Source organism: Triticum urartu, chromosome 6A (genome assembly GCF_056163025.1).
Source record: "Triticum urartu cultivar PI428250 chromosome 6A, HENAU_Tu73, whole genome shotgun sequence".
Taxonomy (NCBI): Eukaryota; Viridiplantae; Streptophyta; class Magnoliopsida; order Poales; family Poaceae; genus Triticum; species Triticum urartu.
Genome location: NC_141878.1, coordinates 497,326,202 through 497,398,290, shown reverse-complemented (window position 1 = coordinate 497,398,290; position 72,089 = coordinate 497,326,202). Strand labels below are relative to the sequence as shown.

The 72,089-nt window shown below is 44.4% G+C and overlaps 2 pseudogenes; both read left to right on the top strand.

The window, feature by feature from the left end:
- Positions 1-32,837: 32,837 nt before the first annotated feature.
- Positions 32,838-32,912, top strand: LOC125517741 (small nucleolar RNA R12; annotated as a pseudogene).
- A 363-nt stretch (positions 32,913-33,275) lies between these two features.
- Positions 33,276-33,351, top strand: LOC125517744 (small nucleolar RNA R12; annotated as a pseudogene).
- Positions 33,352-72,089: the final 38,738 nt, after the last annotated feature.

Here is a 72,089-nt window from a genome sequence, read left to right as displayed (position 1 = left end):
ACTGATTAGAAATGATATAGAATTTCTGGATAGCATAAAGGGATACTTGAATAAGAGTTTTTCAATGAAAGACCTCGGTGAAGCTGCTTACATATTAGGCATTAAGATCTATAGAGATAGATCAAGACGCTTAATTGGACTTTCACAAAGCACATACCTTGACAAAGTTTAGAAGAAGTTCAAAATGGATCAAGCAAAGAAAGGGTTATTGCCTGTGTTACAAGGTGTGAAGTTGAGTAAGACTCAATGCCCGAACACTGCAGAAGATAGAGAGAAAATGAAAGATGTTCCCTATGCTTCAGCCATAGGCTCTATCATGTATGCAATGCTGTGTACCAGACCTGATGTGTGCCTTGCTATAAGTCTAGCAGGGAGGTACCAAAGTAATCCAGGAGTGGATCACTGGACAATGGTCAAGAACATCCTGAAATACCTGAAAAGGACTAAGGATATGTTTCTCATTTATGGAGGTGACAAAGAGCTCATCGTAAATGGTTACGTTGATGCAAGCTTTGACACTGATCCGGACGATTCTAAATCGCAAACCAGATACGTGTTTACATTAAACGGTGGAGCTGTCAGTTGGTGCAGTTCTAAACAAAGCGTCGTGGCAGGATCTACGTGTGAAGCGGAATACATAGCTGCTTCGGAAGCAGCAAATGAAGGAGTCTGGATGAAGGAGTTCATATCCGATCTAGGTGTCATACCTAGTGCATCGGGTCCAATGAAAATCTTTTGTGACAATACTGGTGCAATTGCCTTGGCAAAGGAATCCAGATTTCACAAGAGAACCAAGCACATCAAGAGACGCTTCAATTCCATCCGGGATCTAGTCCAGGTGGGAGACATAGAGATTTGCAAGATACATACGGATCTGAATGTAGCAGACCCGTTGACTAAGCCTCTTCCACGAGCAAAACATGATCAGCACCAAGGCTCCATGGGTGTTAGAATCATTACTGTGTAATCTAGATTATTGACTCTAGTGCAAGTGGGAGACTGAAGGAAATATGCCCTAGAGGCAATAATAAAGTTATTATTTATTTCCTTATATCATGATAAATGTTTATTATTCATGCTAGAATTGTATTAACCGGAAACATAATACATGTGTGAATACATAGACAAACAGAGTGTCACTAGTATGCCTCTACTTGACTAGCTCGTTAATCAAAGATGGTTATGTTTCCTAACCATGGACAAAGAGTTGTTATTTGATTAACGGGATCACATCATTAGGTGAATGATCTGATTGACATGACCCATTCCATTAGCTTAGCACCCGATCGTTTAGTATGTTGCTATTGCTTTCTTCATGACTTATACATGTTCCTATGACTATGAGATTATGCAACTCCCGTTTGCCAGAGGAACACTTTGTGTGCTACCAAATGTCACAACGTAACTGGGTGATTATAAAGGTGCTCTAAAGGTGTCTCCAAAGGTACATGTTGGGTTGGCGTATTTCGAGATTAGGATTTGTGACTCCGATTGTCGGAGAGGTATCTCTGGGCCCTCTCGGTAATGCACATCACATAAGCCTTGCAAGCATTGCAACTAATGAGTTAGTTGTGAGATGATGTATTACGGAACGAGTAAAGAGACTTGCCGGTAACGAGATTGAACTAGGTATTGAGATACCGATGATCAAATCTCGGGCAAGTAACATACCGATGACAAAGGGAACAACGTATGTTGTTATGCGGTCTGACCGATAAAGATCTTCATAGAATATGTAGGAACCAATATGAGCATCCAGGTTCCGCTATTGGTTATTGACTGGAGACGTGTCTCGGTCATGTCTACATTGTTCTCGAACCGTAGGGTCCGCACGCTTAACGTTACGATGACAGTTTCATTATGAGTTTATGTATTTTGATGTACCGAAGGTTGTTCGGAGTCCCGGATGTGATCATGGACATGACGAGGAGTCTCTAAATGGTCGGGACATAAAGATCGATATATTGGAAGCCTATATTTGAATATCGGAATTGTTCCGGGTGAAATCGGGATTTTACCGGAGTACCGGGGGGTTACCGGAAACCCCCCGGGGGTTATTGGGCCTACATGGGCCCTAAGGGAGAAGAGGACAGGCAAGAGGTGGCCGCGCGCCCCTCCCCTCCCTAGTCCGAATAGGACAAGGAGAGGGGGGCGGCGCCCCCCCTTTCCTTTCCCTCTTCCTCCTCTTTCCCACTTCTCCTTCTCCAACTAGGAAAGAAGGGAGTCCTACTCCCGGTGGGAGTAGGACTCCCCCTTGGCGCGCCCTCCTTGGCCGGCCACCCCCTCCCCTTGGCTCCTTTATATACGGGGGCAGGGGGGCACCCTAGAACACACAAGTTGATCTTCGTGATCGTTCCTTAGCCGTGTGCGGTGCCCCCTTCCACCATATTCCACCTCGGTCATATTGTAGCGGTGCTTAGGCGAAGCCCTGCGACGGTTGAACATCAAGATCGTCACCATGCTGTCGTGCTGACAGAACTCCGCCCTGAAGCTTTGCTGGATCGGAGCCCGGGGAGCGTCATCGAGCTGAAGTAGTGCCAAGAACTCGGAGGTGCCGGAGTAACGGTGCTTGGATCGGTTGGACCGGGAAGACGTACGACTACTTCCTCTATGTTGCGTGAACGCTTCCGCTTCGGTCTACGAGGGTATGTAGACAACACTCTCCCCTCTCGTTGATATGCATCACCATGATCTTGCGTGTGCGTAGGAATTTTTTTTGAAATTACTACGTTCCCCAACACATCGATCATGCCACCGAGCAGCTCTGGATCTTTTGCTCGGTGGATGGCAAGCTGCTCATCACACCTCCCCTGCAATATGTCGATTGTGGTCCCAAGGACTGTGATGCCGATATCGCTGCCGATGGGCCATGGTGCCTGCTCCGGCCGATGAAGCCCTTGCTCCCCGACCTCCTCCAGCTCGTTCTCCTCGCCGAAGATGTAACACAGGTAGGCGTCGGCGTCGAAGCTTTCGTCGTTGCCTGGCATGCTTGGAATAACTAATGGTAGATGGGTGAGGACTAGATCTTCGCAGAGTGTCGCGGCAGTGTGTTGTCGCCTGGGTTATATGCAACAAGACGTTAGCTGGTGGCGGAAAACCGGTGAGGGAATAGGCGTGGATTTTACAATTCATCCATGTGGAGCACGGGAAGACTAAGTGGAGCACACACACAACCCGAATACCGTATCCAGTGCCACGTGTTATTTATCACACAAGTGTTAACATAAGGAAACATATGTGTAACTTACTAATCATTGCACACGAGTACTCGCAGACGCATCGTGTGCGATACTCCTAGCCACCGCAAGCAACTAGTTTTCATTTTTCAAAGTTCTTTGTACACACAGAATCGCACATGAACTAACTGTAATAACCGTTTGTGTTGTAGTTTCTCATCGCAAACAGTTCATCCAAGTCGGTTGTTTGCCACGTATCACACACATCTTGTTAAGTTGAACCGTTTTGTTGCGTTCGCTAATCGAAAATAGTTCGTCTGAGTGAACCGTATGCCCTATATCACACACACCTTGATCTGGCTAACCGTTTATGTTGCACTCCCTAATAACAAACGGTTCATCGGAGCGAAATGTATGTCATATATCGCACACACATTGATATGGCTGCCCACATTTGTTGTTCTGTCTCATCGCAAACAGTTCATACAGATCAATTGTATGCCCCTCATCGCACACGCAACTATAATCTGAACCGTGTTTGATGTATCATTCATCGCAAACGTTTTGCATCATTTCTGACGGTTTTCATACATCACCATTTGCGATAATGGCATCGCACATAGTTTCTTGAAGGGTCTCTGATCATAGTGTTGCGTTAGCAGCATCCTGCAATAGTGATAAGCAGCAAAAGATTTACAAAATATAGCTACTATCTCAGAATCGAGTCTATATTGTGCACTAAGCTCATGAAAAACATCTGTTTCTACAAAAGACTTAACGCAACCATATTCAAGATATATATATCTGACGCTTTACCTCTGTCGAACTCCCAATCTTCAGAGTTGCATTTAATTCTTTTAATAAGACCCCATTTGAATTCAACACTTGTTTTTGAGAAAGGACCAGTAGAAGAAGAATCAAGTGTTTCTTTATCATGAAGAGAAAGCCTAGCATAAAATTTGGACAATAATTCTCTCAAAGGCTCATTATTTGGGCATTTGAATATCAGGTCATTGAGCCTCCCCAAGCTTCAGTGATACTTTATCCTTCAAGAGGCCAAAAATTATAGATATAATTCTGATCACGACGAACCAAGTACATAGGATAAAATTTCTGATGAAATTCCAACTTCATTTGGTTCCAGTCCCATGTTTTAGAACCATCCAATAGCCTATACCATGCCAATGCTTTTCCTTCCAAATATAAAGGGAATAGTTTGTTCTTAGCATGATCTCTTGATAAACCTGCAAACTTAAATAGTCCACATAGCCCATCCATGAAGATTAAGTGCATATCAGGATGTATTGTTCCATCTCCTGCATAGGGATTAGCATGCAATTTTTCTAAGGTACCAACAAGGATTTCATAATAAATATTTTCAATAGGTTGAGGCACGGCTCTTACTGCATCTACTCGAGGTGAAGATACACCAAACAAGCCTCTCAAAGGATTGTCTTCCATAGTAACAAGTGAGGATAAAATTCAGCATGTATTACAAATTTTTCCTTACCAAATTCTACTTACCAAGAGCACTTCACTCCCCGACAACGGTGCCAGAAAAGAGTCTTGATGACCCACAAGTATAGGGGATCAATCACAGTCCTTTCGATAAATTGATCCCAACGAGGAGCAGAAGGAATCGATAAAACGGTCTTCAACAAGGTATTATTTCCAAGTGTTGTAAGATAGTTTGATAGATAGGTTGATAGTAAGATAATTGGTAGCAAGTAAAAAGTAACCAAAGTAACAAGGTGAAACAAGGTAGACCAATCCTTAATATTGCTAAGGATATGTAACACCCACAATGCGGCTATATCTCCCATGTGTCGGGGCACGACTTAGAGGCATAGCCGCATGGTAGGTTTGTTGCAAGAGGGGTAATCTTCACACAATCCCATGTACTGAATAAGAAAGGGATAAAGAGTTGGCTTACAATCGCCACTTCACACAAATACAAGTTAAACATACATCATCCAGAATACAATCAAGGTCCGACTACGGAAACAAAATAAAAGAAGACAACCCCAATTGCTAGATCCCCGATCGTCCCAACTGGTCTCCACTACTGATCAACAGGAAACAAAACAACACAACGAACAAGATCTTCTTCGAGCTCCCACTTGAGCCCAGTTGCGTCACCTGCACTGGTATCATCGGCACCTGCAACTGTTTGGAAGTATCTGTGAGCCACGAGGACTCAGCAATCTCACACCCGCGAGATCAAGACTATTTAAGCTTATGGGTAGGAAAGGGTAGTGAGGTGGAGCTGCAACAAGCACTAAGCATATATGGTGGCTAACATACGCAAATAAGAGCAAGAAGAGAAGCAACACAACGGTCGAGAAGCAAGAAGTGATCAAGAAGAGATCCTGAAACTACTTACACACAAACATAACGCCAAACCATGTTCACTTCCCGGACTCCACCGGAAAGAGACCATCATGGCAACACGCGTGGTTGATGCATTTTAATTAAGTTAAGTGTCAAGTTCTCTACAACCGGATATTAACAAATTCCCATCTGCCCATAACCGCGGGCACGGCTTTTGAAAGTTCAAAACCCTGCAGGGGTGTCCCAACTAAGCCCATCACAAGCTCTCACGGTCAATGAAGGATATTCCTTCTCCCAGGAAGACCCGATCAAACTCGGAATCCTGGTTACAAGACATTTCGACAATGGTAAAACAAGACCAGCAAAGCCGCCCGATGTGCCGACATCCCGATAGGAGCTGCACATATCTCGTTCTCAGGGCAACACCGGATGAGCAATCCGTACAACTAAAACCAGCCCTCAAGTTTCCCCGAGGTGGCGCGGGAAGGGGCTCTAGTTCGGACCAACACTTAGAGAAGCACTGGACCGGGGGGTTAAAATAAAGATGACCCTCGGGTCTGCAGAACCCAAGGGAAGGTGATAGGTTGTTAGGCAAATGTAAAAGTAAGGTTTGGCCTTGCTGGAGGAGTTTTATTCAAAGCAAACTGTCAAGGGGTTCCCATAACACCCGATCGTGTAAGGAACGCAAAATCAAGGAACATAACACCGGTATGACGGAAACTAGGGCGGCAAGAGTGGAACAAAACTCCAGGCATAAGGCCAAGCCTTCCACCCTTTACCAAGTATATAGATGCATTAATTAAATAAGAGATAGTAATGATATCCCAAAAAATATCCATGTTCCAACATGGAACAAACTTCAGCTTCACCTGCAACTAACAACGCTGTAAGAGGGGCTGAGCAAAAGTGGTAACATAGCCAAACAACGGTTTGCTAGGAAAAGGTGGATTAGAGGCTTGACATGGGAAAAAGGGAGGCATGATATAGCAAGTGGCAGGTATTGCGGCAAAGCAATAGAGCGAACAACTAGCAAGCAAAGATAGAATTGATTTCGAGGGTATGGTCATCTTGCCTGAGATCCCGCAAGGAAGAAGAACGAGTCTCTGAAGAAGACAACAGATGGAGTCGAAAGAATCCTCACAACTCCGGAACGAAACCGAAGCTAACGAGAGAAGCAAACCGGAAAGAAGCATGCAACATAGTAAACAACCATCACATAAGCATGGCATGATGCACAACCAAGTATGATGTATGTGGAGTTTAATGAGGCATGGCATGGGAAAGTGCAACAAACAATACTACAAATTAAGTGAAGTTCAACATGCAACGAGTTGCATATTGTCGGAACACCACATTCAAGTTATTTAGTTCGATCTCTTTTATGTACCCAACAAAATTGAATGTTCTTAACATGGAAAGAGGTGAAACATGAGTAGAATACACAGTTAGGCATTTTAAATGAGGCCGGAAACATCAAACAATAATTCCGGTATATCCTCATGTGCATTAGCAATTTAATGCAACAACAATTTTAAACATTTTAAATGTTATTATCATGATGCAGATGACATTGCAAGTTTTATGCAATATTTATGAAAATGTTGATAAGAGCATTTTATGAAACATTAGTCATCCTGGCGGAAACGAAAGGGGTGCCACGACAACGAATCCGAAAATGGTGCCACGGCAACATATCAGTTCCCGTAGCTCACGGAGATACCGGTGCAAAAGGTAGTGTGGCGGGAGCGAGCAAAATATGGTGGGGTGGTCCCGGTTACCGGGTTCCCACGGGTTAGAGGCAAATGAGGAGGACCGAGCAAGCAGCGATTCGACCATGGTGCAAACATGGGCATCTCATACAATACATGCATTCGTTCTCGGCGGTTGTACCTTCAAAGCGTGCGTTTCGAAGCGGATCAGTTCGTAGAGGAAGTAGACGTTCTCGCGATGTAGTGGAAGTAGTGGTTCACGGTAGTAGAAGTAGTGGTTCACGCGACGGTAGTTGAACTTGACTTGCGTTACATGGGTCTTCGGCGATGGTACCGTACATGGTTCGGAGTGGTACTTGCTTCTTCGGACTTACTGGTCCGGTCTAGCGTAGATGTACATGGCAAACGTAGTGGTACTATGTGTCGGCCGTCAAGGGTCTTGCCGAAATCCACAGAGCCGGTGTGATTGTTCGGGCGTCGGTCTTGCTGATGGGGTACTTGGTGACATCCACGGGATCAGTAGTTGTACATGGTCTTTGCGTTGTAGTTTGACTTGGCGATCCCAAAATGTTCATCGGTAGCGGAACTTGGTGGTCTCGACGGTCGTCGTGGTACTTAACGTAATCCGCACAAACTGTGCTTGTCCAACCATCGGTCTTGACGAAGGCGTACTTGACGAGTTACCCGAACGCATTAGTCCTCAGACTTCGGCTCCGGAGATGGTGTCGTGGTGGTCTTGCACCAACAGCCTCCACAAGGGCGTTGGGGGAGGAGATGGTCGTGACAGAGGACGAAGCCAAGGAGCAGCAGCGCGAGGAGGGCCATGGCGGGCGTCGGGGTTGAACTGTGGCTGCTCGCGTATTCCGGCGCGGGTGGAACCAGCAGCGAGGAGGAGAAGGCAGCAGGGGCGCGCGACTGGAGGAGGTCGCTGAGGCAAGGCAACAGCTTCAGCGGGTCTGGTGGCACGGTCGTCATGGCGATAGCGGAGGCGCTGGCCTGCTCCAGCGGAGCGAGAATGACGGGCATCGGGCGACCTCCCTAGCGCAGACAAGGCAAGGGGCGGCGGAGCGCCATGGCTGAGGGAGCAGAGGGGAAGGCTTGGGCGCTGGCAGGGAGCGGCAAGACGTGCCATGGTAGTCGGAGCAGGGGAAGGAGAGGTAGCGAGTGAGGGAGGGATTGAGAGGGAGAAAAGGTCACGGGCGAGAGGAGGGGGTGGAGTGTGGGTTCTCCTGGCGGCGGAGGGAGATGGGAATCGGGAGAGGTGAGGCCTAGGGTTAGACGGGGGAGTGGGCCTTGGGAGGCCGGCCCAGTAGAGAGGGAGGGCTGCGCCTAGGGAGGCCGGCGGCTGGGCCTTAGGCCGAATAGGTGGGGAGAGGAAACAGGCCAGGAGGCCTGCTGGCTGTTGGGCTCCTTCTCTATCTCTTACTCTTTCAAAAACAGAAAAAATAAAGAGAAAGAAAAAGGGAAGAAAAGAAAGGTTAGAGAATGAGTTTGGGCACGGGGATAATTTTCCCGGACTCGCAAAATGCGCTGGTTCCAAGAAAATAGAATTGGCCAAGATCGAACGATAAGAATTCAAACTCATTTGAATTTAATTCAAATGGGTTTGAACTAGGACGAGGTTTTAGGAGTATCCAAAAATGTTGAGAATTTTGGTAGAGCTCCGGAAAATGGTAAAAGAATTATTGGCAAGGCTAGAGAGTCAAAACTTGAAGAAGAAAAGGCCAAGGGATTTAATATGCAAGTGGGTTCATGGGTGATTCCAAAACAATCGAATATTTTATAATATCTCCTTAAATATCGGGAGGGTATGTTTTAAAGAGAAACCACCATGTGAGTTCTCTCAATTTAAATGGATCGAAGATCCATACGGTTTATTTAGTTGAGTTGGAAAGATTAAAGACATGATGACATGATGCAATGCACATGATGCAATGATGAATGCAACAAGCAAAAACAAATCACACAACGAATCTCGGAAACCCTGGAAGGCATCTGAAGCTCCGGTCTTGGGGCGTCACAACAATCCACCACTACGAGAGGATCTCGTCCCGAGATCTAAGATGGCACCGGGAAAAACGGAAGAGGAAGGGGAAGATGTAAAACTAAGTTGCTTCTTTGACAAACGAGTGAAACCAAAGAACCTTGATAGGTTGAACAAATTGAAAGAAAGAATACAACAAAGATGAACAAAGTTGAAAACAAACCGTTAGAAAAGAGGAACAAGGAACATTATGGGAACCTTGTAGGTTGAAAGACATAAGAAAAGGGCTACAATGGAAAAAAGTACATGCAAGCACCCCGGTTGAAACAAGATGTACAAGGAACGATAAAGATCAATTACGGCAACACTCCGGTTAAAACAAGATAGAGAAGGAAAAATAATGATATAAATTGGACAACACTCCGACTGTAAATGGAAGGAATAGAACATGATCTTGACAAGATGAGAGGATACTCGATGAAATCGACAACAAACTGCCTCCGGAACTATTGAAAGAATGGCACAGTGGGTAAGAAAGATTTCAGACAGCACTCCAGTTGAGAAGGGAGGCAAAACTTGATAAGACGAGAGAACTTGAATGAAGGACACGACACTCCGGTTGAATGCATAAGCAAAAGAAAGAACATGATCTTCACAAAAATGGGATGATGGGTGAAGAGAGCAACATCATAATGCCTCCGGAAGAAAAGAATAGAAGTTAGATCATTGGAATCGTAGAATGGAGAAGAAAAAGGCAACTTCTGCCACAATTGAATTTGAAAGGAACATCCTTACGAAGAAGGCTTGAACGGAGTTGTTGAAAGAAAAATCAACCACGAAAACAATAAGCTGCTTGTGGGCTTATAAAAACATCTCAAACTTGAGGTGAGATTCTGCCACAAACGGGAACAAGATTTGATTGTGAGCTAGAAAATATAGAAAGCTTCTTCCACCAAGGTGATAAGGATAAAACTTGGATCATAGATAATCACCACAAAGAGCAACATTCCCAATGGAAGGCTTTAGGTGAAATCTATACCAAGATAACTCCAAGGAAGAAAAATGATGGGTTTAAATATCTCATTCCTGAACTTGTGAATCATGAAACATGAAGGGAAAATTATCAAGAATGACATAACACCACCTCAAAAGATAAGATAGGAAGAACTGCACTTTCGAAATGCACGATGAAGAATAATTGAACTATAGCTTGGCGGACCTTAGCTTCGAGAGAAAAACTTGAAGAACAATTGAAGAATGAAAAGAATCCTTGACGAACCACCATGTAGAGTCTCCATGAAGAACTCCGGTAATAAAAGAAATTTTAGGAAGGAAGAGAAATTGAAAACCCAAGGTGAAGCCTTGCAATGATCTAGATGAATCTTCGTGGTGATATAGTTGAGAGATCTTGGAACTCCGGGAAAAATGAAGCACTTGAACCAAGAATTTACTTATCGTGAACAAACTCCGGAAGAATGAATCCATCATTTGGATGAAGCAAGAATAAGAATTATGTTATGTGTATCCTTAACCAATTTAAATTGATGACAAGAAACGGATTTGGCATAATACTTATTCCCCTTGAAAAGGATTAAGGAGATATATAGCACAAACTTGAATAAGTCTTCAACGAATCACCGGTAGAATTGGAAACAACGAAAGAGTTGATATGATAACAAGGAAGAGAAAACTTGGACGAACCGCCGTAAGAATTGAAAACGCGAAGATACTTGAGTGAATCAAGATGCAAGAGAACGAAGAGATCGCGAACTTATTAGAGAATACTTGAATGATGCACCGGTAAAATTTGAAGAACAATAGCTGAAAGCTGAGAATAATTCTGAGATGATGTGCTCCGGAGAATCAAACTGAAAAGACTCCTGAATTGCTCCAGATGGGTGAAAAGAATTCTCCCAATCGAAAACAATTATGAGAGGATGGCAACAAGCTAGAACCATGAATCTTGAAGAAAATGGAGCAAGATTGAGAGAGAAAAAAAATCTTCTTCGGTCTTCAAATCCGAGAATGACGACGAGAAACACCACCATGAATTGTTTAGACACTTTGGGAGAATCAAAAGCAAAGAGGTTGAGCCAATGATGAAAAGAATTTGACCGATCTTGGAGAAATACATATGACTGATGACAATTCATTCTTACATCAAACTTTGAAATGAATTTGAGAATAACTCCAGAAAAGTTAGAAGAGTCAGGTAAGATCCTGGGAAAAGACCTGTGGGTTAAGGCCCACTCAAAAGAAACACCTTCGAACGATTACTTGAAAGGGAGATTGCACCGGTTGAATTAAATGGCTTGAATGAGATAACATCCTCAAAAGAACTTGAGCGAATTGAGAATGGAAACTTGAATCTTCTGAGATATCTTCGGCACTTCAGATATGAATAGAGAGAGATGAACGATTAATAGGTTCTCCGGCATGAGAAAGCATTTGAAACAAGGAAAAGATATGATCGACAAAGCTTGAATTGAATCCACCATAGAAGAAAAGAATGAAGAATGATAAACTTGTAGAGCATCTTCATGAGAATCACCAGATAAGAACATTGACGAAAAAGAATGGAGAGACTTCCCATCAATAAAAGGATACTTGATTAAGAACTCCGAGACCTTGAAGAAAAAGGGGTGGGTGGGAGGGAAAATAAAAGCAACTTGGGGACAGATGAAACGAACAACATTGGGAAAAACCGAGAGGTGATCTTGCGAATGTTGAAAAATGATAGGATCATCTTGAAGAGAATCACACCGGTTGGAAAGAATTAACATGACAACCTCGATGATCAAGAAGGATTGGTATTCACATAGAAATATGAGAACACTGCTTAGGAAAAGGTATGGAATCAACACTTGACATTGAAGCAACTCGAATACCACAACTTAAAAACAAAACAAAGGATTGGCTTGCAGAATAAGCCGAAAACAAACATATGATAGACCCCATATCGTATCATGTGTCTGTCGGAAAGAAATCCTATGAGATACTTGAATTCCCACTTATAAAACTCCCGAAACTTTCCGGTTATGCAATCAGGTGTTGGGGGTACAGGGGAAGCATAATATGTCACCAAAAACTAGCAAATCCTACATCCAGCTGTATCCATCCTTCAACACATAACCAAGAAACCTTCGGAAATCGTTTACCTCAACCTTCGAAAAGCACCCATTATACGAGTTATGGCAATACTCGCGAACTCCCGCCCCAGTACTGGGTGGCATCGAGGTTATCTCACCAACAACTGCATAAAAGAGATTTTCGATGTCGGCGAACTCAGGTATTCCAGAACTGCAACGATAAAATTGTGACGACAACACCTCGGAGCTCAACTCCCTGGGACACTGCCACAACCCCTAAATGCCAGGAGGCAGCAAGAACAATGTTCTCGTCACAAGACTATCGGAACGATTCCAAGACACCCACGTGATCCTAAAAAAATTCGTAAAATTTGAGGAGAGAAGAGTCAAAACTCTACGTCAGGAGGCCTCACCAGAGCGACGAAGGGACTGAGGAGTAACAAGAATCCTACTCTCCGATATATATAATCCTAAGACTCAAAACATTCTCTTCTAGACTAAACAACGTCAGCGATTTGATCAAGCAGGGGCTCCTAAGTCGGGGAAGGCTCTGATTACCAACTTGTAACACCCACAATGCGACTATATCTCCCACATGTCGGGGCACAACTTAGAGGCATAGCCGCATGGTAGGTTTGTCCCAAGAGGGGTAATCTTCACAGAATCCCATGTACTGAATAAGAAAGGGATAAAGAGTTGGCTTACAATCGCCACTTCACACAAATACAAGTTAAACATACATCATCCAGAATACAATCAAGGTCCGACTACGGAACCATAACAAAAGAAGACAACCCCAATTGCTAGATCCCCGATCGTCCCAACTGGGCTCCATTACTGATCAACTGGAAACGAAACAACACAACTAACAAGATCTTCTTCGATCTCCCACTTGAGCTCGGTTGTGTCACCTACACTGGTATCATCGGCACCTGCAATTGTTTGGAAGTATCTGTGAGCCAGGAGGACTCAGCAATCTCAGACCCGCGAGATCAAGACTATTTAAGCTTATGGGTAGGAAAGGGTAGTGAGGTGGAGCTGCAGCAAGCACTAAGCAGATATGGTGGCTAACATACGCAAATAAGAGCAAGAAGAGAAGCAACACAACGGTCAAGAAGCTAGAAGTGATCAAGAAGTGATCCTGAAACTACTTACGCACAAACATAACGCCAAAACCGTGTTCACTTCCCGGACTCCGCCGGAAAGAGACCATCATGGCTACACACGCGGTTGATGCATTTTAATTAAGTTAAGTGTCAAGTTCTCTACAATTGGATATTAACAAATTCCCATTTTCCCATAACCGCGGGCACGACTTTTGAAAGTTCAAAACTCTGCAGGGGTGCCCCAACTTAGCCCATCACAAGCTCTCATGGTCAACGAAGGATATTCCTTCTCCCAGGAAGACTCGATCAGACTCGGAATCCCGGTTACAAGACATTTCGACAATGGTAAAACAAGACCAGCAAAGCCACCCGATGTGCCGACATCCCGATAGGAGCTGCACATATCTCGTTCTCAGGGCAACACCGGATGAGAAATCCGTACAACTAAAACCAGTCCTCAAGTTTCCCCGAGGTGGCACTGCAAGGGGCTCTAGTTTGGACCAACACTTAGAGAAGCACTGGCCCGGGGGTTAAAATAAAGATGACCCTCGGGTCTGCAGAACCCAATGGAAGGTGAAAGGTTGTTAGGAAAATGTAAACCAAGGTTGGGCCTTGCTGGAGGAGTTTTATTCAAAGCGAACTGTCAAGGGGTTCCCATAGCACCCAACCGCGTAAGGAACGCTAAATCAAGGAACATAACACCGGTATGACGGAAACTAGGGCGGCAAGATTGGAACAAAACACCAGGCATAAGGCCGAGCCTTCCACCCTTTACCAAGTATATAGATGCATTAATTAAATAAGAGATAGTAATGATATCCCCAAAAATATCCATGTTCCAACATGGAACAAACTTCAGCTTCACCTGCAACTAACAACGCTATAAGAGGGGCTGAGCAAAAGCGGTAACATAGCCAAACAACGGTTTGCTAGGAAAGGTGGGTTAGAGGCTTGACATGGCAAAAAGGGAGGCATGATATAGCAAGTGGTAGGTATCGCGGCAAAGCAATAGAGCGAACAACTAGCAAGCAAAGATAGAAGTGATTTCGAGGGTATGGTCATCTTGCCTGAGATCCTGCAAGGAAGAAGAACGAGTCCATGAAGAAGACAACGGACAAAGTCGAACGAATCCTCACAACTCTGGAACAAAACCGAAGCTAACGAGAGAAGTAAACCGGAATGAAGCATGCAACATAGTAAACAACCATCACATAAGCATGGCATGATGCAGAACCAAGTATGATGCATGTCTGGTTTAACGAGGCATGGCATGGCAAAGTGCAACAAACAATACTACAAATTAAGTGGAATTCAATATGCAACAAGTTTCATATTGACGGAACACCACATTCAAGTTATTTAGTTCGATCTCGTTTATGTACCCAACAAAATTAAGTGTTCTTAACATGGCAAGAGGTGAAACATGAGTAGAATACACAGTTAGGCATTTTAAATGAGGCCGGAAACATCAAACAACAATTCCGGTATACCCTCATGTGCATTAGCAGTTTAATGCAAGAACAATTTTAAACATTTTAAATGTTATTATCATGATGCGGATGACATTGCAAGTTTTATGCAATATTTATGAAAATGTTGATAAGAGCATTTTATGAAGCATTAGTCATCGTGGCGGAAACGAAAGGGGTGCCACGGCAACGAATCCGAAAATGGTGCCACGACAACATATCAGTTCTGGTAGCTCACGGAGATACCGGTGCAAAAGGTAGTGTGGCGGGAGCGAGCAAAAGATGGTGGGGTGATCCCGGTTACCGAGTTCCCACGGGTTAGCGGCAAACGAGGAGGACCGAGCAAGCAGCGATTCGACCATGGTGCAAACATGGGCATCTCATACAATACATGCATTCGTTCTCGGACGATCGTTCTCGGCGGTTATACCTTCGAAGCGGGCGTTTCGAAGCGGATCGGTTCGTAGAGGAAGGAGACGTTCTCGCGATGTAGTGGAAGTAGTGGTTCACAGTAGTAGAAGTAGTGGTTCACGCGACGGTAGTTGAACTTGACGCTTGCGTTACACGGGTCTTCGGTGACGGTGCCATACATGGTTCGGAGTGGTACTTGCTTCTTCGGACTTATCGGTTCGGTCTAGCATAGATGTACATGGAAAACGTAGTGGTACTATGCGTCGGTCGTCCATGGTCTTGCCGAAATCCACAGAGTTGGTGTGATTGTTCGGGCGTCGGTCTTGCCGATGGGGTACTTGTTGATATCCACGGGATCAGTAGTTGTACATGGTCTTCGCGTTGTAGTTTGACTTGGCGATCCCAAAACATTCATCGGTAGTGGAACTTGGCGGTCTCGACGGTCGTCATGGTACTTGACGTAATCCACGCAAACGGTGCTTGTCCAACCATCAGTCTCGACGAAGGTGTACTTGATGAGTTACCCGAACGTGTTAGTCCTCGGACTTGGGCTCCGGAGATGGTGTCATGGTGGTCTTGCACCAACAGCCTCCGCAAGGGCGTTGGGGGAGGAGATGGTCGTGACAGAGGACGAAGCCAAGGAGCAGCAGCGCGAGGAGGGCCATGGCGGGCGTCGGGGTTGAACTGTGGCTGCTCGCGTATTCCGGCGCGGGTGGAACCAGCAGCGAGGAGGAGAAGGCAGCAGGGGCGCGCGACTGGAGGAGGTCGCTGAGGCAAGGCAACAGCTTCAGCGGGTCTGGTGGCACGGTCGTCATGGCGATAGCGGAGGCGCTGGCCTGCTTCAGTGGAGCGAGAACGACGGGCATCGGGCGACCGCCCTAGCGTTTAGAGCAGGGGGATGGCAGAGGAGGCGCTACGGCCATGGCGGAGAGGACGGCGCGGAGCAGCCACCTGCTGTTGGTTGCTGGCGCGAACAAGACAAGGGGCGGCGGAGCGCCATGGCTGAGGGAGCAGAGGGGAAGGCTTGGGCGCTGGCGGGGAGCGGCCAGACGTGCCATGGTGGTCGGAGCAGGGGAAGGAGAGGTAGCGAGTGAGGGAGAGATCGAGAGGGAGAAAAGGTCACGGGTGAGAGGAGAGTGTCGAGCGTGGGTTCTCGTGGCGGCGCAGGGAGAGGTGAGGCCTAGGGTTAGATGGGGGAGTGGGCCTTGGGAGGCCGGCCCAGTAGAGAGGGAGGGCTACACCTAGGGAGGCCGGCGGCTGGTCCTTAGGCCAAATAGGTGGGGAGAGGAAAAAGGCCAGGAGGCCTGCTGGCTGTTGGGCTCCTTCTCTCTCTCTTACTCTTTCAAAAACAAAAAAAATAAAGAGAAAGAAAAAGGGAAGAAAAGAAAGGTTAGATAAAGAGTTTGGGCACGGGGGTAATCTTCCCGGACTCGCAAAAATGCGCTGGTTCCAAGAAAATAGAAATGGCCAAGATCAAACGATAAGAATTCAAATGGGTTTGAACTAGGACGAGGTTTTAGGAGTATCCAAAAATGTTGAGAATTTTGGTAGAGCTCCGGAAAATGGTAAAAGAATTATTGGCAAGGCTAGAGAGTCCAAACTTGAAGAAGAAAAGGCCAAGGGATTTAATATGCAAGTGGGTTCATGGGTGATTCCAAAACAATGGAATATTTTATAATATCTCCTTAAATATCAGGAGGGTATGTTTTAAAGAGAAACCACCATGTGAGTTCCCTCAATTTAAATGGATCGAAGATCCATACGGTTTATTTAGTTCAGTTGGAAAGGTAAAAGACATGATGACATGATGCAATGATGAATGCAACAAGCAAAAACAAATCACACAACGAATCTCGGAAACCCTGGAAGGCATCTGAAGCTCCGGTCTTGGGGTGTCACAGGATAGGACAAAGATGTATACAATGCTGCTTCATCATTCTTTATTTGGTGCTTATCTAATTATTTTTATGTAACTCTTGAACATATGTACGTGTGAATTGAATAGTGCATTGGTTGTTGAACCTAATGGATATGAGTAAAGTTATTGCCTACTTTAAAATTCAAATTTTGTACAATTTTAAATTGCAGCAATTAAATTAGGGGGAAATATGCTATGTAGGTCATTACGGCACACACGACCTGTAAAGCACAACGTGTGTGATATACATCATAATCTGACACGGTTTACAGAGAGAAAATGTATGCGACCATGCACACAGCGTATGTGATGTTAGACAATATCACAAATGGTGCGACCAAACTAAATGTTTGTGATAGTCGCCTTATTGTACATGCTTTACAATCATGAACTATTTGTGGTGTCGTACGCATCGTAAATGGTGTACCACAGAATAGTGATATGTGTCCAACGTATCTATAATTTTTTTATGGTTCCATGCTGTTATATTATCATTCTTGGATGTTTTACAATCATTTTATAGCAACTTTATATCATTTTTTGGGACTAACCTATTGACATAGTGGCCAGTGCCAGTTGATTTTTTTTGCTTGTTTTTTACTTCGTAGAAAATCAATACCAAACGGAGTCCAAAAGCAGTGAAACTTTTTGGAGATTTTTCTGGACCAGAAGACACAAGATGGGTCAAAGAAGTACTAGAGGGGTGCCCCGAGGGGGCACAACCCACCTGGGCGCCTCTGGAGGCCCTGGCGTGCCCTGGTGGGTTGTGCCCACCTCGGTGGCCTCTCGCACCGCCTCTTCGCCCTATAAATTCCTAAATATTCCAGAAACACTAGGGCGGTCGATGAAACACAATTCCAGCCGCCGCAAGTTCCAGAGCCACGAGATCCAATCTTGACACCATCATAGAGGGGTTCATCATCCTCATTGGTGCCTCTCCGATGATGCGTGAGTAGTTCATTGTAGACCTATGGGTCCGTAGGCAGTATCTAGTTGGCTTCTTCTCTCTTTTGATTCTTAATACAATGGTCTCTTGGAGATCTATTTGATGTAACTCTTTTTGTGGTGTGTTTGTTGGGATCCGATGAACTTTGAGTTTATGATCAGATCTATTTTATCCATGAATGTTATTTGAGTTTTGATCTTTTACATGCATGATTACTTATAGCCTGGTATTTCTTCTTTGAATCTTTGGTTTTGTTAGGTCGACTAGATTGATTTTTCTTGCCATGGGAATAGGTGCTTTGTGATGGGTTTGATCATGCTATATTCTTTTCTAGTGACAGAAGGGGCAGCAAGACACATATTGATCGTTGCTATTAAGGATAACAAGATGGGGTATATTACTATATGAATAGATCTTGCAATAAGAATGATGACATGATGTAGATGAGATCTATTCATGTAGGAATAGCTCCATCTTGTTATCCTTAATAATAATGATACATGTGTGTCTTGTTGCCCCTTCTGTCACTGGGAAAGAACACAGCATGATCGAACCCATCTCAAAGCACCTCTTCTCATGGCAAGAAAAATCGATCTAGTTGGCCTAATTAAACCAAAGATTTGAAGAAGAAATACGAGGCTATAAATAATCATGCATATAAGAGATCAAAAGAAGACTCAAATAATATTCATGGATATAGATCTGATCATAAACTCAAAGTTCATCGGATCCCAACAAACACACCGGAAAAAAAGAGTTACATCAAATAGATCTCCAAGGGACCATTGTATTGAGAATCAAAAGAGAGAGACGAAGTCATCTAGCTACTGACTATGGACCCGTAGGTCTATGATGCACTACTCACGCATCATCGGAGAGGCGCCAATGAGGATGATGAACCCCTCTGTGGTGGTGTCAAGATTGGATATCGTGGTTCTGGAACTTGCGGCGGCTGGAATTGTGATTCGTCGACTCCCCTAGGATTTCTGGAATATTTGGGTATTTATAGGGCGAAGAGGTGGTGCGAGAGGCCACCGAGGTGGGCACAACTCACCTGGGCACACCTGGGCCCCTAGGCGCGCTATGGTGGGTTGTGCTCCCCACGGAGCCCCCTCTGGTACTTCTTTGGCCCATCTGGTGTCTTCTGGTCCAGAAAAATTCTCCAAAAAGTTTCGCTGTGTTTGGACTCCGTTTGGTATTGATTTCCTGCGATGTAAAAAACAAGCAAAAACAGCAACTGGAACTTGGCACTATGTCAATAAGTTAGTTCCAAAAATGATATAAAGTTGCTATAAAATAATTGTAAAACATCCAAGAATGATAATATAACAGCACGGACAATAAAATTTTATAGAGACGTTGGAGACGTATCAGCATTCCGAAGCTTAATTCCTACTCGTCCTCGAGTAGGTAAATGATAAAAAAAAATTGATGTGGAATGTTGCCTAACATGTTCATCACATATTCTTTTCTTTTGTAGCATGGACATTTGGACTTTTATATGGTTCAAAGCAATAGTCTAGTTTTGACATGAAGATTTCAATACTCAAGCATATCAACAAGCAACCATATCTTTCAAAATATCAACACTAAAGAAAGTCATCCATAGCTCAACATGCTCAATCATTGATCCATTCATGAAACACACTCGCAAATTAGCTACATCCAATTCTCAAGTATGATCATAGTGCTCCCTAGTTGGTGCTTTATAAGAGAAGATGGACACTCAAGTAAAAATAAAAATTGCATAAAGTAAATACAAATGCCCTTCGCAGAGGGAAGTAGGGATTTGTAGAGGTGCCAGAGCTCAAAGCAAAAAAATTGAGAGATAATTTTTTTGAGAGGCATAATTTTCCCGTCAACGAAAATGACCGAGTAATTCCCAACACTTTCCATGCTAGATATATCATAGGCGGTTCCCAAACAGAAAATAAAGTTTATTCCTTTTTCCACCATTCTTTCACAATCCATGGCTAACCGTATCCATGGGTGCCTTCCATACCAACATTTTCCAAGGAATTTATTGTTGGTCAACATAAAGTAAATTTCTTTTCATTTCGGGACTAGGCATCCCTATTAATGTCGTACTCTCGTGCAATGACAAGTGAATAAACACTCATCTTGAGAATAACATATCTAGCATGGAAAATATTAGCCACCCCCTGCCGCTTCGTGAGCGGTACGAGCACACAAAAAGGAAATTTATTTTGAAAATTAGAGGTGGCACATACAAATTTGCTTAGAACAGCACGGGAATACCACATATAGGTAGGCATGGTGGACTCATATGTCAAAACTGGGTTTAAGGATTTTGGATGCACAAGTAGTATTCCTACTTAGTACAAGTGGAAGCTAGCAAATACATTGAGAAGCAATCAACCAAGAAATGAAAAATCACATAAGTGGCATTAAGCATAACTAACACTGAATAATGCTCCATAAGTAGGATGTAATTTCATTTCATAACTATTAACTTTCGTGCTTGCATAGGGAATCACAAACCTTAACACCAATATTCTTACTAAATCATAATTACTCACCAACATGACTCACATATCACTATCATCATATCTCAAAACTATTACAAAGAATCAAGTTTATTTTGTACAATGATCTTCATGAAAGTTTTTATTATATCCCTCTTGAATATCTATAACCTTGGGACTAATTTCATACGCTGCTTTTGATAAGCTTAAACAAATTTAAGTTAAGAACATGAGCATAAAAAATTCTCCTCTCAAAATAGTATAAGTGAAGAATGAGAGAATTTCTTCAAAAATTTACAACTCTCAAATAAATCTAAGTGAAGCATGAGAACATTTCTTCAAAAATATTAAAGCACACCATGCTCAAAAATATATAAGTGAAGCAATAAAGCAATTCCATAGCTCAAAAAATTTAAGTGAAGCATATAGAGCAATTCTAGCAAATCATAGCATAATTTTGGATCTCTCAAATAGGTGTGTCCAGCAAGGATAGATGATAGAAACTAAAAAGAAAAACAAGCAAAGACTCATATAATACAAGACGCTCCAAGTAAAACTCATGATATGTGACGAATAAAAATATAGCTCCAAGTAAAATACCTATGGTCGTTAGAAGAAAGAGGGGATGCCTTCCGGGTCATCCCCATGCTTAATTGCTTGGTTCTACTTGAATAATAACTTGGGGTACCATGGGGCATCCCCAAGCTTAGGCTCTTTTCTCTCCTTATTCCTTCATCCATCGTGATCTCACCCAAAACTTCAATCACACAAAACTCAACAAAACCTTCATGAGATCCGTTAGTATAATAAAGCAAATAACTACTCTAAGAACTGTTTTGAAACCCATTCATATTTTATTTTTGCATTATATCTAATGTATTCTAACTTTACCATGACTTATACCCTCCAATACAAACCATAGATTAATCAAAATAAACACACAATGCAAAGAAAATAGAATCTATCAAAAATAGAATAGTCTATAGTAATATGAAACAAGGTTGTCAGAATCGCGATTCTGTAATACGATTCTATGAGTTTATGATCCAAGATGGCCCCTCTGATTCTACGATTTTAGTTCTTAGAATCTACGTTTCTACGATCTTGATAGTGAAGATTCTAGGATTTGCGATCCTACCATCGAAGCTCCGATCCGATTCAAAATCACGATTCTAACAACCTTGATATGAAAAGTTAGTATACTTCTATAACTCCAAAAATTCTGAAACATTAGGACACTGTTAGAAATTTGTATATAAATATTATGTAAAAAATCCAGAATTTTATCACGCTTCTGTGATTTTAAACAATTTTGTTACTGGCACACAAAGTTTCTGTTTTTCAACAAGATCAAATCAACTATCACGCAACATGATCCTAAAGGCTTTACTTGGCACAAACACTAACTAAAGCACAAAAAACACAAAAACACAATCATAACAGTAGCATAATTGTGCAAACACTCAAGAATAGAAAGAAAAAGGCAAAAATAAATTTTATTCATTGGGTTGCCTCCCAACAAGCACTATTGTTTTATGCCCCTAGCTAGGCATGATGCATAGATTAAAGTATTGTCATCTTTGTTTTCCAATTCCTTAGTCACACAACCAATATTATTCAAAGATTTAGCATATAAATTTTCAATAACAATACTCCTAGGAACGAGATTGAAAAATTCATCCTTGCAAGTAGGATCTTTTATCACTTCAACAAAATCGGGGTGTATACTAATCATTTTAAGATCTTCCTTGTTGTTATTAGAAGTGGCACCCTTGTTCTTAGTGGCTTGAGTAAACTTGCAAATTCTTCCGGGAGTTTTCTTAATAGTTTTAATGAAAGAAAAAATGGAGCTTAAGTTACTAAAAATTTCTTCCAACTTATCAATCCGAGAGGAGCTTTCTTCAATTATTTCATTGATTCCTTTAGTAGCTTAAAAACCTCTCCCGCTTTTGACCCAAATTTATTAGCAAGATTATGAATTATTTTATCCAAATTTTCAATTTGTTCCTCAGTAATCATCTTCTTTTCAATATCATCTAATCTTTGCATAACATGCTCGAGAGTCAAATTGGTGTCATTAACAATGATAGGTGGTGAATCCACTAGATTTCCCATAGCATTAAAAGCATCCAAAGATGGACACATCAAGAAAATCCCACCGATAATCGTATCAAGGACGAATCTATACCAAGTGGTAATGCCCACATAAAAACTACGAAGAAGAACGGCGATAGATTGGTTATGAATAGATCTATTATGAGCATCGCAAATTCTATATCAAGCATCTTTTACATTCTTCCCTCCACTTTGTTTAAAGTTAAGAACCTCATTCTAGGAGTATATGCAATTGAGGAAGAGCAGGCCATAACGACAAAGCAAGCAAGATTGCAAACAAAAACAGATCTGATGAGAAAACGACGAACGAAAAAGAGGGCGAATAAAATGGCAAATTTTGGTGAAGTGGGGGAGATGAAAACGAGAGGCAAATGGCAAATAATGTAAATTTCAAGGAGATGAGATTTTTGATTAGGGAACCTAATAGATGTTGATGATATCTCCCCGGCAACGGCGCCAGAAAATCCTTTTGATGTTGCTTGAACTACGTCGGTATTTCCCCAAAGAGGATAGGATGATGTAGTACAACTACGGTAGGTATTTTCCTCAGTTATGAAACCAAGATTATCAATCCAGCAGGAGAACTAAGCAACACTATGTAAACGGTACCTGCACACAAAGAAAAAATACTTACAACCCGACGCTTATGAGGGGTTGTCAATCCCTCTATGGGTAACGGCGCCAGAAACTCTCAAGTTGACGGGTTAAAATTGTGATAGATTGGATAAATAGATCTCGAATAAACGCAAAATAAAAGATGCAAATAAAAAGTGCAGGGCGCGGGGGTTGGAGCCATACTCATCTCGCCCACCCAGGACAAGCTCTACTATGTTGTGCAGCTCTGCTTCCAGCATGGCGAGAAGTTCTCCAACAACATCATGGAATACGAGGGCCTAATCGTTGGCCTCAAGGCTGTGGGGCTCTGGGGGTGAGGCGCCTCACCATCAGGGGTGACTCCCAGCTCCTGGTCAACTTCTCCAACAAGGCATACAAGCCAAAGGACGAGCACATGGAAGCATACCTTGAGGAGGTATGCAAAATTGAGAAACGATTCTTAGGCTTGGAATTCCAGCACGTGCCACGTGGCATGAACAAGGAGGCGGACGACATCGCCAAGAGGGCGTCCCGGCATCAACCTTAGGAGCCTGGCGTCTTTGAGGAGCGGCTCTTCAAGCCGTCAGCAGCTCCCCCCGCTGTGGGACTAGCATCGCCTCAAGAGGATCTCCCCTCGGCCCCCCCTCGGGCGCCCCAGCGGGAGCCCGCCTTCTCCTTGCGCTTGAGCCTAAGGAGGGGTGTTGGTCCGAGGAGTTATATGCATACCTGCTCTGGGGCGCCTTGCCAAAGAAGGTGTGGCCCACCAGGTCACTGCGTACTGCATCCAGGATGGTGAGCTCTACCATAGGCGCCCGAATGATGTTTCTCTAGGATGCATCTCCAAGGAGCAGGGATGCGAGCTATTGGCCAACATACATGGCGGGGACTGCGGGCATCACTCCTCATCGTGCACCCTCGTGGGCAAGGCATTCTGCGGTGGATTCTAATGGCCCACAGCGCTAAATGATGCCACTGAGTTGGTAAGATCTTGTGAGGCCTGCCAGTTCCATGCTAAGCAGATCTACTAGCCCGCTTAGGGCCTCCAGACCATCCCGCTCTCGTGGTCGTTGATACGTCCATTTTGTATCATGCTTTTATATCAATATTTATTGCATTATGGGATGTTATTACACATTATATCACAATCCTCATGCCTTTTCTCTCTTATTTTATAAGGTTTACATGAAGAGGGAGAATGCTGGCAGCTGGAATTCTGGACTGGAAAAGGAGCAAATATTAGAGACCTATTCTGCACAACTCCAAAAGTTTGGAAACTTCAAGGAAAATATTTTTGGAATATATAAAAAATATTGGGCGAAGAAAGCACCAGAGGGGGCCACCAGCCAGCCACAAGGGTGGAGGGCACGCCCTACCCCCTAGGCGTGCCCCCGTCCTTGTGGGCCCCCTAGTAGGCTTCCGATGCCCATATTCTGCTATATGGTGTGTTTTGACTAGAAAAAAATAAGAAAGAAGCTTTCGGGACGAAGCACCACCGTCTCGAGGCGGAACTTGGGCAGAACCAATCTAGGGCTTCAGCAGGGCTGTTCTGCCGGGGAAACATCCCTCCTGGAGGGGGAAATCGAAGCCATCGTCGTCACCAATGATCCTCTCATCGATAGGGGGGGTCAATATCCATCAACATCTTCACTAGCACCATCTCCTCTCAAACCCTAGTTCATCTCTTGTATCCGATCTCTATCTCAAAACCTCATATTGGTACATGTGGGTTGCTAGTAGTGTTGATTACTCCTTGTAGTTGATGCTAGTTGGTTTATCCGGTGGAAGATTATATTTTCAGATCCTTAATGATAATTAATACTCCTATGATCTTGATTATGAATATGCTTTGTGAGTAGTTACGTTTGTTCCTGAGGACATGGGAGAAGTCTTGTTATAAGTAATCGTGTGAATTTGGTATTCGTTCGATATTTTGATGAGATGTATGTTGTCTCTCCTCTAGTGGCACTACAAGAAATATGTCAATTTATGACCTTCTGTCAGTGACACTCGAAGAATTGGTCATAAATTTATGACCATTTTAGACCAATTGGTCAAAAGCTCTTCAGGGGGCTCCAAACCCTAAACCATTGCGACCATTTTGGTCAGAAAGGTCGTAATTTCCTTACACGAAATGGTCACAAAGCAAACAGTGCTAGTCCGCTGCCTTATTTCTAGTTGTTAATGACCAATATAGATATAGCCTTGTAGATTGTGGTGGGTTGTGATGACTAGGCGCCATCTCATCAGTTTTGCCTATGTGTCATGTCCATGTGGCAGTTTTTGCCCTAGGTTGTGAAGCAACCTATATTTCTATCATTCCCAAAATTCCCAAAAAAATCTCATAAATTCTTTGGGGCATATCTTCATCAAATATGTAAAAATCCTTCCTTTCCTAGTTCAAAACTAATTCAACAATATTCATTTTCCTATTCTGTTCACAACAACACTTTATGAAGGAAGTGCTATTTATATATTCTTGATTGCCCTCGGAATTTTTGGGCACTCTTTCCTATCCAAATCATTACCGCATGACAAAATTCAGCTCCATTTGCCTAGCAAATCTTCCTCGGCAAATTTTCAAAGTTTTTGTCCACCTAGAAGCATTGTGAAGGAAGTACCTTTTTTATATCTCTAAATGACATGAAATGTATACAGTTCCTTCATATGCCCAAATTATCACCCTCCTCCAAATTGCAGCTCAGTCAAATCATCTATGTGAGCCCAGGTTAAATTTATATTTTATGGCCAAATTGGCACGTTGCAAAGCAAGTGTTATATAGACCCCTCCTATTACCCTAAAACTTTTCGGGCACTCTTCCATACCCAAATAATTGCCACATGGTAATATTCAGCTCAATTTTCCTAGTAAATCTTTCTCGGGAAATTTCCAAAGTTTCTACCTCGAGAGAAGCTTTGTGAAGTAAGTACTAGCTAGGCTTACCCAAATGATCTGAAAATTGACCAGCGCATGACCATACCAAAGTAACTTACCTACACCAATTTTGAGCTCATTTCATTCATCCAATCTCTCTCACTAGTTTTCCCAAGTTTTTGTCCATAGAAGAGCATTGTGAAGGAACTACTACTTTGGCATGTCCAAATGGTATCAATTTTCTACAATGCTTTCCTATGCCCAAATAACCAACCTCTACAAAATTTCAGCTCACTCCATTCATTATTTTGAGCCCAGCTTCAACATTCATATTTTTGTCCAGCGTGGTACTTTGCAAAGCAAGTACCACCTAGGATCCTCCTTTTGAGCTAAAAATTTGTGAAGACATTCTCCTTAGTAGATGATCATCCTCAGCCAAAACTCACGCCCATTGGCCATGTGCATTTCCCGTACCGCAAATCAAACACTTGACTGCTAATTCATGTTTGAGCATCGATCGGTCTCCTCGTGAGAATCTTATGTTGTAATTTTCTTCCTAGCACCAACCTGGGGAGTGCCCAACCCACTAGACATTCCTAGGCCGCCCAGAACACATGGCAACATTACGGTCACGCGGTGACCACGCGACGGGCATGCGAGTTTACGCGCTCTAGAGTTGGGGCCCTCGGCCACCGCCCAAACCTCGACGTATCGCCACCAAACAATGTATTTATGATTAAATAGGTCCTTATGTAACTAGAAATGATTTTTGGAAAAAATAAATAGCAAACTATGAGGCAGCTGCAGTTCAAATTTGACCCGCTTCCAACTGAATCGGCGGAAATTTGTCTTTTTCATGAGAGGTGGATCAAAAAATTTTACACCCAACCATTTTGTCAATTGTGCATTAAATATGGCCTAGTATTTTATAAAAATAATTTGGTCCAATTTTGCAACAATTATTTGGTAGTTCCTTCACAAAAAAACCTCCTTTCGGGCACTCGAAAAATGGAAAATGGTTTTTTCGTCCAACGAAAATGAAAACTTCCTTAGGCAACATTGTTTGCCATTCCAATATGCACCCTTGTGCACAATATGAGATCATTTGAACAAACTATGCCATGAATGTGGCCATAAGATTGATCATTTGGCTTGAAAGCCATTGATCTCCACACGTGATAGCTCGTTTCTGAGAACACTTTTTTAAAATAATTGCCATATTACAAGTTTGTTATTTTTCCTGGGAACTTGGCCACAAATAATGACACAATGCGAAGGTTTCCCAATTTTTTGATTTTTTTTGAATTTTTTATGCAAGTTTCAAAATGCGGTCAAAACGGCGAGAATGACCGTTCCTAGCTAGTGGTTGAATCTTGGGATTTTTTTGATGTTTCTCTAATTAAATAGGTACTTATGTAACTAGAAATGATTTTTGGAAAAAATAAATAGCAAACTATGAGGCAGCTGCAGTTCAAATTTGACCCGCTTCCATCTGAATCGACGGAAATTTGTCTTTTTCACTAGAGGAGGATCAAAACTTTTTACACCCAACCATTTTGTCAATTGTGCATTAAATATGTCCTAATATTTTATAAAAATGATTTGGTCCAATTTTGCAACAAATATATGGTAGGTCCTTCACAAAAAAACCTCATTTCGGGCACTCGGTAAATGGAAAATGTATTTTCCGTGCAAAGAAAATGAAAACTCCCTTAGGCAACATTGTTTGGAATTCCAAGATGCACGATTGTGCACAATATGAGATCATTTGAACAAAATATGCCATGAATGTGACCATGAGATTGAGCGTTTGGGTTGAAATCCATGAATCTTCACACATGATAGCTCATTTATGAGAACACTTTTCTAAAATAATTACCGTATTACAAGTTTATTATTTTTCCTGGTAACTTGGTCACATCTAATGACGCAATGCGAAGGTTTTCCAATTTTTTGATTTTTTTGAATTTTTTATGCCCGTTTCAAAACGCGGTCAAACGGCGGGCTTGACCGTTCCTAGCTAGTGGTTGAATCTTGAATTTTTTTTGATGTTTCTCTGATTAAATATATACTTATGTACCTAGAAATGATTTTTGGAAAAAATAAAGAGCAAACTACGAGGCAGCTACAGTTCAAATTTGACCCGCTTCCAACTAAATCGACGACAATTTGTCTTTTTCACCAGAGGTAGATCAAAACTTTTTTCACCCAACCATTTTGTCAATTGTGCATTATATATGGCCTAGTATTTTATAAAAATGATTTGGTCCAATTTTGCAACAATTATTTGGTAGTTCCTTCACAAAAAACCCTCCTTTTAGGCACTCGGAAAATGAAAAATGAATTTTCTGTGCAAAGAAAATGAAAACTTCCTTAGGCAACATTGTTTGGAATTCCAAGATGCACCCTCGTGCACAATATGAGATCATTTGAACAAACTATGCCCTGCATGTGGCCATAAGATTGATCATTTGGCTTGAAAGCCATGAATCTTCACGCATGATAGCTCATTTCTGAGAACACTTTTTTAAAATAATTACCGTATTACAAGTTTATTATTTTTCTCGAAAACTTGGTCACATATAATGACACAATGCAAAGGTTTTCCAATTTTTTGATTTTTTTTGAATTTATTATGCCCGTTTCAAAATGCGGTCAAAACGGCGGGCTTGACCGTTCCTAGCTAGTGGTTGAATCTTGGAATTTTTTTGGTGTTTCTATGATTAAATAGATACTTATGTACCTAGAAATTATTTTTGGAAAAAATAAAGAGCAAACTGTGAGGCAGCTACAGTTCAAATTTGACCCGTTTCCACCTGAATCGACGGCAATTTGTCTTTTTCACCAGAGGTAGATCAAAACTTTTTTCACCCAACCATTTTGTCAATTGTTCATTATATATGGCCTAGTATTTTATAAAAATGATTTGGTCCAATTTTGCAACAATTATTTGGTAGGTCCTTCACAAAAAACCCTCCTTTTGGGCACTCGGAAAATGAAAAATGAATTTTCCGTGCAAAGAAAATGAAAACTTCCTTAGGCAACATTGTTTGGAATTCCAAGATGCACCCTCGTGCACAATATGAGATCATTTGAACAAACTATGCCATGAATGTGGCCATAAGATTGATCATTTGGCTTGAAAGCCATGAATCTTCACGCATGATAGCTCATTTCTGAGAACACTTTTTTAAAATAATTACCATATTACAAGTTTATTATTTTTCCTGAAAACTTGGTCACATATAATGACACAATGCGAAGGTTTTCCAATTTTTTGATTTTTTTTGAATTTTTTATGCCCGTTTCAAAATGCGGTCAAAACGGCAGACTTGACCGTTCCTAGCTTGTGGTTGAATCTTGGAATTTTTTTGGTGTTTCTATGATTAAATAGATACTTATTTACCTAGAAATTATTTTTGGAAAAAATAAAGAGCAAACTATGAGGCAGCTACAGTTCAAATTTGACCCGTTTCCAACTGAATCGACGACAATTTGTCTTTTTCACCAGAGGTGGATCAAAACTTTTTTCACCCAACCATTTTGTCAATTGTGCATTATATATGTCCTAGTATTTTATAAAATTGATTTGGTCCAATTTTGCAACAATTATTTGGTAGGTCCTTCACAAAAAAACCTCATTTGGGGCACTCGAAAAATGGAAAATGATTTTTTGTGCAAAGAATATAAAAAATCCCTTTGTCGATACTGTTTACTATTCCAAGATGTAAACTTTTGCAGAGTATAAAGAACTCATTTTGAACAAATATAAAGAATATCATGTGAACAAATATTTGGTAGGTCTTTTACAAAAAAGAACTCATTTTGAGCACTAAAAAAATGGAAAATGATTTTTTCGTGACCTATTTAAAAGGTCATAAAGTCTTCAAATTGTTTGTTGCGTTCTGATTGGTCTATAGGCATATCACGTGGATCATGCATCCGACACCGTCGGATGCTCCGGGATCCAACGGTGGACCTCATCCCCTCACGCTCTCACCCACGTAGCCCTCTCACCCCCCTCAGCCACGCAACCCCCACTCCCCACCGTTCCAACCCTAGCCCCCACGCCCCCACTCTCCTGCACCCGCACCCGCTCGCCAAACCCTAGCCGCCACCGCCGCCCCCGCACCATGGTCGTCGACGGCGAGGAGCCCAAATCCCCATGCCTCCCAAGCGCCCGAAACTCTAGCCCGCGGCGCAGCCATGGCGACCGAGCTCTGGATCCCATCGACTCCCCCCCATCGCACCCCTCCTCTCCTCGCAGCTATCGCCACCTCCTCCCTCGATCCAGTCCTCTCCCCAGCCTCCTTTCCCTGATCTAGTTCTCTCCCCGCCGCTCCCACCCACCGCCGACCTCGCAGCCCTCCTCACCACCGCCGCCGACCTCGTCCCTCCCTCCCCTCACCATCTTTCCCTACCCTATGCCCTAGATCGAGTCGAGAAGGTCGACCGACGCGCTAGGGTTCCGTTTGGTCAGCTCCGCGCCGGCTCTCTGGTTGGCCGCCCGCTCGACGATGGATCTCCCGCCGCTCTCCCACCAGGCGCTCTTCGCGGCCCTCCAATCCACGGACGCCGAGGCCGTGCGCCGCCTCCTGGCCGGCGCCGAGGAGTCCGCGCTCTACGTCCCGGCGGACGCCGAGGCCGTGCGCCTCCTCCTCCCGCTCTATGACCTCGAGGCTGCCAAGCTCCGCTCCCGCCTCGACCTCGATGCCTTCCACGTCGCCGCCAAGCAAGGGCACACCGGTGAGCCCCTCTTCTCGCTCGATTAGTAGCTTCCGCTGGGTTTTTTAGAACGATCCAAGTCCAGTGTGTTGCAGAAAGTTTAACCAATTCTCATTGGGCTCAATTGCAGGGTTTGATGCTCCGAGGAACAGCATGGAGTTCACCATGGAGGCGCCCCACAGCTACGGCATCTTCCAAGAGGACATCCTGGTGAGTAGTACAATCCCCTTCCCTGTTCTTTCTCTCTATCTGTCAGACTAATTCACTGCATCATTTTCTTCCCTGGCCCGTGTATGCATGCGTCTGGTAAATTATTTTGTTTCCAGAAAAAGGACCTGGAATTCCTTTTTTCTCCTTTCATTCCAGTCACATACTACTGTACAATTTTCAGTTAGGTGGGTAGATCTTTCTTGACAGATGATATGCATTGTCCATCCGTCCTTGGCAGCTCTGTTGCTAGGTGTACTTGTACCTGACTGTTGTTGCCTGAGAAGACAGCACGAAACACCTATTAATAATGCTGTCAAACAAATAGTAGACCACCATCTACCGCTGCTGGGCACAATCACGTTGCCCCTTAATTACCTGGCCATTCTCTGCATCATTGCTTACCATCCTTTGCCTACCAATAAGTAGGAGGCCATGTTGAGTTGCTGGCATTGTTCTTCAAACTAGATTAGCACTGCTGCTTTCCTCCGCCCCTCTTCTCCCTCGACAGTGTTCTCATCCGCCACAACAGCTTACTGACACGGTCATTGGTTCTGTCTTTGTTTTGTTGGCAGCAGGGGAAGAAGGAGGAGGAGGAGTTCAGCATGGGGCCCCTCTCCATTCTCATGCTCAGCGTCAAGAACAATGCCCTGGTTGGTTTGGTTTGGTTTGGTCGACTTCTTGCCTCTGTTGATTGAGATCTCAGCTTAGCGAGGGCATATTTTCTATAGTAGTAGTCGACCTGCTTAGCGAGCTCAGCTCACCCCGCTCGTCGTCGACCTGCCCGACGGTGGCTATGGCGGGACCCTCGAGATCGTCGTCTTCCTGACCAGGACCCTTGGTTAGTGAAATCATTTGTTTTCCACGACATTCAGACTTTGCTATAGTTTACTGAAACTATTGTGGTCTGAAGAACAGTTTACTGAAATTGTTCCAAGTCTGAAAAACAGTTGTCTGAATCTGTTGAAATCTGAAACTGTTAGTGTGAGGTGTCTGAAACTGTTCTAATCTTGTAGATAACCTGTGAACAAATTTACTTGTGTTGAATAACCTGTGAACAAATTTAGGACTTTGGAGTTGTCTAAAACTGTTGTAGTCTTGTAGAAAAGTAAAAGTAGTTGGATGGAAATAGATTTCTCAGTCTGTGTAATAGATGGTCTGAAGCTAGTTGCAAATTTCTTTCCTTGATTTAGATAATTCAGTAAGTCCTTTTCATAACATCTGCTGCTAGTAGAAATTATGGAAGCTAAAAAGCCAAATCAAGTTCAGTCATCTCATTTCACCTTTGCAAAGAAGATACTAATTTTCTAAACTGTGAATTTGATGTTAACGTCTTATATGTGCGTCTTATATGTCCATTTCATAACATGGTGCGTATTATATGTGTGTTTGATGTTAACGTCGCTTGTGGTTTTGCAGGGTTCTGAGGCTGCAGCCTGGGCACCATCAGGGTATGTTGTTTCCCTGTCCTGTTTCTTCAGTGCTCAATAGTTGCTTGTGCGACTTCTACTAGTCTTTTATGTAATGCTAAACTAAAATGGGTCTAGTTATACTAATCATTCCATGAAAGTTCAGTCTGATTTGTTGGTACTCTAATAGAATCATTGTTTGCTCATGCTCAGAATCATTGTTTGCTCATGCTCAGAATCATTGTTTTACATATGTTACTTGTGATGTTCTGCTGGCTGAGATGTGCATGATCTGGGTGATGAAGAAAATTGTTCAGATTCCCACTGATTTTCATGATTATTACAACCAGATACTTCTGATGGATCATGCCATCTCTTGGACTATATATGTACTCCCTCCGTAAACTAATATAAGAGTGTTTAGAATACTAAACTAGTGATCTAAACACTCTTATATTAGTTTACAGAGGGAGTATTCCTTTATTATTGAGCAAATACTTTCCTTTGATTTTTTGCAAACCTCTTAGCAGTAATTTTCGTATCCTCTTTTTTGTGTTCTGCTGGCTGATGAGATGTGCATTACCTGGGTGATGAAGAAAATCGACGGGTCACGCCATCTCCTGAAGTACATTTGCACATTTTTACTGCTTTAGACTGACTGTACATGCATTCCTTCATTGGTTATGAACCTTATTGCTCATTGTGTTCTGTTGGGTTGAACTGCATGATTCCGGGTGATGAAGAAAATCGTTTGGATTCCCACTGATATTTCATGATTAGTGTAACCAGCTACTTCTGATCCATAGCTTGTACTGCAACTAATGTGTCATGCGTTTTGTGGCAGCAACAGCAGCTAGCAGGAGCAATTCTATTGCTGGTTTGCATTGAAGATATTGTATTCTGTTGCTATATCATTGTTTAATAAAACCACAGCATGATGCTCACATGAGATATCCACATGTTTCTGTGCAGTTTTGCTACAAGCTGTGTGTTGATTTGATAACAGGAGTTTCCTTGTCCTGGTCCTATACTGCATTTTGACTCCTATGTTTCTGTGCGCATGTGTTTAATTGATGTTGTTTCAACTTTGAACTGCTTCTGCATATACTGCAATTGAGATTTAAATTTGTGGTTGTTCCTCTTTTACAGATGCTCAAGTGTGAAGCCGTGAAGTATGAAGCAAGTGTGAAGCCGTGAAGTGTGAAGCCGTCAAGTTCTACTTAGTGAAGAGTAGCATATTGTAGCATATATGTGTTGTAAAGATTGTAATAGATTTATTTAGTGGTATATTTGATGATTCTTTTTGATTATTTATATGATCTGAAAAGTTGTGAAATGGAAACTTGACCAATGGGTCCACTTATGAAAATAATCTGTCAATTTTGTACATTTTTGACATGTGGGACCAATTTGAGAGATGATCATGACAAGTGGGACCCATCTGACTAGTGGGACCAGCTTGAATATATAATGGCTGAACAAAGAAAAGCAATAAATAATAAAAGGCCACGGGCCAACAATAAAAAAGGCTACAACATTGGGCCTGGCCCATGTAGTTGACCAAAATTAATCAAGAAAAAAAATATAAAAAAGGCCGAATTGTTGGGCTAGGCCCATGTAGAAAACTGAATTGGACCGGGCTGAATCTTGTGCCACATCAGCTTGCCACGCTGGATGCCTACGTGGCCTGGAGAGGGTGCTAGTGACCAAAACTCCACAATGGACATATTTTGGTCATAAACGTTTGCGACCATTCCAGAAGAAAGGTCGCTATAGTCAGTTTACGACGCCCAGCTTTTGACCTTATGTTTTTGGTCACAAAAAGGTCATAAATGGAAATTTGTGACCATTCAGTGACCAATAGTGGTGGTCATAAGTTGACATATTTCTTGTAGTGTGGTGTTATGTGAAGGTCGACTACATGACACTTCACCATTATTTGGGCCTAGAGGAAGGCATTGGGAAGTAATAAGTAGATGATGGGTTGCTAGAGTGACAGAAGCTTAAACCCTAGTTTATGCGTTGCTTCATAAGGGGCTGATTTGGATCCATATGTTTTATGCTATGGTTCCTTAATCCTTCTTTCGTAGTTGCTAGCTATTCCTTTGACAATATAAGCTTGTAGGTATGCCCGAGGATGTTGTCAAGAAGAAGGTATTCCCTTTATCTTTCAATCATGGTATAGGCTATGTGATGATATTGGATCATGGAACTACAACTGATTGAAATTGGAATTTCATCAGAAGTTTTATCCTATGCATTTGGTTCATCGTGATCGGAATTAAATATATAATTTGTGGCCTCGTGAAGGAGAAAGTATCGCTCAAGCTTGGGGGAGGCTTAAGTCAATGTTATATACATGCCCCAATCATGAGCTCTCAAAAGAAATTATTATTCAAAAAATTTATGCTCGACTTTCTCATAATGATCGATCCATGCTCGATACTTCTTGTACTGGTTCCTATATGAATAAGGATATCGAATTCGTATGGGATTTATTGGAAAGAATTAAACGCAACTCTGAAGATTGGGAACTCGATGAAGGTAAGGAGTCAGGTATAAACCTCAAGTTTGATTGTGTTAAATCTTTTATGGATACTGATGCTTTTCGTGATTTTAGCACTAAATATGGACTTGACTCTGAGATAGTAGCTTCTTTTTGTGAATCTTTTGCTACTCATGTTGATCTCCCTAAGGAGAAGTGGTATTCATCCTCCCATTGAAGTTAAAGTAGTAGAACCTACTAAAGTTGAAGAAGAGACTATTACTTATAATATTGATCCTATTGTTCCTACTGCTTATATTGAGAAACCACCTTTTCCTGTTAGAATAAAGGATCATGCTAAAGCTTCAACTATGGTTTGTAAGAGTTATACTAGAACACCTACACCCCCTGAACAAATTAAAGTTGAACCTAGTATTGCTATGGTTAAAGATCTCTTAGTCGATAATATTGATGGGCATGTTATTTATTTCTATGATGAAGCTGCTGGAATTGCTAAACCTGATATGAAAGATAAACATAGACCTGTTGTTGGCATGCCTGTTGTTTCTATTAAAATTGGAGATCATTGTTATCATGGCTTATGTGATGTGGGTGCTAGTGTGAGTGCAATTCCTTATTCCTTGTATGAAGAAATTATGAATGATATTGCACCTACTGGCATAGAATATATTGATGTTACTATTAAGCTTGCCAATAGAGATACTATTTCACCAATTGGGATGGTTAGAGATGTTGAAGTATTGTGTGGGAAAATTAAATACCCTACTTATTTTCTTGTTCTTGGTTTCCACAAGATAATTTTGTCCCATTATATTTGGTTGACCTTTCTTGAATACTGTTAATGCTAAGATAGACTGCGAGAAAGATATTGTTACTGTTGGTTTAGGGGATATGTCTCATGATTGTAATTTCTCTAAATTTCATAGACAACACCATGATAAAGAATTTCTTGGTAAGGATGAAATTATTGGTCTTGCCTCTATTACTGTGCCTCCAGCCGATCCTTTAGAACAATATTTGCTAGACCATGAAAATGATATGTTTATGAATGAAAGAAGGGAAATAGATGAAGTATTCTTTAATCAAGGGCCTATTCTGGAACACAATTTGCCTGTTGAAATCCTCGGAGATCCTCCTCCACCCAAGGGTGATCACGTGTTTGATCTTAAACAATAACCTGATACTATGAAATATGCTTATCTTGATGAAAAGAAGATATATCCTGTTATTATTAGTGCTAACATTTCAGAGCATGAAGAAAAGAAATTATTGAAAACTCTAAGGACGCACCGTGCCGCTATTGGATATACTCTTGATGATCTAAAGGGCATTAGTCCCACTCTATGCTGATGACCCACAAGTATAGGGGATCAATTGTAGCTCTTTCCGATAAGTAAGAGTGTCGAACCCAATGAGGACCAGAAGGAAATGACAAGTGGTTTTAGCAAGGTAGTGTGTGCAATTGCTGAAATTGTAAGTAACATAGTAGTTTGATAGCAAGATATTTTGTAACGAGCAAGTAATGATAATAGTAATGAAAGTGCAGCAAGGTAGCCCAATCCTTTTGAGGCAAAGGACAGGCCAAAATGGTCTTTTATAATAAGCAAAGCGTTCTTGAGGGTACACGGGTGAGGGAGTCCTGGATTAGGGGGTCTCCGCACAGCCGGACTATATCCTTTGGCTGGACTATTGGACTATGAAGATACAAGATTGAAGACTTCGTCCTGTATCCGGGTGGGACTCTCCTTGGCGTGGAAGGCAAGCTTGGCAATACGGATATGTAGATCTCCTCCCTTGTAACTGACTCTATGTAACCCTAGCCCCCTTCGGTGTCTATATAAACCGGAGGGTTTTGTCCGTAGGACAACAACAATCATACCATAGGCTAGCTTCTAGGGTTTAGCCTCTACGATCTCGTGGTAGATCAACTCTTGTAATACTCATATCATCAATATCAATCAAGCAAGACGTAGGGTATTACCTCCATCAAGAGGGCCCGAACCTGGGTAAACATGGTGTCCCCTGCCTCCTGTTACCATCCGCCTTAGACGCACTGTTCGGGACCCCCTACCCTCCGCCGGTTTTGACACCAACATTGGTGCTTTCATTGAGAGTTCCACTGTGCCGTCACCGTAAGGCTTGATGGCTCCTTCGATCATCGGTAACGATGCGGTCCAGGGTGAGGTTTTCCTCCCAGGACAGATCTTCGTATTCGGCGGCTTCGCACTGCGGGCCAACTCGCTTGGCCATTTGGAGCAGATCGAGAGCTACGCCCCTGGCCATCAGGTCAGGTTCGGAAACTTAAGCTACACTGCCGACATCCGCGGAGACTTGATCTTCGACGGATTCGAGCCCTTCTCAGGTGCGCCGCACAATCATGATGAGCATGACGTAACTCTGCCGTCGGACAGTGTTCGGGAGATCACACCTACAACTACTCCGGCCCTCAATCCGGAGCAAATTGCGCTGTCCGAGGATGGGGGGATAGACCCCGCCATGGAGGCCACACTTTTAGTGGCGATAGAGCCGGATACTGACTTCACCCCTTACGAGAGCCGTGTTGCCGAACTACTGGATTCGTCTCCGGCCACGGACTCTGAGCCACCTGTGTCCATGCCTATCGAATCTGATTGGGCACTGATCATGCAGTTCACCTCCGCGGATATCTTTCAGCACTCACCTTTCAGCGACGTGCTAAATTCATTAAGGTCTCTCTCCTTGTCAGGAGAACCTTGGCCGAACTATGTCCGACTAGAATGGGATGCGGACGATGAAGAAATTTGCTCCCCACCCACCACCCACTTAGTAGCCACTATCGACGATTTAACCGACATGCTCGACTTCGACTCCGAAGACATCGACGGTATGGACGACGATGCAGGAGACGAACAGGAACCACCACCCACAGGGCGCTGGACTACCACCTCATCATATGATATATATATATATGGTGGACACCCCCAAAGAAGGCAATGACGACGAGACAGCGGAGGATGACCCCTCCAAGAAGCAACCCAAGCATCGACGTCAGCAGTGCCGCTCTAAGTCCCTCCATAGAAAAATTAGTGATACCGGCACAAGAGACAATAACACTCCGGATACTGCCGAAGACAACAACAATCCCCTCCAGCACGATTTAGAGCGGGAGGGTGAAAAAGCTAGCCCTCCAGAGAAGGCAACAGATGGAGAATCGGAGGAGGACAATTACATGCCTCTCTCCGAAGATGAGGTGAGCCTCGGCGACGAAGAATTTATCGTGCCTGAGGATCCCGGCGAGCAGGAGCGCTTCAAGCGCCGGCTTATGGCCACAACAAATAGCTTGAAGAAAAAGCAACAACAGCTTCGAGCTGATCAAGATTTGCTAGCAGACAGATGGACCGAAGTCCTTGCAGCCAAGGAATACGAACTCGAGCGCCCCTCCAAGAGTTACCCAAAGCGCAGGTTGCTACCTCACCTCGAGGAGGTAGCATTGAAACCTACATCACCAGTGTATGATGCGGCTGACCGGCCACCTCGTGGCCGAGCTAGAGAGGTGTTTCAGCCTGAAGTTCATCCTGCACCCCGCCGCCACTCAAACAAAAATACCAAGGCCCGGGGAAACACGCGGGACCTGCGAGACGTATTGGAAAGCAGGGCAAAACATGCAAGGTCGATATACGGGTCATGGGGACGTGCGCCAACGCGGGACGATGACTGTCACGTCGGATACACTAAAAGTAAATCCGGCCGGGCTGAATACAACAGACAAGACTCATATGAACTGCGTCGTGATATAGCCCGGCACAGAGGCGCCGCACACCCCCTATGCTTCACGAATGAAGTTATGGATCATGAATTCCTGGAGGGTTTTAAACCCGTAAATATCGAATCGTATGATGGTAGAACAGATCCCGCTGTATGGATTGAGGATTTCCTCCTCCACATCCACATGGCTCGCGGTGATGATCTGCATGCCAACAAGTACCTCCCACTAAAACTCAAAGGACCAGCTCGGCATTGGCTGAATAGCTTGCCAGCAGATTCCGTCGGCAGTTGGGAGGATTTGGAAGGTGCATTCCTTGACAACTTCCAGGGCACTTATGTGCGACCACCAGATGCTGATGACTTGAGCCATATAACTCAGCAGCCCAGGGAATCGGCCAGGCAATTCTGGACACAGTTCCTAACTAAGAAAAACCAAATTGTCGACTGTCCGGATGTAGAGGCCTTAGCGGCATTCAAGCATAACATCCGTGACGAGTGGCTCGCCCAGCACCTCGGCCAGGAGAAGCCGAAGTCTATGGCAGCCCTCATGACACTCATGACCCGCTTTTGCGCGGACGAGGATAGCTGGCTGGCTCGCAGCAACAACACATCAAGGAATCCGGGCACTTCGGATACTAAAGATGCCAACGGCAGACCACGTCGTAACAGACAAAAGCGCCGCAACAACGGCGATAACATCGATGATACGATAGTCAATGCCGGATTCAGAGGCTCTAGATCCGGTCAGCGGAAAAGCCATTCAAAAGAAGTACTCCAGGCTCATCCAGTTTGGATCACATACTTGATCGCTCGTGTCAAATCCACGGCACCCCCGATAAGCCAGCCAATCACACCAACAGAGAATGATGGGCATTCAAGCAGGCCGGCAAGTTGAATGACGAAAACAAGGACAAGGGGCTGCATAGTGATGATGAGGAGGAGCCCCGGCCGCCGAACACGGGAGGACAGAAGAGGTTCCCCCCACAAGTGAAGACGGTGAACATGATATACGCAACCCACATTCCCAAAAGGGAACGATAGCGTGTGCTAAGGGACGTCTATGTGATAGAGCCCGTCACCCAAAGTTCAACCCATGGTCCTCATGTCCGATCACCTTTGATCGGAAGGACCACCCCACTAGTATCCGTCATGGCAGATCCGCCGCATTGGTCCTAGACCCCATCATCGACGGATTTCACCTCACTCGAGTCCTTATGGACGGCGGTAGCAGCCTGAACCTGCTCTATCAGGATACATCGCGCAAAATGGGTATAGATCCCTCGAGGATCAAACCCACCAAAACCACCTTTAAGGGCATCATCCCAGGTGTAGAGGCCCGTTGCACGGGCTCAATCACACTGGAAGTGGTCTTTGGATCTCCGGACAACTTCCGAAGCGAGGAGTTAATCTTCGATATCGTCCTGTTCCGCAGTGGCTATCACGCACTGCTCGGGCGAACCGCATTTGCAAAATTCAATGCGGTACCGCATTACGCATACCTCAAGCTCAAGATGCCAGGACCTAGGGGGTCATTACAGTCAATGGAAACACAGAGCACTCGCTCCGCACGGAAGAGCACACTGCGGCCCTCGCAGCAGAAGCACAAAGCAGCCTTTTAAGGCAAACCACCAATTCGGCGATACAACCGCCGGACACCGTTAAGCGAGTCCGGAGTAACCTGCAACAGGATCGCCTGGCACATTCAGAGCTTGCCTAGCAATTCGGGCCCCGTCCTAGTCCCAGTCAAGCGACAAAATCCGCGCCACGCATACATAATTACGCACTAAAAATACCATGGGCATAGGCGGGGGCACGATCAGGGCACGTCTCGCAATGCGGCTTAACCTCCCTAGGGGCTGCATACCTTTATCATTTTTTCTCTTTTAGGACCTTACTCTTTGGGAGCCCTTTCCGGCAGTATGATTGCAAAACACATTACGGGAAGGAACAACCAAGGAGGCAAGAAGCTAAGACGTACAAGGGAACCCCCAGGTGGTCTCTAATAACAAACGATATACCCGCTTTTTACTACCCATACGCAGCTTGCCCTTGGATAGGACATGTCAAATAGTCCTATTCTTTGCTTATTACACTACTTGTACCAGTACGCTTCGATGTATTATTTAAATAACAATGCATAGCATTAGTCTATTATTGCATTATCCATCCTTTTTTGCTGATATGTTCATTTACGACAACTTGCACCCGTACATTCTAGTATGGTCAGTACGCCAGGGGCTTTCGCTTACCCCATAATATGGCGTGAGAAGTCCGAACACTTTCAACAGTGCGGCACCCCGAACTTAAAGCATTATATGCATCAGCTTCGAATCATGTCTTGGGTCAATAGTTGGGTTTGCCCGGCTCCCATGTTTTGGTACCTTACGTTCCGCTATATCGGCTAAGGTAGCACTGGGAGAACTACTGTGATTGTGTCCCGGTTCTTTCGGACGAGCACCTCAGTCGAGAAAGCCGAAAACTGACAGTCATGATAAGGCAAGAGCTGGTCGCTGTTCGAGAGGTCTGATACGTCTCCGTCGTATCTATAATTTTTGATTGTTCCATGCCAATATTATTCAACTTTCATATACTTTTTGGCAACTTTTTATATTATTTTTGGGACTAACATATTGATCCAGTGCCCAGTGCCAGTTCTTGTTTGTTGCATGTTTTTTGTTTCGCAGAAACCCATACCAAATGGAGTCCAAACGGAATAAAAACTGACGGAGATTTATTTTGGAATATTTATGAATTTTGGGAAGTGGAATCATCGCGAGACGGTGCCTGAGGGGGGCACGAGGTAGGGGGGCGCGCCCCAGGGTGTCAGGGCGCTCCTGACCCTCGTGGCCACCCCGTAAGGCGGTTGGAGCCCTTCTTTCTCCGCAAGAAAGCTAATATACGGATAGAGATCATGTTAAAATTTCAGCCCAATCAGAGTTACGGATCTCCGGGAATATAAGAAACGGTGAAAGGGAAGAATCTGAGAACGCAGAAACAGAGAGAGACAGAGAGACAGATCCAATCTCGGAGGGGCTCTCGCCCCTCCCACGCCATGGAGGCCATGGACCAGAGGGAAAACCCTTCTCCCATCTAGGGAGGAGGTCAAGGAAGAAGAAGAAGGAGGGGGGCTCTCCCCCCTCGCTTCCGGTGGCACCGGAGTGCCACCGGGGGCCATCATCATCACCGCGATCTTCACCAACAACTTCACCGCCATCATCACCAACTCTTCCCCCCTCTATGCAGTGGTGTAACCTCTCTCTTACCCGCTGTAATCTCTACTTAAACATGGTGCTCAATGCTATATATTATTTCCCAATGATGTATGACCATCCTATGATGTTTGAGTAGATCTGTTTTGTCCTCATGGCTATTTGATGATCGTGATTGGTTTGAGTTGTATGTTTTATTATTGGTGCTGTCCTATGGTGCTCTCCGTGTCGCGCAAGCATGAGGCATTCCTGCTGTAGGGTTTGCAATATGCTTATGATTTGCTTATGGTGGGTGGCGTGAGTGACAGAAGCACAAACCCGAGTAAGTAGGTCGTTTGCGTATGGGATAAAGGGGACTTGATGCTTTAATGCTATGGTTGGGTTTTACCTTAATGAATCTTTAGTAGTTGCGGATTCTTGCTAGAGTTACAATCATAAGTGCATATGATCCAAGTAGAGAAAGTATGTTAGCTTATGCCTCTCCCTCAAATAATATTGCAATAATGATTACCGGTCTAGTTATCGATTGCCTAGGGACAAATAACTTTCTTGTTGACAAAATCTCTTTACTAAAACTAATTTAGTTGTGTCTTTATCTAAACAACCCCTAGCTTTTATTTACATTCTCTTTACTTTCTTGGAAGCTTACCCAAAAACACCTACAAAGTACTTCTAGTTTCATACTTGTTTCTGGTAAAGCGAACGTCAAGTGTGCCTAGAGTTGTATCGGTGGTCGATAGAACTTGAGGGAATATTTGTTCTACCTTTAGCTCCTCGTTGGGCTTGACACTCTTACTTATCGAAAGAGGCTACAATTGATCCCCTATACTTGTGGGTTATCAAGACCTTTTTCCGGCGCCGTTGCCGGGGAGCAATAGCATGGGGTGAATATTCTCGTGTGTGCTTGTTTGCTTTATCACTAAGTAATTTTTATTTGCTGTTCTTAGTTGTTTCCTATCTTTAGTTATGGGTAGGAAACGCAAAATACCAAAAAAATTAGTTGTACCTACTGAACCAATGGTTGAAGAACCAATCAAAATCTATCACACCGCTGAAGGTTATTACTTGGATCATCTTCGATCCCTATGTGCTCGTGCTGAAACCCCAACTAGCTTAGTTGAGGGCAAATCTTTAGATGAGCATGCTTGTTATGTGCGACACCCTATATCTCAAAAAGGGAAACTTTTACAGCATCAAATTAATACTATGCAATGCTATGCTTGGAATTTATGCTATTATTATGATTTTACTTGTTGTTCTGAAAACCCTAAGAAACACCTTCCCTACCAATGTGAGTTTAGTGATAATGGAATTGTATCTTCGTATGCTAAAGGTGCTTATAGTTACTATGATGTTCAACTAATTGAAGAATTTGTTGCTTTTAAGGGTGCTTTTGAAATTGCTTCTTTGATTGAAAAGTATGATGCTACTCTTTACAAATCTGAAATTTTTGCCATACTTGAATATTGTTATGAGAATTATGCTTCTAATGCCTATGTTAAACAATATATTGAGGAGTACTCCGCTGCCCAAGAAGAAACTAATATTTTGCAGGAGTCTATGGAAGAAGAAATTGATGAAACTGTGAGCTCATTGGATGAAAAAGATGATGAGGAGAGCGAATAACAAAAGGAGGAAGAGCGGATTAGCTACACGTGCCCACCTTCTAATGAGAGTAACTCTTCAACTCATACATTGTTTAAATTCCCTTCGTGCTTACTGAAGGATGATTGCTATGATGACTGTTATGATCCCGTTGATTCTTTTGAAATATCCCTTTTTGATGATGCTTGCTATGCTTGTGGCCAAGATGCCAATATGAATTATGCTTATGGAGATGAACTTGCTATAGTTCCTTATGTTAAACATGAAATTGTTGCTATTGCACCCACACATGATAGTCCTATTATCTTTTTGAATTCTCCCAACTACACTATATCGGAGAAGTTTGCACTTATTAAGGATTATATTGATGGGTTGCCTTTTACCGTTGCACATGATGATTTTGATGAATATAATATGCATGTGCTTGCTGCTCCTACTTGCAATTATTATGAGAGAGGAACTATATCTCCACCTCTCTATGTTTCCAATATGACAAAATTGCAAGAAACTGTTTATACTATGCATTGGCCTTTACTATGTATGCATGAATTGTTATTTTATGATATGCCGATGCATAGGAAGAGAGTTAGACTTCGTAGTTACATGATATATGTTGCTTTGTGCTCACTACTAAATTACAAATCATTGTTAATTAAAATTGGCTTTGATATACCTTGGGATCCGGGTGGATCCATTACTTGAGCACTATATGCCTAGCTTAATGTCTTTAAAGAAAGCGCTGCCAGGGAGACAACCCGGAAGTTTTAGAGAGTCATTTATTTCTGTTGAGTGCTTTTATATAGTTTAAAAACAACAAAAATAAAGAGGGGAACCCAAAACTTTTTCAAAAAGGAAAGCGAAAGTGAGAAAGACAAGCATTGTTGAAGTGGGAGCTAGCCTTGAACTTTGTTCATGCTCACGGAAACTTTGTGAATCTTGATTACAGAAAATTTTCAATAAAAATAATTATCCCCTTTTACAATTCCATTGTATTATAAAAATAATGTGCCAAGGTTTGCCTTTAGGATGGTTACAATGCTTGTTGGTTTGTGCGGTGCAGGACAGAAACTTTGGCTGTAGTGCATGAATTTTAATGTTTTACTAGAACATCAAATAGTTCTGATATTTTTTGCACTGTCTTTCTGTACAAATTTTTTATTTTTCCTAATTTTGGAAGAATTTTTCAAGTATCATAAGTATGGTGAATGTTCAGATTGCTACAGACTGTTCTGTTTTAGACAGATTCTGTTTTTGATGCATAGTTTGCTTGTTTTGATGAAACTATCAATTTATATCAGTGGATTAAGCCATGAAAAAATTATATTACAGTACACACAATGCAATAACAAAATATGAATTGGTTTTCAATAGTACTTAGAGTAGTGATTTGCTTTATTATACTAACGGATCTTACCGAGTTTTTTGTTGAAGTTTTGTGTGGATGAAAGTGTTCGATGATCGAGAAGGTTTCAATGTGAGAAGAAGGAAGAGAGGCAAGAGCTCAAGCTTGGGGATGCCCGAGGCACCCCAAGTAAATATTCAAGGAGAGTCAAGCGTCTAAGCTTGGGGATGCTGGGTAGGCATCCCCTCTTTCTTCAATAAATATCAGTATGTTTTCGGATTCGTTTTGTTCATGCGATATGTCCAAGTATTGGAGCGTCTTTTGCATTTAGGTTTTTATTTTTCTTTTTATGCACCATGCTGGTATGAGATAGTCCTTGGTTGATTTATAGAATGCTCATTGCACTTCACTTATATCTTTTGAGTATGGCTTTATAGAATGCTTCATGTGCTTCACTTATATCATTTGAAGTTTGGATTGCCTGTTTCTCTTTACATAGACAACCGCCATTTGTAGAATGCTCTTTTGCTTCACTTATACTTGTCAGAGCGTGGGCATATCTTTTGTAGAAAGAATTAAACTCTTGTGCTTCACTTATATCTATTTAGAGAGAGGACAGGAATTGGTCATTCACATGGTTAGTCATAAAATCCTACATAAAACTTGTAGATCACTGAATATGATATGTTTGATTCCTTGCAATAGATATAAAGATGGTGATATTAGAGTCATGCTAGTCGAGTAATTGTGAAATTGAGAAATACTTGTGTTGAGGTTTGCAAGTCCCGTAGCATGCACGTATAGTGAACCGTTATGTAACGAAGTCGGAGCATGAGGTGTTTATTGATTGTCTTCCTTATGAGTGGCGGTCGGGGACGAGCGATGGTCTTTTACTACCAATCTATCCCCCTAGGAGCATGCGCGTAGTACTTTGTTTCAATGACTAATAGATTTTTGCAATAAGTATGTGAGTTCTTTATGACTAATGTTGAGTCCATGGATTATACGCACTCTCACCCTTCCATCATTGCTAGCTTCTCTAGTACCGCGCAACTTTCGCCGGTACCATAAACCCACCATATACCTTCCTCAAAACAGCCACCATACCTAGCCATTCCGAGATATATTGCCATGCAACTCTCATCATCATCATATACATGACTTGAGCATTCATTGTCATATTGCTTTGCATAATCGTAAGATAGCTAGCATGATGTTTTCATGGCTTGTCCGTTTTTTGATGTCATTGCTACGCTAGATCATTGCACATCCCGGTACACCGCCGGATGCATTCATATAGAGTCATATCCTTGTTCTAGATATCGAGTTGTAATATTGAGTTGTAAGTAAATAAAAGTGTGATGATCATAATTATTAGAGCATTGCCCCCCCCCAAAAGAGAGAGGCCAAAGAAGCCTAAATAAAAAAAGGGGGGGCAAAGAAGCCCGCAAAAAAAGGGGCAATGTTACTATCCTTTTACCACACTTGTGCTTCAAAGTAGCACCATGTTCTTCATATAGAGAGTCTCTTGAGTTATCACTTTCATATACTAGTGGGAATTTTCATTATAGAACTTGGCTTGTATATTCCACGATGGGCTTCCTCAAATGCCCTAGGTCTTCATGAGCAAGCAAGTTGGATGCACACCCACTTAGTATCAGTTTGAGCTTTCATATACTTATAGCTCTAGTGCATCTGTTGCATGGCAATCCCTACTCACTCACATTGATATCTATTGATGGGCATCTCCATAGCCCGTTGATACGCCTAGTTGATGTGAGACTATCTTCTCCTTTTTGTCTTCTCCACATAACCCCCACCATCATATTCTATTCCACCTATAGTGCTATGTCCATGGCTCACGCTCATGTATTGCATGAAAGTTGAAAAGGTTTGAGAAACGTCAAAGTATGAAACAATTGCTTGTCTTGTCATCGGGGTTGTGCATGATGTGAATGCTTTGTGTGGTGAAGATGGAGCATAGCCAGACTATATGATTTTGTAGGGATGAGCTTTCTTTGGCTATGTTATTTCAATACGACATAATTGCTTGGTTGGTATGCTTGAAGTATTATTATTTTTATGTCAAAGGATAGACTATTGCTTTGAATCACTCGTGTCTTAATATTAATGCCATGATTAGACATATGATCAAGATTATGCTAGGTAGCATTCCACATCAAAAATTATCTTTTTTATCATTTACCTACTCGAGGACGAGCATGAATTAAGCTTGGGGATGCTGATACGTCTCCGTTGTATCTATAATTTTTGATTGTTCCATGCCAATATTATTCAACTTTCATATACTTTTTGGCAACTTTTTATATTATTTTTGGGACTAACATATTGATCAAGTGCCCAGTGCCAGTTCCTGTTTGTTGCATGTTTTTTGTTTCACAGAAAACCCATACCAAACGGAGTCCAAATGGAATAAAAACTGACGGAGATTTATTTTGGAATATTTATGAATTTTGGGAAGTGGAATCATCGCGAGACGGTGCCTGAGGGGGGCACGAGGTAGGGGGGCGCGCCCCAGGGTGTCAGGCGCGCCTCTGACCCTCGTGGCCACCCCGTAAGGCGGTTGGAGCCCTTCTTTCGCCGCAAGAAATCAAATATCCAGATAGTGACCGTGTTAAAATTTCAGCCCAATCGGAGTTACGGATCTCCAGGAATATAAGAAACGGTGAAAGGGAAGAATCTGAGATCGCAGAAACAGAGAGAGACAGAGAGACAGATCCAATCTCGGAGGGGCTCTCGCCCCTCCCACACCATGGAGGCCATGGACTAGAGGGGAAACCCTTCTCCCATCTAGGGAGGAGGTCAAGGAATAAGAAGAAGAAGGAGGGGGGGCTCTCTCCCCCTCGCTTCCGGTGGCACCGGAGTGCCACCGGGGGCCATCATCATCACCACGATCTTCACCAACAACTTCACCGCCATCATCACCAACTCTTCCCCCCTCTATGCAGCGGTGTAACCTCTCTCTTACCCGCTGTAATCTCTACTTAAACATGGTTCTCAACGCTATATATTATTTCCCAATGATGTATGGCTATCCTATGATGTTTGAGTAGATCTGTTTTTTCCTAATGGCTATTTGATGATCGTGATTGGTTTGAGTTGTATGTTTTATTATTGGTGCTGTCCTATGGTGCTCTCCGTGTCGCGCAAGCGTGAGGGATTCCCGCTGTAGGGTTTGCAATATGCTTATGATTTGCTTATGGTGGGTGGCGTGAGTGACAGAAGCACAAACCCGAGTAAGTAGGTTGTTTGCGTAAGGATAAAAGGGACTTGATGCTTTAATGTTATGGTTGGGTTTTACCTTAATGAATCTCTAGTAGTTGCGGATGCTTGCTAGAGTTCCAATCATAAGTGCATATGATCCAAGTAGAGAAAGTATGTTAGCTTATGCCTCTCCCTCAAATAATATTGCAATAATGATTACCGGTCTAGTTATCGATTGCCTAGGGACAAATAACTTTCTTGTTGACAAAAGCTCTTTACTAAAACTAATTTAGTTGTGTCTTTATCTAAACAGACCCTAGCTTTTATTTACGTGCACTTTACTTTCTTGGAAGCTTACCCAGAAACACCTACAAAGTACTTCTAGTTTCATACTTGTTTCCGGTAAAGCGAACATCAAGCGTGCGTAGAGTTGTATCGGTGGTCGATAGAACTTGAGGGAATATTTGTTCTACCTTTAGCTCCTCGTTGGGTTCGACACTCTTACTTATCGAAAGAGGCTACAATTGATCCCCTATAATTTTGGGTTATCAAGGTCTCAAGTCCTTAAAGACTTTTTCCGCTTCGGGCGAGGAGTCGGCCTTGCCCGACTTAGGCGTATATAGCGCCCCAAATTCGGCCTTCCGAATACTAGGGGCTTCGCCAAAATTTAAAATTGTAGACTTCTATGGCTAAGTGAGAGTGATAAAGCCTTATAGTCCAATTGCCTGGTTCGTTGCGCTGAATACCTCCCTCGAAGGACCCAAAATTGGGATAAAGAGTGTTCAGGTTTATCCTGAACACCCCAATACTAGCTACATGGGGGCAGAAGCCAACGACTGGCCAACTCTCAGATTTTATAAACGGCCGCTCAGAAGGTAATATTTTAAATTCAAAAAGCGTTGCATAGCGCAAATGAACTCGTTTCACATTACAGGATCACATGAGCATGTTCATTCAAAAATTACATCTTTAGCACATTCCTTTGCCACAAGGCGGGAACCCTTCAGGACACTGTCATAATAAATTTTGGGGCAGCGATGCTCCTTGCCCTCTGGTGGCCCCTCCTTCACCAGCTTTACGGCTTCCAGCTTCGCCTAGTGCACCTTCGCCCGGGCAAAAGCCCTGCACGCACCCTCGATGCAGACAGACCGCTTTAGGACTTCAAGCCGCGGGCAGGCATCCACAAGCCACCTCACCAGACCGAAGTAGCTGCTAGGCAGGGGATCGCCAGGCCACATCCAGACTATAAGACCCTTCATGGCCTGTTCGGCCGCCTTGTGAAGCTCGACTAGTTGCTTCAGCTGGTCGCTCAAGGGCATTGGGTGTTCAGTCCCAATATACTGAGACCAAAACAACTTTTCCGTCGAGCTCCCCTCCTCAGCTCGGTAAAACTCCGTGGCATCCAGCACACTGCAGGGAAGATCTTTGAACGCTCCTGGAGAGCTCCAAACTCGGGTAAGTAAAAGGAAAGTTTCCTTCACATGCTTGCTTTGCATAATGAATGCATTACCCGCTGCTATCTTCTTCACCAAATCATTCTCCTGGAGGGCCTTGTGGGCTTCAGCCTTGGCGCTCTATGCGCTTTCAAGCGCCTTTGCAAGCTCGGACTCTCGCGTCGTAGAGTCAAGATCCAAGGACTCGTGTTTTTTGGCGAGAGCTTTGAGCTCTTGCTGCACCTCGCCTACCCGGGCTTCTTGTTTTTCCCGTTCAATGCGCTCCTTGGCCGCTTTGTCTTTGGCCTCGGACAACGCCTTCTTCAGGGTCGCCACCTCGGTTGTGGCCCCTGGCAAATTCATGATGATCCTATTATTTTAAAAGCAAATTTCTTTTTTAATATATAGACAAGGTATTGCTTACCTGTGCTCTCCTCGAGCTGCCTCTTGGTAAGGTCGAGCTCGTCCTCGGACCAGTCAAGGTCCTGCTTCAGTGCAGCGACCTCCACAGTACGTGCGGCAGCGGCCAGTAGTGAAGCCTGCATATGCACATAGACATATTATGATTAGACTCCAAACAGAGCATCAGGGGCTACTGTCTATGCGGTAATATTTTCCTATATTTTCATTGCTACCTGAAAGCCCGTTGGAGGCTGGCACAAGCTTCAGTTAGTCAGTTTTTGGCGGACTGAACTTTCTCGATCACCGCACTCATGATAGTGCGGTGCTCTTCATCGATGGAAGCGCCACGAAGCGCTTCCAGCAAGTTGTCCGATGCCTCTGGATGGACAGAGGCCACCGGCACAGGCGGCTTGCCCCCCTTAACGGGAGGTTACCTGCCGGAGTCCGAAACCACTGAAGGTTCTGGCACAGTGTTCGGCTGGGGGCCGAACTGGGAGCCCGTGGGAATCTTGCTCCCTTTGCACCCAGGGTCCGGAAGGTCGCCTCGAGGTGCCCCCAGGACTACCTCCCCTAGGATCGGTGCCTTTTGAGACAACACCTCGATGTTGTCCGTAGGGCAAGGGGTGGAGGCGGTCGGAAGTGAATCGCTATTCATATCCGACGAGTCCAAAGAACCGTCCGACGAAGATACGTCGATATGGGCTCGGGACGGACTGCATAATCATATCTAGCGTAAGGAGAAGCGGTGCAATAAAACATACCATGAATTACTACGGTATCTGGATACTTACGACTTCGCCAGGGGCTTTTCCCTGGGTAACCACTCGTCATCGTTGTGGGCGGCCGTCGTGGAGCAGTCCAGAAGGAGGGCCCTTCCTTTCTTGGAACCTTTGGCCTCCCCGATTGGGGCGGCCTTCCTTTTCTTGTCTCCCCCGACTGGGGGGGAGAACTTTCCTCTTCCTCCTCCTTGTTTTCGTGGGAGGAGGGCGCGTCGGAGTTATCGGACAATGAGTCCGATATAACCTTGGGCCGGAGATCCTTTCGGGTCCCCGTGGCCTTCTTCTTGGCCTTCTTCAACGACACCTCGTAAGGCGCCGGAACCAGCATCTCCGTTAGGAGAGCATTTGCAGGATCTTCAGGCAGGGGGGCTGGGCAGTCGATCTGCTCCGCTGTCTCTACCCAGTCCTGCTAATAGCATGGAAGCTTAGATCCCGCACATGATTAAATTGGGGCAAATAAATATCCTGCGAGAAATAAAAAACTTACCGGATTGGCATGGCGCTTTGCGCTGAGTTTGTGGTCCTCGGTAAGGGGAGGAGGTACCTCGGCACCCTTGAACAGCACCTTCCAGACGTCCTTGTGCATCGTGTCGAAGAGCTCTCGCAGCGTCTGGTGCTTGGCTGGGTCGAACTCCCACAAATTGAATACCCGTCGTTGACACGGGAGAATCCGGCGGAAGAGCATGACCTGGACCACGTTGACGAGCTTGATTTTCTTGCTCATCATGTTCTTGATGCAGGTCTGGAGTCCGGTCAGCTCTACTGGGGAACCCCAGGACAGGCCCTTCTCTTTCCAGGAGGTAAGCCGCGTGGGGATTCCGGATCGAAATTTGGGGGGCGCCACCCAGTTGGTGTCGCATGGCTCGGTGATATAGAACCCACCCCGATTGCCACTCCTTTATGGTCTCCACATAGGAGCCTTCAAGCCAGGTGACATTAGGCATTTTTCCCACCATGGCGCCTCCGCACTCTGCTTGCTGGCCGACCACCACCTTCGGTTTAATATTGAAAGTCTTCAGCCACATGCCGAAGTGGGTCCTGATGCGGAGGAAGGCCTCACACACGACGATAAACGCCGAGATGTTGAGGATGAAATTGGGGTCCAGATCATGAAAATCCAGCCCGTAGTAGAACATGAGCCCGCGGACAAACGGGTGAAGAGGAAATCCCAGTCCGCGGACAAAGTGGGTAAGGAAAACTACCCTCTCATGGGGTGCGGGCGTAGGGATGATCTGCCCCACATCTAGCAGCCGGTGCGTGATGTTCGTGGCCAGATATCCGGCTTCCCGTAGCTTTGCGATGTTCTCCTCCGTGACTGAGGAGAACATCCACTTGCCTCCCGCTCCGGACATGCTTGGAGTGGTTTGAGGAGAAAGACGCGAACTTGGGCGCTGGAGCTCGAGTGCGCGAGAATGGATAAGCAAGGAGGAAGAAGGCATGGGTAAAAAGGGTGAATCTTTGTCCCTTTATAAGGGCGGAAGAGGCGATGCGCCTCCCCACTTACCTGGTAAAATCTCTTATTCCTCGAGTGCCGTAATTGATGGCACGGTTGGGTTACCCACGTCCGTATTGACGAGAATCCTGTGATAAGGGGACTCGATCTCTGATTCGACAAGACGTGTCAAGAAAACCGCCTCGCGATATGTGCAGTGCTGGTTGAGGAAAACGGTTCGAATAATGACCGGCCGTGGTATGATGTCATGCTATCAAACGTGTCAGCAGATTAGATTTGTGGAAATATTATTCTCTCTACGGTGGTATGTGGAACTTGTTTTGCAGAGCCGTACACTATCCTTGTGTTCAAAATCTTCTATGGAGTATTCAGAGGAGGAACCCGCCTTGCAATGCCGAAGACAAATCTGCGCGCCGGACTCATCGTCATTGAAGCCTGGTTCAGGGGCTACTGAGGGAGTCCTGGATTAGGGGGTCTCCGGACAGCCGGACTATATCCTTTGGCCGGACTGTTGGACTATGAAGATACAAGATTGAAGACTTCGTCCCGTGTCCGGATGGGACTCTCCATGGCGTGGAAGGCAAGCTTGGAAATACGGATATGTAGATCTCCTCCCTTGTAACCGACTCTGTGTAACCCTAGCCCCCTTCGATGTCTATATAAATTGGAGGGTTTAGTCTGTAGGAAAACAACAATCATACCATAGGATAGCTTCTAGGGTTTAGCCTCTACGATCTCGTGGTAGATCAACTCTTGTAATACTCATATCATCAATATCAATCAAGTAGGACGTAGGGTATTATCTTCATCAAGAGCGCCCAAACCTGGGTAAACATCATGTCCCCTGCCTCCTATTACCATCCACCTTAGACGCACAGTTCGGGACCCCCTACCCGAGATCCGCCAGTTTTGACACCGACAACGGGAATTTCATCTAGTCACTTTCATCATGTTGATTCGATTTGTGTTCGCTACTTTGATAATTTGATATGTGGGTGGACCGGTGCTTAGGTGATGTTCTTACTTGAACAAACCTCCTACTTATGATTAACCCCCTCACAAGCATCCGCAACTACGAGAAAAGTATTAAGGATAAATCCTAAACATAGCATTAAACTTTTGGATCAAATCGGTCCGTTACGAAACAGAGCATAAACTAGGATTTAAGATTTTGTCACTCTCGCAACCCATCATCTAATAACTACTCCACAATGCATTCCCTTAGTCCCAAATATGGTGAAGTGTCATGTAGTCGACATTCACATGACACCACTAAGGGAATCACAACATATATACTATCAAAATATCAAACACATATCAAGTTCACATGATTACTTGCAACATGATTTCTCCCGTGACCTCAAGAACAAAAGTAACTACTCACAAGTGATAAACATGCTCAAGATCATAGGGGTATTAAATAGATATTGGATCTGGACATATAATCTTCCACCAAATAAACCATATAGTAATCAACTACAAGATGTAATCAAAACTACTAGTCACCCACAAGCACCAATCTAAGTTCTGGTACAAAGATTCAACACAAGAGATGAACAAGGGTTTGAGAGGAGATGGTGCTGTTGAATATGTTGATGGAGATTGCCCTCCCCAAGATGGGAGAGTTGTTGGTGATGATGATAACGATGATTTCCCCCTCTGAGAGGGAAGTTCCCCCGGCGGAATCGCTTTGCCGGAGGGAAAAAAGTACTCCTGCCCAAGTTCCACCTCGAGACGGCAGCGCTCCGTCCCGAAAGTCCTCACTTTATTTTTTCTAGGTTAAAATGACTTATATACCAGAATATGGGCACCAGAGGTGGGTCAAGGGGAGAACAACCCACCAGGGCGTGCCTGGGCTCCCTGGCGCGCCCAAGTGGGTTGTGCCCACTTGGTGGGTGAAGGAAATATGCCCTAGAGGCAATAATAAAGTTGTTATTTATATTTCCTTATATCATGATAAATTTTTATTATTCATGCTAGAATTGTATTAACCGGAAAATTAGTACATGTGTGAATACATAGACAAACAGAGTATCCCTAGTATGGCTCTTCTAGACTAGTTCATTAATCAAAGATGGTTAAGTTTCCTGACCATAGACATGTGCTGTCATTTGATAAATGGGATCACATCATTAGAGAATGATGTGATGGACAAGACCCATCCGTTAGCTTAGCATAATGATCGTTTAGTTTTATTGCTATTGCTTTCATCATGACTTATACATATTCCTCTGACTATGAGATTATGCAACTCCCAAATACCAGAGGAATACCTTGTGTGCTATCAAACGTCACAATGTAATTGGGTGATTATAAAGATGCTCTACAGGTGTCTCCGATGGTGTTTGTTGACTTTCCATAGATCAAGATTAGGATTTGTCACTTAGTGTATCGGAGAGGTATCTCTGGGCCCTCTCGGTAATGCACATCACTATGAGCCTTGCAAGCAATGTGAATAATGAGTTAGTTATGGGATAATGCATTACGGAACGAGTCAAGAGACTTGTTGGTAACGAGATTGAACTAGGTATGATGATACCGACGATCGAATCTCGGGCAAGTAACATACCGATGACAAAGGGAATGACATATGTTGTTATGCAGTTTGACCGATAAAGATCTTTGTAGAATATGTAGTAGCCAATATGAGCATCCAGGTTCCGCTATTGGTTATTGACTAGAGTTGTGTCTCGGTCATGTCTACATTGTTCTCGAACCCGTAGGGTCCGCACACTTAACGTTCGATGGCGATTTGTATTATTAGTTAAGTGATTTGATGACCGAAGTTTGTTCGGAGTCCCGGATGAGATCATGGACATGACGAGGAGTCTAGAAATGGTCAAGAGGTAAATATTAATATATTGGAAGGTTGCATTCGGACATCGGAATGGTTCGGGCATTTTTCCAGAGTACCGGGAGGTTACCGGAACCCCCCGGGAGAAGTATTGGGCCTATTGGGCCTTATTGGAGGAGAGGAGAAAGGCCACGTGAGAGGGGCTCCCCCCTTGCCCAAACCGAATTGGACTAGGGGAGGGGGCCGGCCCCCCTCTTTCCTTCTCCCTCTCTCTCCCTTCCCCTTTTCCCTCTCCGGTGGAAGGAATGAGGGGGGGGGGGGCGAATCCTACTTGGACTAGGAGTCCAAGTAGGACCCCATATTGGGCATTATTGGAGGAGAGGAGAAAGGCCACGTGAGAGGGCCCCCCCCTTCCCAAACCGAATTGGACTAGGGGAGGGGGCCGTCCCCCCCCTCTTTCTTTCTCCCTCTCTCTCCCTTCCCCTTTTCCCTCTTCGGTGGAAGGAAGGAGGGGGAGGCGGCGAATACTACTTGGACTAGGAGTCCAAGTAGGACCCCCCTTATGGCGCGCCCCCTAGGCCGGCCACCTCCTCCTCCCTTTATATACGGAGGCGGGGGGGGGGGGGGGGGCACCCCAAAGGCACAACAAACATCTCTTAGCCGTGTGCGGTGCCCTCCTCCACAGTTTACCACCTCAGTCATATCGTCGTAGTGCTTAGGCGAAGCCATGCGCCGGTAACTTCATCATCACCGTCTCCATGCCATCGTGCTGATGGAACTCTCCCTCGTCCTCAACTGGATCAAGAGCTCAAGGGACGTCATCATGCTGAACGTGTGCTGAACACGGAGGTGCTGTACATTCGGTACATGGATCGTGAAGACGTTCGACTACATCAACCACGTTACTAAATGCTTCTGCTTTCGGTCTACGAGGGTACATGGACACACTCTCCCCATCTCGTTGCTATGCATCTCCTAGATAGATCTTGCATGTTCATAGGATTTTTTGAAATAGTGCGTTTCCAACAGTGGCATCCGAGCCAGGTCTATGCGTAGATGTTATATGCACGAGTAGAACACAAAGAGTTGTGGGCGATAATAGTCATACTGCTCACCACCAATGCCTTACTTTGATTCGGCAGTACTGTTGGATGAAGCGGACCAGATAGACATTACATGACCGCGTTCATGAGACTACTTCTACAGACGTGCTTCGCACACAGGTGGCTGGCGGGTGTCTGTTTCCCCAACTTTAGTTGAATCGAGTTTGACTATGGCCGGTCCTTGTTGAAGGTTAAAACAGCACACTTGACGAAAAATCGTTGTGGTTTTGATGCGTAGGTAAGAACAGTTCTTGCTAGAAGCTCGTAGCAGCCACGTAAAACTTGCAACAATAAAGTAGAGGACGTCTAACTTGTTTTTGCAGGGCATGTTGTGATTTGATATGGTCAAGACATGATGAGATATAATTTTTTGTATGAGATGATCATGTTTTGTAGAAGTTATCAGCAACTGGCAGGAGCCTTATCGTTGTCGCTTTATTGTATGAAATGCAATCGCCATGTAATTGCTTTACTTTATCACTAAGTGGTAGCGATAGTTGTAGAAGCAATAGTTGGCGAGACGACAACGATGCTATGATGGAGATCAAGGTGTCAAGCCGGTGACGATGGAGATCATGACGGTGCTTTGCAGGTGGAGATCAAATGCACAAGATGATGATGGCCATATCATGTCACAAATTTTGATTGCATGTGATGTTTATCCTTTATGCATCTTATTTTGCTTAGTACGGTGGTGGCATTATAAGATGATCCCTCACTAAATTTCAAGGTACAAGTGTTCTCCCTAAGTATGCACCGTTGCTACAGTTTGTCGTGCCGAGACACCACGTGATGATCGGGTGTGATAAGCTCTACATTCACATACAACGGGTGCAAGCCAGTTTTGCAAGTGCAGAATACTCGGGTTAAACTTGACGAGCCTAGCATATGCAGATATGGCCCTGGAACACTGAGACCAAAAGGTCGAACGTGAATCATATAGTAGATATGATCAACATAGTGATGTTCACCATTGAAAACTACTCCATCTCACGTGATGATCAGACATGGTTTAGTTGATATGGATCATGTGATCATTTAGATGACTAGAGGGATGTCTATCTAAGTGGGAGTTCTTAAGTAATATGATTAATTAAACTTTAATTTATCATGAACTTAATACCTCATAGTATTTGCATGTCTATGTTGTTGTAGATCAATGGCCCGTGCTACCGTTCCCTTGAATTTTAATGCGTTCCTAGAGAAAGCTAAGTTGAAGGATGATGGTAGCAACTACACGGACTGGGTCCGTAACTTGAGGATTATCCTCATTGCTGCACAAAAGAATTACCTCCTAGAAGCACCGCTTGGTGCAAGACCACTGAAGGAGCATCTCTGGACATTGTGAACGTCTGGCAGAGCAAAGCTGATGACTACTCGATAGTTCAGTGTGCCAAGCTTTACGGCTCAGAATGGGATGTAACACCCCGGATGTATCTTCCCCAATTTGTACTCCAACTCTTGCCTTTTCCGGTGTTAACTTATTTTATTTTCTCGGGTTCGGGTTTTTGTCTCTGTGTGTTGTTGTCGTTGTCATGCATCTCATATCATGTCATCATGTGCATTGCATTTGCATACGTGTTCATCTCATGCATTCGAGCATTTTCCCCGTTGTCCGTTTTGCATTCCGGCGCTTCGTTCTCCTCCGGAGGGCATTTCTAGCTTTCTTTCGTGTGTGGGGATTAAACATTTCCGGAATGGACCGAGACTTGCCAAGCGGCCTTGGTTTATTACCCGTAGACCGCCTGTCAAGTTTCGTATCATTTGGACATCGTTTGATACTCCAACGGTTAACCGAGGGACCGAAAAGGCCTCGTGTGTGTTGCAGCCCAACACCCCTCCAATTTGGCCCAAAACCCACCTAAACCTGCTCCATCATCTAGAGCGTTCGATCACGATCGCGTGGCTGAAAACCACACCTCATTTGGACTCTCCTAGCTCCCTCTACGCCTATAAATATCACCCCCTCCGAAATTCGCGGTCCATTCCACCCCTAACCCTAGTCCCGCTCCTCTCCGCACGCCGGACATTGTCCTCCGGCGCCGGACACGCCTCCGCCAACCACACCCGCGCTGCCACGTGGAATCACCGCCGCCACTCCCACCGCGGCCCACCCGGCCCAGGCGAGGCCCCCGCAGCCCGTAGAGGCGCGCCGCCGCCTCTCCTCCTCCCGGCCGCCGCCTACTCCGCCCCGCCGCCTCGACGCCGGCGCGCCGCCACCCCGCACCGGAGCCGCTCCTCTCCGGCAGCTCCTCGCTGCTGCCCTCACCACTCGCCGCCGTCGCCTCCCCGCGCTCCGGCCGCCCCCGTCCTTCTCCTCAAGCTCCGGCCACCACCACCACCCATCTCCGGCGAGTTCGAGCTCACTCCGACGACTCCTCGGTGAATAGTGTCCTGGCTAACCTCGGTTCCCGTGCGCCGATCTGGATCCTGATCCGGTGAACAGTAAACCCTAGGTCGTTTTTTTCTTCTAAGTCCCTAAATTTTCAGATCCATGTGCTCCTGTTCATCAGGCTATATCTCCGCATCCGTAGCTCCGTTTTTGACATATAGCATATCAAATTGTTCGTATCAGAGAGTACATCATTTCATTCCATTGCATCATTTTTATTTGAGTTCATCTTGATGCCCGAAATGCTGTTAGAAGAGGGCTACTTGAGATAATTGTCAGATCTGCTACTCCATTTGCATATTTGTCATTTTTGCCATGGTTATTGTGTGCATGTTATGCCCATGAGCTCTACATATGTTTTGTTAAGGGTTTTGCAATCTTTCCAGAGGTGCAACCCATGTATTTTGGTGATGTGTGTGGTGACTAGAACAAGCTTGCAAAGTGAGGCACTTGGTACTGCTGATTTCAGGGACTTAGCAATTCCACTAAGTCCTTGGGCTGTTTATTTCATATGGCCATATGTTCATGTTGTTTCCGGGTGATCCGTGCCTCTTTTGAGGATGATCAGTAAGGATGTTTTGTTAATGTTTTAGTGCTATATCCATCCATGTATTTATTTTAAATTATGGAGCACCCTAGCTTGAGTCAATCGAGCTCTATATTTGCTACTTTGTGAATCTGGGTAGATTGTCAACTTGTTTGCAATTTTGCCGATGATGTTGTAGTTGACCCGTGCATGCTATGCTACTGTTCTTGCCATGTCTAGCTTGCATTTTGTGTGTTCTTGATAGATGTATGCTTAGCTTTTCCTGTATTGCTCCGTAGTGAGTGCATCGAGCTCGTAAACATGCCTACTTGATATCTGTTTTCAGCATGCTCCAGTTTTCACTAAGTCTGTGATCTGATTATGTTTTTGCCATGTTCACATGCTTGCAATTGTATTTTCTGATCCCTTTTGACTCAAGGTCACTAAGGGACTTTTGTTAAGCTCTTTGAGTAGCTCTATGCCATGCTTTAATTTGCCATGTTCAGGTCCTGTAGCATGTAGTTTTGTTGCTCCAAAGAGGGCTACCTGATCTAAAATTCCAGACAAGTGTTAATTTCACTAAGTCTGAGATCTGTTTACCATATGCATTTTTGCCATGCTTGTTTGAACCTGTTAATGGATGAATTGGCCGTAGCTCAGTGCTAGACTTTCGTTAAGCATCTTGAATGAATCCCTGCCATGTATTTTGTTGTCATGTTTGGGTGCTGTAGCATGTTTATCTCATTGCATTTAGATGACTACTTGCTGTAAATCGCAGACCGGTATCATATTTGTTTTGCTTGCCATTTCCAAACCGTAACTCCGATTCCGGTGATCTTTATATTGTTTTCAAGCGATTTCATCTCATCTTTCCAGTGGCAGACTTGGATTTCCAATTTGAGGCCAGGATCTTGCATCCCTTGTCAATTCTTGCATATACATCCCGCATCGCATCCCGCATAGCATACCACCTTTGCATCGTATTGTTTGATCCTTGCACGTGGTTGATTGTGTCCTTGTTGCTTGTTTGTCTTGTTTGGGTAGAGCCGGGAGACGAATTCGCTAACGAGGAGCCCGTTGAGTTTGTTTTCGAGGATCCAGTCAACTCTGACAACTGTGCAAGCAAGATGATCATACCCTCGAAATCACTACTATCTTTGCTATGCTAGATTGCTCGCTCTTTTACTATGCCAATGCTACGATGCCTACCACTTGCTTTCAAGCCTCCCAAATTGCCATGTCAAACCTCTAACCCACCATGCCCTAGCAAACCACTTTGCTCAGCCCCTCTTATAGCGTTGCTAGTTGCAGGTGAACATTGGAGGCCGTTCCTTGTTGGAACATTTATTTACTTGTTGGGATATCATTATATTATCTTATTATCTTAATGCATCTATATACTTGGTACAGGGTGGAAGGCTCGGCCTCTCGCCTAGTGTTTTGTTCCACTCTTGCCGCCCTAGCTTCCGTCATATCGGTGTTATGTTCCTGGATTTTGCGTTCCTTACGCGGTTGGGTTATAATGGGAACCCCTTGACAGTCCGCCTTGAATAAAACTCCTCCAGCAGTGCCCAACCTTGGTTTTACCATTTTCCACCTAGCCTTTTCCCTTGGGTTTCGCGGACTCAAGGGTCATCTTATTTAAACCCCCCCAGCCAGTGCTCCTCTGAGTGTTGGTCCAACCTAGAGCACCATGCGGTGCCGTCCCTTGGCAACTTGGGTTACGTTGGCTCCCATACGCTTAGCTTATCCGGTGTGCCCTGAGAACGAGATATGTGCAGCTCCTATCGGGATTTGTCGGCACAGCGGGTGGTGTTGCTGGACTTGTTTTACCATTGTCGGAGTTGTCTTGAAGAACCGAGATACCGAGTCTGATCGGAACGTCTTGGGAGGAGGTCTATTCCTTCGTTGACCGTGAGAGCTTGTCATGGGCTAAGTTGGGACTCCCTTGCAGGGATTTGAACTTTCGAAAGCCGTGCCCGCGGTTATGGGAAGATGGGAATTTGTTAATGTCCGCCTGTAGATAACTTGAACCTTAATTTAACTAAAATGAATCAACTGAGTGTGTTACCGTGATGGCCTCTTCTCGGCGGAGTCCGGGAAGTGGACATGGTGTTGGAGTAATGCTCGCGCTTTGCCTCCTCTTCTCGCTCTCTTTTGCGAATATGATAGCCACCATATTATGCTAGTCGCTTGCTGCAGCTCCACATATATTTTTACCTTGCCTTACCTTTAAGCTTAAATAGTCTTTCTCGCGAGGGTGCGAGATTGCTGAGTCCCTGTGGCTCACAGATTACTATTACACCAGATGCAGGGCCTGACGATTCCGCTCCAGGTGACGCGCTCGAGCTCAAGTGGGAGTTCGACGAGGACTCTCAGCGTTACTATGTTTCCTTTCCTGATGATCAGTAGTGGTGCCCAGTTGGGGGTGATCGGGACCGTGTCGCATGTTGGGTTATCTTTCATTTTGGCGCCGTATTCGCACCATGAGTGTTTGGTTGATGTAATGTTATTTATGTACCTTGATTGATGTGGCGAGTGTAAGCCAACTATGTTATCTCCCCTTTATTATTATATTACATGGGATGTGTAAAGATTACCTTAATTGCGACATATGCCTTCAATGCGATTATGTCTCTAAGTCGTGCCTCGACACGTGGGAGCTATAGTCGCATCGAGGGTGTTACAAGTTGGTATCAGAGCCGACCCTCGCGGCTACATGGATGGTTGCGGACAGGTGCGTGGTCATGTTGTTCATGACGTTTGTGACCTGTTGTGGCACCCGGCATGGCACATGTACCAGACTGGAAAAACAGACGTTTGTGCCAAGAGGGAACGTTCCTGTGGCCCGACGAGGACGTCGGTTCCTCTGAGTGGGGGTGTATGTGATGGCCTGGATTATTAGGGATGATAGACTACTCATATCAATAAGGAATTCCTTCTTTTCCGGGAGCCCATTCAGACAGAACTCCAAAGTTAAGCGTGCTTAGCTTGGAGTAGTGTCAGGATGGGTGACCGACCGGGAAGTTTCTCCCGGGTGCGCACGAGTGAGGACAAAGTGCGCAGAAAAGACTAGTATTGATCTGTGGGGCCAATCTAGATCCCGCCAGGAGTAACGACCACCGGCGGGTGTGTCTGGGGCATTACACGGGACTTCAAAGACGTTTTGAACGTCATGGAGCATATGAGATGTTCAAGGAGTTGAAGTTAATATTTCAAGCAAATGCCTAAATTGAGAGATATGAAGTCTCCAATAAGTTCTGTAGCTGCAAGATGGAGGATAATAGTTATGTCAGTGAAAATATACTCAGAATGTCTGGGTACCACAAGCACTTGACTCAACTGGGAGTTAATCTTCCTGATTATAGTGTCATTGACAGAATTCTTCAATCACTGCCACCAAGCTACAAAAGCTTCGTGATGAACTATAATATGCAAGGGATGGATAAGACAATTCCTAAGCTCTTCGTGATGCTAAAGGCTGCGGAGGTAGAAATCAAGAAGGAGCATCAAGTGTTGATGGTTAACAAGACCACTAGTTTCAAGGAAAAGGGGAAAGGGATGAAAGGGAACTTCAAGAAGAACGGCAAGCAAGTTGTTGCTCAAGTGAAAAAGCCCAAGTCTGGACGTAAGCCCGAGACTGAGTGCTTCTACTGCAAAGGGACTGGTCACTGGAAGCGGAACTGCCCAAAGTATTTGGCGAATAAGAAGGATGGCAAAGTGAAAGGTATATTTGATATACATGTCATTGATGTGTAACTTACTAATGCTCGTAGTAGCGCCTGGGTATTTGATACTGGTTCTGTTGCTCATATTTGCAACTCGAAATAGGGGCTACGGATTAAACGAAGATTGGCTAAGGATGAGATCACGATGCGCGTGGGAAATGGTTCCAAAGTCGATGTGATCACCGTCGGCACGCTACCTCTACATCTACCGTCGGGATTAGTTTTAGACCTAAATAATTGTTATTTGGTGCCAGCGTTGAGCATCAACATTATATCTGGATCTTGTTTGATGCATGACGGTTATTCATTTAAAACAGAGAATAATGGTTGTTCTATTTATATGAGTAATATCTTTTATGGTCATGCATCTTTGATGAGTGGTCTATTTTTATTGAATCTCGATTGTAGTGATACACATATTCATAATATTGAAGCCAAAAGATGCAAGGTTAATAATGATAGTGCAACTTATTTGTGGCACCGCCATTTAGGTCATATTGGTGTAAAGCGCATGAAGAAACTTCATGCTGATGGGCTTTTGGAATCACTTGATTATAAATCACTTGATGCTTGCGAACCATGCCTCATGGGCAAGATGACTAAGACTGCGTTCTCCGGAACAATGGAGCGAGCAACTGACTTATTGGAAATAATACATACTGATGTATGCGGTCTGATGAGTGTTGAGGCTCGCGGCAGGTATCGTTATTTTCCGACCTTCACAGATGATTTGAGCAGATATGGGTATATCTACTTAATAAAACATAAGTCTAAAACATTTGAAAAGTTCAATGGATTTCAGAGTGAAGTGGAAAATCATCGCAACAAGAAAATAAAGTTTCTATGATCTGATCATGGAGGTGAATATTTGAGTTATGAGTTTGGTCTTCATTTGAAACAATGTGGAATAGTTTCGCAACTCACACCACCTAGAACACCACAGCGTAATGGTGTGTCCGGACGTCGTAATCACACTTTATTAGATATGGTGCGATCTATGATGTCTCTTACTGATTGACCACTATCATCTTGGGGTTATGCTTTAGAGACGGCTGCATTCATGTTAAATAGGGCACCATCTAAATCCGTTGAGATGACACCATATGAACTGTGGTTTGGCAAGAAACATAAGCTGTCGGTTCTTAAAGTTTGGGGCTTCGATCCTTATGTGAAAAAGCTTCAACCTGATAAGCTCGAAGCCAAATTGGAGAACTGTGTCTTCATAGGATACCCAAAGGAGATTGTTGGGTACACCTTCTATCACAGATCCGAAGGCGAGATATTCGTTGCTAAGAATGGATCCTTTCTAGAGAAGGAGTTTCTCTCGAAAGAAGTGAGTGGGAGGAAAGTAGAACTTGATGAGGTAATTGTACCTGCTCCCAAATTGGGAAGTAGTTCATCACAGAAATCAGTTCCAGTGATTCCTACACCAATCAGTGACAAAGTTAATGATGATGATCATGAAACTTCAGATCAAGTTACTAGCGAACCCCGTAGGTTAACCAGAGTATGGTCCGCACCATGGTGGTACGGGAATCCTGTTCTGGAGGTCATGTTACTTAACCATGACGAACCTATGAACTATGAGGAAGCGATGATGAGCCTAGATTCCACGAAATGGCTTGAGGCCAAGAAATCTGAGATGGGATCCATGTATGAGAACAAAGTGTGGACTTTGGTTGACTTGCCCGATGATCGGCAAGAAATAGAGAATAAATGGATCTTCAAGAAGAAGACTGGCAATGACGGTAATGTTACTGTCTACAAAGCTCGACTTCTTGTGAAAGGTTTTCGACAAGTTCAAGGAGTTGACTACGATGAGACCTTCTCACCCATAGTGATGCTTAAGTCTGTCTGAATCATGTTAGCAATTGCCGCATTTTATGATTATGAAATTTGGCAAATGGATGTCAAAATTGCATTCCTTAATGGATATCTTAAAGAAGAGTTGTATATGATGCAACCAGAAGGTTTTGTCGATCCAAGAGGTGCTAACAAAGTGTGCAAGCTCCAGCGATCCATTTATGGACTGGTGCAAGCCACTCAGAGTTGGAATATGTGCTTTGATAGTGTAATCAAAGCATATGGTTTTAGATAGACTTTTGGAGAAGCCTGTATTTACGAGAAAGTGCATGGGAGCTCTGTAGCATTTCTAATATTATATGTGGATGCCATATTGTTGATTGGAAATAATACAAAATTTCAAGATAGCATAAAAGGATACTTGAATAAGAATTTTTCAATGAAAGACCTCAGTGAAGCTGCTTATATATTGGGAATCAAGATCTATAGAGATAGATCAAGACGCTTAATTGGACTTTCACAAATCACATACCTTGATAAAGTTTTGAAGAAGTTCAAAATGGATCAGTCAAAGAAAGGGTTGTTGCCTATGTTACAAGGTGTGAAGTTGAGTCAGACTCAATGTCCGACCACTATAGAAGATAGAGAGAAAATGAAAGGCATTCCCTATGCCTCAGCCATAGGTTCTATCATGTATGCAATGCTGTGTACCAGACCTAATGTGTGCCTTGCTATAAGTTTAGCAGGGAGGTACCAAAGTAATCCAGGAGTGGATCACTGGACAGCGGTCAAGAACATCCTGAAATACCTGAAAAGGACTAAGGATATGTTTCTCATTTATGGAGGTGACAAAGAGCTCATCGTAAATGGTTACTTCGATGCAAGCTTTGACACTGATCCGGATGACTCTAAGTCACAAACCGAATACGTATTTATATTAAATAGTGGAGCTGTTAGTTGGTGCAGTTCCAACTAGAGCATCATGGTGGGCTCTACGTGTGAAGCGGAGTACATGGCTGCTTCGGAAGCAGCAAATGAAGGAGTCTGGATGAAGGATTTCATATCCAATCTAGGTGTAATACCTAGTGCATCGGGTCCAATGAAAATCTTTTGTGACAATACTGGAGCAGTTGCCTTGGCGAAGGAATCCAGATTTCACAAGAGAACCAAACACATCAAGAGATGCTTCAATTCCATCCGCGATCAAGTCAAGGAGGGAGACATAGAGATTTGCAAGATACATACGGATCTGAATGTTGTAGACCCGTTGACTAAGCCTCTCTCACGAGCAAAACATGATCAGCACCAAGACTCCATGGGTGTTAGAATCATTACTATGTAATCTAGATTATTGACTCTAGTTCAAGTGGGAGACTGGAGGAAATATGCCCTAGAGGCAATAATAAAGTTGTTATTTATATTTCCTTATATCATGATAAATGTTTATTATTCATGCTAGAATTGTATTAACCGGAAACTTAGTACATGTGTGAATACATAGAAAAACAGAGTGTCCCTAGTATGACTCTTCTAGACTAGATCATTAATCAAAGATGGTTAAGTTTCCTGACCATAGACATGTGTTGTCATTTGATAAACGGGATCGCATCATTAGAGAATGATGTGATGGAGAAGACCCATCCGTTAGCTTAGCATAATGATAGTTTAGTTTTATTGCTATTGCTCTCATCATGACTTATACATATTCCTCTAACTATGAGATTATGCAACTCCCGAATACCAGAGGAACACCTTGTCTGCTATCAAACGTCACAATGTAACTAGGTGATTATAAATATGCTCTATAGGTGTCTCTGATGGTGTTTGTTGAGTTGGCATAGATCAAGGTTAGGATTTGTCACTCGGTGTATCGGAGAGGTATCTCTGGGCCCTCTCGGTAATGCACATCACTATGTGCCTTGCAAGCAATGTGAATAATGAGTTAGTTACGGGATAATGCATTACAGAACGTGTAAAGAGACTTGCCGGTAACGAGATTTAACTAGGTATGATGATACCGACGATCGAATCTTGGGCAAGTAACATACGCATGACAAAGGGAATGACGTATGTTGTTATGTTGTTTGACCGATAAAGATCTTTGTAGAATATGTAGGAGCCAATTTGAGCATCCAGGTTCCGTTATTGGTTATTGACTAGAGATGTGTCTCGGTCATGTCTACATAGTTCTCGAACCCGTAGGGTCCGCACGTTTAACGTTCGATATTGATTTGTATTATGAGTTATGTGATTTGATGACTGTCGGTGTCAAAACCGGCGGATCTCGGGTAGGGGGTCCCGAACTGTGCATCTAATGTGGATGGTAACAGGAGGCCGGGGACACAATGTTTACCCAGGTCCGGGCCCTCCTGATGGAGGTAATACCCTACGTCCTGCTTGATTGATCTTGATGATATGAGTATTACAAGAGTTGATCTACCACGAGATCGTAGAGGCTAAACCCTAGAAGCTAGCCTATGATTATGATTTTTGTTGTCCTACAGACTAAACCCTCTGGTTTATATAGACACCGGAGGGGGCTAGGGTTACACAGAGTCCGTTACAAGGGAGGAGACCTTCATATCTGAATTGCCAAGCTTGCCTTCCACGCAAAGGAGAGTCCCACCCGGACACGGGACAAAGTCTTCAATCTGGTATCTTCATAGTCCAACAGTCCGGCGAAAGTATATAGTCCGGCTATCCGAGGACCCCCTAATCCAGGACTCCCTCAGTAGCCCCTGAACCAGGCTTCAATGACGATGAGTTCGGCGCGCAGATTGTCTTCGGCATTGCAAGGCGGGTTCCTTCTCCGAATACTCCATACAAGATTTTTGATCCCAAGGGTCGTGTCCGGCTGTGCAAAACAAATTCCACATACCACCGTAGAGAGTATATTATTCAACAAATCCAATCTGCTGACAATCTTTTCATAACGTGACGTCCTGCCGTGGCTCGGTCATTACGAACCATTTTCCCTGCCAGCCATCGCACGTGTTGCGAGGCGGCTTTCCAGGCACGTCTTGTCGAAGCAGAGATCGTGTTCCCCCATCACGGGATTCTCATCAATACGGGTGTGGGTAACCCAACCATGTTTGTTAATATGAGTCCTCGATTTTAGGCAAGTTCCAAACGGGCACGCGGAGGACGCTTGATATTCACCCTCTTTATAAAGGGGCCAAGGCCTGTCCTTTTCTTTTCGTGGTCGATCCTTCCCTTCCCCCACCTTGAGTTCTGACACCCAAGGCTCAGGCTAAGTGCTTTAGACCTTCAACCATGTCCGGATCCAACCTTCAGGACATCAGGAAGCTAAGAGAAGCCAGGTATCTGACCGCCGAAATCTCGCACAGGCTGCCTACTCAAGGGCTGGTCATCCCCACTCCCGAACCCAACGAGAACGTCGTATTTGTTTCCCACTTTCTCCGAGGGCTAGGTTTTAGTCTTGATCCCTTTGTTAGAGGGCTTATGTTCTATTACGGGCTCGATTTCCATGATATAGCCCCAGATTCCATCCTTCACATCTCGTCGTTTATCGTCGTATGTGAGTCCTTCCTCCGCATCACCCCACACTTCGGCTTATGGCTCAATACCTTCAATGTGAAGCTGAAGACGCTCGATAGGCAACCCGTAGAATGCAGAGGCGCCACAATAAGCAAAGGCGTCGATGCCCCATGGCCAAAGGGTTCCTTCCCGGAGGTGTCCAGCTTATGGCAGCGGGAGTGGTTTTACATCACAACTCCTCGAAGTACTAAGTGGGTAGCTCCCCTGCCTTCCGTTCGCCCCCCCCCCCCGCCGCAACTGGCGCCATGGGTCAACAAGGGGCTGGACTGGGGGCTAGTTAATGACGTGCCGACATTGTAGAGTCGCATCCGGGACCTCCTCAAGAGAGATGTCAGCCTTGTCAAGGTAATGCAAGTCATGCTAGTTCGTCGGGTCCTGCCGTGTCAACGTCGATCTCTCCGTATGTGGGAGTTCAACCCAGAAGGACCGCGAGCTATTCAGCAGTTCTTCGGCATGACGCTCGAAGAGATGTATGGATTTTTCTTCGGATCACGAATAAAGTGTCCGGACACCACCGAGGATGCGGGTCTCAACTGCAACCGTCTAGATACCCAGGTGAGTAATTCTATGACTGAACATGCTGTCTTTTTATTTGTCACAACATTATTCTAAAAAAAATCAATCTTGGCCAGGACTGGATAAGAAAGGCGAAGATGATCAGGTGTTCGGCCCCCCTTCCCGAAGGCTCACCGGATCCTGTACTAGCCCGGATGCTCGAGCACGCACCTTATCAAGTGCCATCAGGGGAAGATAAAGGGAGGGATAAAGAAGCCGAAAGCGGGCCTCACGCATCACTCGTCCAAGCTGGGGGAATTAGTGTCTCCACGAAGGAGGATGATCGGGGAGAACAATCTAGAATCCCCTCCCCCCTAGGAAGGAAAAGGACTGTCTATGACGACTTGGAAACGAAAGATTCCAAACGAGGGAGGAAATCTTCGTTAGGAGGTACTGCCCCGGAGGGCGTCCTTACCGCACAGTGCCCGCAAGGGGGCCAGCCCTCCACCGAGCTGTAAGTGAATCAAAAGTGCTTTTGGTAAATATATCCTGCTTTATCTCCGAGGACAATAACCGAGACATATATCTTGCAGTCCGGCCCGTAGCCCTTCTCAGCAGAGTTCGTCTTCGGGGGATCTTCTTCCAGAGATGATGGAGAGCGAAACGCCTCCCCCTGCCTCCCCGCCTCCTGGGGCGGACAACTCTGAGGTGTCATCACGGAGGGTTTCTCCTGATCCGCCAAGGCCTGAAGGTAACCCGTCGGCCACCCGCAGTGCAGAGCATTCGTCTCCTATGGAGAGCAACAAAAAGAGTCCGGGACTGTCTAGTGGGCAACCAGACACACTGATGAGTCTTTTGGATAGAGCGGCTATTTCAGACGAGCATCGTACTTTAATGAGTACGGTGGTTGAGAGGATCTCATCCGCCACAAGTGGGTTGCATGAAGCTTTTACGAGCCTGCTGAGAGGTTTTGAGGTACGCAAAGTAATATATAACAATTTTTTGATGGTGCCGCACACGCTAGGTGTGCTCTATACAGATAGTAGCCCCTGAGACTCTGGTTGCTGTCCGGAAGCGGCAAACAGAGGATCATAGTCCCAGGTAATTATTGCGCTACTTTCATGTGCAGGCGGCTGACGGCCCGATGGCTGGTTGGACTGCTGAATTTGCCGGATTTATCTGGCAACTTGACGCGGCAGATGCTGACATCGCACTTGTGAACAAGCAGCTTGACGAGGCACAGGGTATGTATTTTTGGGTGGGCAACAAATATTAAGAGGAGCATGATGCTAGTATCTATAATATTCTATGATTGCAGATGGAGCTGCCGCCGTGGAGACCCTTCGGGCAGAACTTGCCCAAGACAAAGAACAAGCCAGGAGGACTGATGTGGCCGCCCTAAAGGCGGCCAAAGAGTTAAGAGCCGAACAGGCTGCTCATCGCCAGAGCGAAGGCAAAATAGCCAAGATGGCTATTGAACTGAAGGATGCCGCCGACCGATATGAGCTGCTTGAAAAGGAAAGCCAAGCGAAAATGGCGGACTTGGAGAAAACCATGGTAGCAGCCAAGGAGACCCGCTCTAAAATCAGAGCGGCGAAGGAGGAGCTTCGCCAGGCCGGAGATATCACGGCTAGGAAGCCCTTTTTATTGCGGACGAAGTTCGGAGATCCGAAGTATGCCCCTCTGGATCAATTATGGAGTGTTGCCGACGCGTATTCGGACCTGGCAATGAGTGCTACAGATGCGACTGAGTTCTTCAAAGATTAAAAAGATCACGAAGTGGAAAAGTTGTCCTGGTCGCAATTTAGTGCTCCGACGTGTCTGCTGTTGTTAAATGAGCAAATGGCCGAGTGGGCCGAGCTCCATAGGTTGTCCTGGCTTGCCATGAGGTCTGTCATTGATCATCTTTGGCCAGGACGACCAAGGCCGAATAGTTATTTTTGGGTTAGTGCAAAGATTCCTTGGCGCTATGCCGCATATTGACACCGTAAAGAGGTCGGCATGCATAGAGGGTGCACAGATGGCTCTTGCCCGTGTTAAGACATACTGGGCAGAGGTGGACGCCCACACTATTGCAACCCGGGGTTCGGCCGTAGGCCAGGTCTCGTCTGAGCACTATTTTGAAGAAGTCCTAGAAGGTGCTCGTCTAATAGAGGCTCAGTGCTCGAAGAGTATCATGTTCGAGTGACATGTATCCCAATTTGTAAAAACAATGCGATTTGGTTTATAAAAGGCTATGTTTATACTTTTGCCTGAAAGTATTATGATGCCTCCTATGCGGCTGTTTTATGTATGTATATAACCTGAAAGTTTGTAGTCGTCGGCTTCAGCCGCCACGCATATAATGCGGGGGTGTTCAGAAAAGCGCGTATTCACACTTGATCCAACGTCTCGGTCCATTAAGGAGGTGATATCGCGATGAACAAGGCAATCAGACTATATTGCTTTAACACTTTCACATAGCCATGGGAGTTTGACAGTGGGGCTTCTATATAGCCGCTGGTACTTCCGCGCTTATCCGAATATGGTGCGCGTACATACATGACCGGGAAACTGGTCCCTCGTTAATGCGGAGGAATCGCAAAGATTCCGCTGAGTCCTCGAGTGGTTGACCAGTCTCGCGCTTTACCATGACAGTCAGTTTTCGGCTTTCTCTACTGAGGTGCTCATCCAGATGAACCAGGGCACAATCGCAGTAGTTCTCCCGGTGCCACCTTAGCCGATAGAGCAGAACGTAAGGTAGAAAAACACAGGAGCCGGGCAAACCCAACTATTGACCAAAGACATGACTCGGAGCTGATGCATATAAGGCCAAACTCGCGATGCCGGACACTCCCTAAGGTATTCGGTCTTTACAATGTATACTGGGCTGAGTAACGCCCTTGATAATAAGCCCTGAATTTCCAGGTACGTGCATTAGTCTGATGTGATGGAATGTCAATATCGCCAGCATCCCTCTTGGTTATGTTGAGTATCCCGAGGGTGTGAAGCAACAAGAGACAGTAAAAAAGGTTTACACAGGGTCTTAATCTAAAAAGAAACCTTTGAACGGGGCCCTGCTGCATGTCTGCGCCTGTGTCTCCGTTGTGCTGTATCCTGGAAGGGTGTAGCACGATGATAATCTGTAAGAGAGGAAATCCCAGGTGAAAGTTTTCATGCAAAAAATTGGTTATTCTCAATAAACCATTAAAATTCAATCTAAATAAGATCAAGCTAAACTATAGTCCTTTTTACATGTGGGAAGCCCCTAGCACCACCTATAGGGGCATATCCATCAACCCAGTTTTAAGTTTATCTGAGCTGTTACAGCTAGTGATTCGCCGGACTCGTCTAGCCGTGTCCGCAGTCTTGACGACCGATCATTTATTCTGGTTGGAGTGGGCGTTCAGTGTTCGGCTACTAAAGCCGCCGCACGTTCTTCCGCACGTAAGGAACGTTCTGTGTT